At 36.9% G+C, this 60948-nt stretch overlaps 2 protein-coding genes and 1 pseudogene across 2 annotated transcripts; 1 reads left to right on the plus strand and 2 right to left on the minus strand.

The window, feature by feature from the left end:
* Positions 1-22279: 22279 nt before the first annotated feature.
* Positions 22280-43666, minus strand: LOC121423685 (annotated as a pseudogene).
* Positions 39691-40752, minus strand: LOC121423502. The gene has a single exon (XM_041618852.1). The coding sequence runs from the start codon at positions 40750-40752 to the stop codon at positions 39691-39693; it is 1062 nt and encodes a 353-aa protein (XP_041474786.1).
* A 4621-nt stretch (positions 43667-48287) lies between the features above and the next one.
* On the plus strand, positions 48288-59903 carry LOC121424309 (2-(3-amino-3-carboxypropyl)histidine synthase subunit 2-like). The gene is made up of 7 exons (XM_041619943.1): positions 48288-48430; positions 52753-52908; positions 54748-54860; positions 55986-56206; positions 56966-57805; positions 58694-58873; positions 59579-59903. The coding sequence occupies exons 2-7, from the start codon at positions 52759-52761 to the stop codon at positions 59698-59700; spliced, it is 1626 nt and encodes a 541-aa protein (XP_041475877.1). The 5' UTR covers positions 48288-48430; positions 52753-52758; the 3' UTR covers positions 59701-59903.
* Positions 59904-60948: the final 1045 nt, after the last annotated feature.

A 60948-nucleotide genomic window follows, 5' to 3' on the forward strand; every position in this document is an offset into this window, starting at 1 on the left:
ACTGGGCATAGCCGTTCACCTACAGTTTAAGGGTCAAAGCCCGGTAGGCACATAATTCACAGGCCACTATCTCCCAGCCAGAATTTTCTAAAACTATGTATACTACGAACTTAAAACAGAACATATAATCTGACTGGGCATAGCCGTTCACCTACAGTTTAAGGGTCAAAGCCCGGTAGGCACATAATTCACAGGCCACCATCTCCCAGCCAGAATCTACTACAACTATGTATACCACAAACTTAAAACAGAATATATAATCTGACTGGGCATAGCCGTTCACCTACAGTTTAAGGGTCAAATCCCGGTAGGCACATAATTCACAGGCCACCATCTCCCAGCCAGAATTTTCTAAAACTATGTATACTACAAACTTGAAACAGAACATATAATCTGACTGGGCATAGCCGTTCACCTACAGTTTAAGGGTCAAAGCCCGGTAGGCACATAATTCACAGGCCACCATCTCCCAGCCAGAATCTTCTAAAACTATGTATACTACAAACTTAAAACAGAGCATATAATCTGACTGGGCATAGCCGTTCACCTACAGTTGAAGGGGGAAAGCCCAGTAGGCACATATTTCACAGGCCACCATCTCCCAGCCAGAATCTTCTAAAACTATGTATACTACAAACTTGAAACAGAACATATAATCTGACTGGGCATAGCCGTTCACCTACAGTTTAAGGGTCAAAGCCCGGTAGGCACATAATTCACAGGCCACCATCTCCCAGCCAGAATTTTCTAAAACTATGTATACTACAAACTTAAAACAGAACATATAATCTGACTGGGCATAGCCGTTCACCTACAGTTTAAGGGTCAAAGCCCGGTAGGCACATAATTCACAGGCCACCATCTCCCAGCCAGAATCTTCTAAAACTATGTATACTACAAACTTAAAACAGAACATATAATTTGACTGGGCATAGCCGTTCACCTACAGTTTAAGGGGGAAAGCCCAGTAGGCACATATTTCACAGGCTACCATCTCCCAGCCAGAATCTTCTAAAACTATGTATACTGCAAACTTAAAACAGAGCATATAATCTGACTGGGCATAGCCGTTCACCTACAGTTTAAGGGGGAAAGCCTAGTAGGTAGAGAATTCACAGGCCACAATCTCCCAGCCAGAATCTACTTTAACTTTGTATTATGTCAACTGTTCAATCACAAACAAAATCTGACTGGGCCTAGCTGTTCACTTACAGTTTACGGGTCAAAGCCTGGTAGGCACATAATTCGAAGGCCACAATCAACCAGGCAAAATCTACTAAAACTATATAAAAATAGTTGACTGGGCCTGGCCGTTCACCTACAGTTTAAAGGGCAAAGCACAGTAGGTAAATAATTCACAGGCCACCATCTCAAAGCCAGAATCTACTTTAACTGTGTATTATGTCAACTGTGTAATTACAACAAAAATCTGACTGGGCCTGGCTGTTCACTTACAGTTTAAGGGTCAAAGCCTGGTAGGCACATAATTTGAAGGCCACAATCAACCAGGCAAAATCTACTAAAACTACATAAAAATAGTTGACTGGGCCTGGCTGTTCACCTACAGTTTAAAGGGCAAAGCACAGTAGGTACATAATTCACAGGCCACCATCTCAAAGCCAGAATCTACTTTGACTGTGTATTATGTCAACTGCTAAATTACAACAAAAATCTGACTGGGCCCGGCCGTTCACCTACAGTTTAAAGGGCAAGGCACAGTAGGTACATAATTCACAGGCCACCATCTCCCAGCCAGAATCTACTTGTAATGTAAACTAAATATATGAAAAGACTGGGCCAGGCTCTTTACCTGCAGTTGAGGGGGCAAAGCCTGGGAGGCTTATAATTCACAGGCCATTCACAGGCCACTATTTTCCAGCCAGAATCTACCAGGGGAATGCCTCTGGCAGTCTCGGTTCCATGACATTTGCTCCGGCGACAATTGCTCCAATGAAAAATCTGCATGTTAAAGTCTAAAATAAAACCTAACCTATGAAACTAAATAAACCCCAATCATTATTTTTAATCTTTACATATTCTGAAATTACAATCCTGACTATAGCCCTATGCCTTCTGAGATATCAAGGCCGGAACAAATGTCACAGGAGCATATGTTGTGTCACCAAAATCTCATCTGCATTTCATAATTCAATATTGCAGTAGTGCTGATTTTCAAATCAACAAAGATGAATAATATAATATAATATATACAAACTACTAGATTCATCGACCCTAAAGGACCTTTGACATCGACCATGTGACCTTAGACTCTATCAAGACAATTGGTGAAACTTGTTTAACCTTTAATCAGGTTTCATTAATTTAATCCATGAACTTTCAAAGTTATGATGGCATTCAAAAAAATAACCTAGGTTAGGATTTCAATGCTAATTTCCCTTACATGGTAAAAGGTCATTTATTACATTGACCCTAAATGACCTTTTACCTTGGTCTTGTGACCTGAAACTCTGGCAGGAATGTTATGTAATGCTTGATTACCCTTATGACCAAGTTTCAGGTCTATATACTTTCTTAGTAATGATGACATTTCAAAAACTTAGCCTTGGTTAAGATTTCAATGTTGATGATGCTGCCGTCATCGAAAAAGCAGCACCTGTACCAGGCAGCGATATCTAAAAAAAAAATACTGATTATTTTTTTTGTAGAGTCTCAGCGAGGGAGCGGAGCGACGTGATTTTTAATGGTCAATGCTGACGACGCTTCCGCTGCCGATACAAAAGCGGCACTTATAATCGCTCTCCTGTGAAGACTGGACAAAAATCAAATTTTGTTGTTTAAGGTTTTAAAAACACTTGCATTAACTGGTACTACAGCTGCCGCAAGGTTGATATAGTAAACAGCATTGGATGATTTCAAGTACGGTGTTGAAATCTGGTGTCGGCGTTGAGACAACACCAACACCAGCTACAACATCGTACTTGAAATCACGCTGGTTTTGGGATTGACCTCGGAAAATATGACGTATTTCCGGCAGTTTGTGTTGAGCTCTGGTGTTAAATGATGTTGACGATCTACGTGCAATTTCCCTATTCACCAACACCAACCCCCAGGGATTGGGAAAATTGTGATTTCAAGTTCAGTGTTGGTGTTGATGAACTGTAGTTCACGAACAGGAGGCAAACACGATGAAACACCCCCGTAAACTTATCTATTACAGTTAAGATGAGCGCAAATCATTAGTTTTACACATTTTAAATGAAAAATAATATTTATTGCAGTGATTTTAACCTGTGCATTCTGTACGATAAGATTTTACTGCATTTTCTTCCCGATTTCACTTTCGTCGTCGAAAATTTCTCGCGTAAAATTGAGATGATCGGCAGCGCAGAGGCTTGACATTCTTTTTTTAACCTGTGACGTCATAGGATATCGATAACGCAATCGGTATCACTCCTCTGAACTCAGCTTGGTGTTGGGGCTCGGTTCAGCAGCCTTTTCACGCTCTCAACACCAACACCCAACACCGTACTTGAAATCACCCATTGTATATTGTAAACAAAAAAATTAACAGTGGTTTTAATGTGTACAGCGGCAATAGTTGAGTTCAAAGAGATGTAAAAGAGACAGAAAATAAGGTGCTATACATATACCAGGGGGGAATGAAGAGAATTAAAGTAAGAAAGAGGGAAGGGGGGAAAGGGGAAAGGAAGAGAGAATTACAGGCAGAGCCTGGAAATGCAAATAGAGAGAAGATGAAAACAAATCTGAGGAAAGGAGCCAAGAGGGAGAAAGACAGGGGGTGCATCCCAAACAATTTTAGGGAAAGATCTTCACCCAAGGCTAAAATCATGACCAGCTTTACATACAAATGCCTTGGCTTAACATTCATGAATTCTATCACAATCAGAAGCATTGATTGCTGCCCTAAATCCAGTTCAATCTACTCTTTGTCATCAATAAATCAACCATTACACAATAAATTACTATTTTCAGTATGCTGAAAGTAAAATGTATCCAGCATTAATGACGATTCGCTTTAGTTACAAAAATTCAGCTCCATATACCACAAATATTATCATTATACTCTAACCTTTACAATGTCAAAATATTATGCCGTTAAGCACAGCACGGATTGGTATTATGAGGTCATGCTCTTAGGTGTTAAAACTACACAATGTAATTTAAACATGACACCAGATAGTGTTAAAATATCATGCCATTTTTACCTCTGCCATTATTACCTCTGCCATTTTTACCTCTGCCATTTTTACCTCTGCCATTTTTACCTTTGCCATTTTTACCTCTGCCATTTTTACCTCTGCCATTATTACCTCTGCAATTTTTACCTCTGCCATTTTTACCTCTGCCATTGTTACCTTTGCCATTTTACCTCTGCCATTTTTACCTGGCACCATAGCATTGATACCAATGGTTGTTGAACTAACACCAATTAGTGTTAGGATAACAAACAGGGTGTATTACACTAACACCAATGGTTGTTGAACTAACACCAATTAGTGTTAGGATAACAATCAGGGTGTATAACACTAAAACAATGGTTGTTTACAACCAAATAGTGTTAGGATAACAAACAGGTTGCATTACACTAACACCAATTAGTGTTAGGAAAACAAACCAGTTGTACTACACTAACACCAATGGGTGTTGAACTAACACCATGATATTAACAATGGTGTAAATTGATTGGTGCCGTGCTGTGTAAACACTCGTGGTGCAGTTCCAACATCATTTATTTTGAAGCATATAGTCACAGGTATGCAATATCTGGAAAATAATGCCGTTTGTTAAACCACTAACATCAATCAAATGATTTTGGAGTATTTTCACATCTAATCTAGATTAAGGAGACAAAGTTTGCATTCTGTTTTCCTCCCTTTCTTTCCCTCTCTCCCTATCCATCTTCCAATCCTCTCTCTTTCCCTTTCTCTCCTTCCCTATCCCTTTCGTTTTTTCTCCCTCTCTCACACACACTTCTCCCACCCCTCCCCTTGCTCTCCCTCGCTGTCTCTCACACACACACACATACACATACCCTCTCCCTCCCACTCCCTTTCCCTGTCTTCCTATCCATCTTCCTTTTTCTCTCTCCCCCTTTCTCTTGTTCCCTATCCCTTTCTTTTTTCTCCCTCTCTCACACACACTTTCTTGCACCCTCCCCTTACTCTCACAAACAAACACACACACTTTCTCCCTCTCTCTTACACAATTTCTCCCTCTCTCTTACACACTTTCTCCCCCTCTCTTACACACTTTCTCCCACCCTCCCCTCACTTTTTCTTCTTTCTTTCTCTATCTCACTCTACATCCCTCAGTTTTTATCACTGAAGGCTGCATGCCTATTACAGCCTTAATCTCGCCTTTTCACTTAACACTGCCCCATCCCCCATTCAAACACTTCTCCTCCGTTCAGTTCACCTAAACCCCGAAACATGACACGCCGGGTCAATAATTCACAAAATATTACATCTCTGGAGACTGTGGTCCCACATGTAGGATAAGAACGAGGGGTTGTGTTGTCGGGGCAGTGGTACATGAATGCACACACTATAGTATTACCCTGCGCTGAGTGATAATATTTGTCGCTTGATGCGCCGACTCTACCCCTGATCTGGTTAGAGTGCAAAGGGATTTCAGATTTCTCCATCATTTAATTGTCATGGTGTCACTGTGACTTGTGAGTCAGAAAGAAAAAAATAAAGCGGTGCTCACCTTCACATGAATGCTCAGCAAAACAACAATAATAATCCACTTTTATATAGCGCTTAATACATCGGAAGGACGTCTCTAAGCGCTTTACAGATAAATTATTACCCCAGTCATCGGATCCTGGCATACCCAGCATACAACGTATGCACATTCTCCACTTCCTAGGGAGCATTCTAACAAAAAAGAGTTCAAGACTCAATTGCCACATCCTACCAGGTACCCATACAACACCTGGGTGGAGAGTGGCAAAGTGTGGATTGACACCTTTCCCAAGGACACTAGGCCATGGTGGGATTCGAACACATGACCCTTCGAATACAAGGCAAGAGTCAGAACCACTACACCATAATGCTTCCACACTTCAATAATAGAAAGCTCTTCATAAAAGCATTAACCTACAATTCTGATAATTTCAAAAAGAATTCTGCAACAATTAGCAAATTCAAAATATGATTCATAATAGTATGTATGAGTGCATTTAGAATCTTTTGTGCCAACAATCAAGCCTCATTGTTTTTTTCACATAACATGCACCTTTTTTTCAATTGTTGTACGATTTCCTATCCTTATCTAAATAATGTCATGTTATGTATATTTTGACCTCATATTTGTATCATTTCAATCAACTTTGTATTTTCATTTTTCATCAGTACAATTTTATCTTTATAATGGAAATAAATAAATGAATGGGTTGAATGTAACTTTAGAGAGACGGTACACAAAGACAGTGCAGTGATAAAAAGCGATATTTTGACCATAATAATACAACCAAAGTCAAAGAGAATGATGAGTGCAGTATCCTTGATATCAAATTCATTTAGCACACTAATACAAGATGGATGTTCCATCACACATTTTAAATGGGATTCCGACGAAGCCAATATTTAAAATGTCATTTGCGCCAAATCATATTTCATTCATAAAATATTTCCCTTTCATTCTTTCTTTCTGTGTCTTGTCTCGAAGCAAAAACGTGATAAGCATGGAGCATTCATCACAGGCAACGAACGAAAAGGGCATGAAAGAAAAGAGGTCTTCAAACAGGAGGACGGAACGCATCCAACGTACTATACAAACAAGTCAGGGGAGGCTGGGAAAGATGCGTGCCAGTCCATTACCGACCAGATCTTGGGTCCACAGATTTGCTCCTCAGATTAAACCGACTAGGACATCCAGATCAATATTTACCAAGGCTAGCCAAAATGTATGTCTCTTATGTCCCACAGTGGGGTGTAGGTAGGTGTGTGTGTGGGTGGCTTAAAGGCATGAAGTTAAAGCTATGTAAGAAATAGATATACATGTATATTAAAATAAGATGAAGAAACCCACCAATCTTGAAAAATACAAGTGAAAATCATTTAGTGAGCAAATACAATTAGGAATATAAGTGCAAGGAGCATTGTAAGAAACAAATTGCAATCAATCAACTTTAAAATTTGTTACAGTTTAACAACTCATGATCAATTTATATCATAGCATATGAATTCATACCCCTTGTTGCAAAACACAGAGCAGCTGGAGATCGAGTGTGAATTTGCAATCGATTGTAAGATATATCAGTAGGTCCCGTCTTACAAAGAGTTACGGTAGATCCAATCAACCTCAAGTATATGGAAATCCATCCCTGACATAAATTTTTCTTTGGGCAAAATTTTGAAAACAAAAGAAGCTTACAGAATTGTCAAGAAAACAGAGAATGTATGAATATACATCATATCTAGAAAATATTTTGAACATGCTTTTTATATGTTGACTTTGCTGGCTTTCCATAGTTGCAATAGATTGGATCAATCGCAACTCTTTCAAAGATGGGGCCCTGGTATTGGAATCCAAAGCAAATAAACCAGAGGATGAAAGGCTTAAGGTCCTGTCCGAGGGACCTGCAAAATGCGGATAAATGCCTTATCAAAGGGCACATGAACACTAATAGTGCATTGCAAGAAACTTGCGATCAACTACAAGTCTACTCTCAGTCCCTAAATCGATCGTAAGTTTTGAAATTATAAACAAAAATGCAATTCGTAATGTGCTTCTTGAAACAAAAATTGCAATTGATTGCAAATATTTTCTTGCAACATCCCCTTATATGTGGAAATCAAACCTGGGTCTTTGGATTGTGAAACCACCACCCTACCAACCAAGCTACTCCGAATGCTCAGAAGATCTCTCACCCCCTTTAATCATCCCTTGAATTGGGTTTTTACTTCTGTGCCGTTCAAATTTATTTGTCTGATCTTATGTTTGTCCACAGGTGCCAGTGATAATGGTTGGTGCATGCTCTGTACACAGCAAGCTGATCTTCTTAGACTATCATTTACACAACATGTAATGGCAATTGTACCAATTCTTTCGGAGTAAATAATGTCTAAGTTATTTAAAGAGGGCGACAAGACGTTTCAAAGAGTTTGTAATTTTGACGAGACAGCACAGGAGAGCTGCCAATATGAGCGGTATTTATTCTTCTAGTATTGTTACATATTCAAAGATAAAAAGAATTGGTTTGTAAATTTTCTTTTTTAAGATGGCTGTAAAGTATTTTCAAGAGGGTGTTTTGGAGAGTGAAAGACTCTAATTTTATATTTTGTTATTCTCTCAGTCTGTGTCCTAAAATATTTGTAATAATGATGATAATAATAACAATAATAATAACCAATACTTTTCTATAGTAATATTGATTAGAATTGACCAGAATAGTGTATTAAGGTAATGAAGAATTTGTTTTACAGTACTGAAGTGTCAAAAAAGTCATGATACTTAGATAATGTATAAAAGTATATGGTAGCCTGGAAAAATCCAATAACGATACATAAAAAGAGGAGAGTGTGGAATGGTTTGGTGAAAGGGGTGAAAATTTTACTGGTACACAGAAACAACGCAAACAATATATGTGCAGCCACGCAATAACATTCACAATACATGCAAGGAATGAAGAAATTTACATGCAATTGCAAACAACAACATATAAAGAAGTATAGTCCAAAGTAACACATAAATACATGATAGAGAATGGTTCTAATGATGAGTTTTAAGACAATGTAATCTCTAAGTACTTTCAACCCTCATCCAAACTGAATCAATAATTTACCAACTATACATCAATTTACTCCAATCATCCCCTCCTCCTCCTCGTCTTTCATCCCTCCTCCTTTTTATCTTTCTCCCAGTGTATAAGAGGGAAGTGATGATCTATGATACATAACTTTGGAGGCAGAAGGGAGTTAAGTCATTATTCATGTACACATAATTAATGACCTTAGAGCTCTAAACATGTGATAGAGGCACCACCAGCCCATTTTACATTGTTCTTTTTCCTCATCCCATCAACGCCATCAGCTACCTCCATCCCCTTAACCCATCCATGCATTGGGTTAGAATCGGTTTGAGAGCACAAAGGGCATTAGCTTGGTATCACCATCCACGAGTTGACACCCTTCTGCTTCTCATCACGGAGAAGAGAAGAAGCTCTCTCCATCTTCTCCTCTCTATTGATTGTTCTATGGGAGGCCAGCCATGCATTAATACATAATTGAGTTTGCCCCCCTTGCATGCAAGCTAGAACTGATCTCCACCAAACAACCCGACCATCTAAGGCTGTTTTTCTTCCATTGTTTGATCTACGTGTCCGTAGAGATTTCACATGAAATTAGAAGTGCTCCATTTAGTTTTTATCAGTCTTCATCACCCCTAGTACATATCTTAATCTTCCAACATAATGGTCATACAACTGGCAAAGAGGTGTTTACAGCTTGTCCACAGTTGCAGTCCTATTGTAGTATATGCTCCTTTTGTCATATCATTTTTGTGTGCATAATTATCTGCCGACAGCCAAACTTAATAATTGATAATTGACATATCCATCAAATGCCCTTCAGGCTTGAAAATGATTCCAATTCAAAACAAAAAGAAAGTACATGAAAGAAATTCTTGTTGAGAGCTATATTTTGTAAGAAATTATGGATAGGGAAAAAGTAAGCACATACCTTTGCAGACACCAACAACGGCACATGAGTAGTATCATTACCGGCATTACAAGAAAAAATAGCATCAGTATTGTTATCAGCATCAGTATTGCTATCATCACCACCACCATCACATTCAACACTATCATCATCATCACATTCAACACTATCATCATTACCATCATTACTATTATCATCATAATAATAATCAGCATCATCACCATCATCAAATTGTTATCATCATCACCACTATCATCATCATCACCACCACCACCACCATCATCACTACCACCACCATTATCATCATTATCTTCATCATCATCACTATCATCATCATCATCATCTTCATCATCATCACCATCATCATCACCACCACCATCATCATTATCATCATCTTCATCATCATCACTATCATCATCATCACCACCACCACCACCATCATCATCACCACCACCATCATCATTATCATCATCTTCATCATCATCACTATCATCATCACCATGCACCATCACCATTAGCATTATAATCATCACCACCATCATTACCATTGTGACGATCATCCCTATCATTAAAATCATCATCATTGTCAACATCTTATCTATCATCATCATCACCATCATCATCATTACCACCACCATCATCATCATCATCACCACCATCATTATCATCATCATCATCACCACCACCATCTTCATCATCATCACTATCATCATCATCACCATGCATCATCACAACCACTATCATCACAATTAGCATTATTATCATCACCACCATCATTACCATTGTGACAATCATCCCTATAATCAAAATCATCATCATTGTCAACATCATATCATCATCATCATCACCATCATCATCACCGCCATCATCATGACCATTAATATTACCACCATCATCACAATGTTCATCATTATCACAATCATTACAGTCAACCATCATTATCTTGACCATTTTCAAATATCACTCAAAATAATATTAATATATTATTACAAAAAAACATTCATATTAAATTGTCTTCAAAATGAAAAATATAAATTCCAGAAGATGTGGGGAAATCATTCTTATTAAGAAATAAATCAAGAGAGCTGAGTCAGAGCACGAATACCAAGTGAAGACAATTACTTTTGTGCAGACTCAATAAACACAGTAATTAATTTGAATAAATCAATTTTCACTGAACTTTCATTTTGCATGCAGGGCAGGCTAAGCAATAAATTTCCACAACCTCAGTGCGAAAAAACAATCTCATCCTTTCACTCCATCTTGGTGAAGTGTTTTATGAAAATGAAATTTCTCTCTCTCTTCTCTTTTTTATTGTTGGATGAAAATCAATAATAGTCATCTTTATCACAAGCCAAGCCAATAGAGGGGCTACCTCAACACAGACAAAGGAGAGAGGGAGAGAGATGGAGCAGCCACGCTGGTCTCGGCCACTGCGTCCCTTGTTTTTGCTTGCAAGAATGTGTTTAAATTCGCCTCCAGCCCGAGCACTCATCCGCGAGCGAGGCAGGCCGGGGATACGCAAGCCGCGGCGGCTGATATTGATTTTGGGAGAGATGCGTATGGGAGCGGGTTAATTTCAAGCTTGGTAGATGGTGGAGAGAGGGAACGGACACAGAGCGGGCGGGTGAGCGGTAGAGAGGAGCGCTCAATCGTGGGGTTATGTTTGTTCTGTGTCTCGGCTCAACTCAATAACCTCACATTCCGTTGTAATTGTTTGTTAATTATTGATATAACTAATCAAATGCTGGCTTACTTAAAACATGGCAGGTAGTTTCTCTTCCTTCGCTAATCTGAGTAATCTCCTCATTAGGTCTTATAACATGGAATCAACTGTATTAAGAACATATGTTAATACTTATTAGATGTGGAAAGGTAGTATATTGTCACTCATGTATTGGTAAAAGCATACACCAATCATTTATACCAGTAAATTTCTTTGATCATTAAATATCTGAGTTCACTAGATCATGTTCTCATTAAAATCTAATATAGTAATAATTCAGAATCTAAGAATATTCTATTTCATTTTATTTTCTTTTATGAAAATAGTCATTCACTCATTTATAAAAAAAGTTATTCCAAATATTCTTCTTAAAATCCTCATACAGTGTTCGGTAAAGACCATATTTTGAGTGGAATGAGCTTAAAACAAATACAATATACACAATGATATCTACACTTGCAAAACTGGAAAGATATAACACCACTGAGTAAAAATTGAAAAAAAAATCACCAATACACAAACTGTGATAAAACAACAAAAGTTCACATTGATAATATGTAGAGTTAAAACAAACATAAAAATATGTTTAAGTGCAAGATATCAATTAAAAGGAAATACCAGAAAATATCCATTTTAATTTTTAAAGTTAAACTAGAAATTTTCACAGGTTTAATAAAATCAATTTGGAACAGAACTGGTAAAATGAAAACTGATCTAAATGTGACTGAAATATACGTGTGTGTGTTTTAATATCAGTGTGACAAAGTGTTAATTTGAAGGAAAAAAGAAATATATATGTGTTCCATGTAATGAAACATGCAAATAAAAAGAGAAACAATTAAATGCAAATGCTTATTGAAAAACACTTTAATAAAAAATTAATTCCACATGTATGTATGTGATAGATTATGTTGACATTGTATACACAAAAGCATTTACTAATTGTAAATCATATGTTATGTATTGTAATGAAAAAAACATAAAAATATGAGCTGCAAAATATGTTTAAGGTTGTTGTTGTTTATGTTTTTTCTTTATTCTTATTCAAATATGAAAGAAGAAAGGCAGAAGATTAAAATTCTAATACACTAATAATTATCATAATTTGTAACTGTTGCAACATGTGTAATGGACAATATATATTATGTAAATCCACATACAATATAAGCAGCATTTCACTAAAAGAGACAGAATAATCATGATAATATTTCAGTCCATTCATATACCTATTACTAGATTGCAAATACAGACCTTACCCCTAAATGCATTGCTAAAATGAAATATCTAAACGGAAAACACAGCATTTAAAAATAGGCTTCAGCAAAATAGCTCATAAGAGTGGTCTGATGATAAGAGAGAAAAAAGGGTCATGGAGAAAATGAAAAGTAGATAAAACACGAAGAAGGGGGAGAGAAGAGATAGGCCGGTTGGGTCGCCCGATGACGCAAAATGTCTTAAATCATTATTCTGGTCACATATTTAGTGGGGAGAAGTAGCATGAATTGTTGATGGGTTCCGTCCCTGACTGGCTGGCTGGCTAGCTGGTTGGTTGGCTGGCCGGCCGGGTGAAAGGATTCAGAGAGGAGGCGGAGAGTTGAAGAGATGGAGAAGATGATGCGATAATCAGCTGCATCTTGAAAGGAGTATGTGAGAAGAAAGATTTATGGCGTAAAACATGGGTACCGGTATAGAAAATGCATGTATAACAGACTTTGAACTAGGGAAATATGGATGGGCTGAAAAGGTTTGAAATTCATACTAATTTGATATGAAATATAATTTTTTTTAAGGAATAATCGCTTACAGACACATAGATGAAATTCTTTTCATTAACCGGTATTTCATTTTCATCATGAGCACCTTCATTCATTACACATGTTATTATCATCATCAATATTAGCATTATTGTCATTATTAACATTAATATCATTGTTATCTGTTTGAAGAAAGACAATACAACAAATTGATGCACAAAAGAATGTTTTCAAATTTACTGGACACAGAAACAGATTGGTGAGTGAGATTAAAGACGAGATGACAGAGTGTAAAATAAAATCACAAATAGAGAGATAAAGCAAATTAAGAAATAGAAGAGGAACATGCTTGCAATATTACTATGTTTAACAAATCTCCATGATCAAATTATTCAAAAACAAATGAATACAATGAGAAAGATGAGCAGGGATGCAGAGTGACAAAAAGAAAGATATGAAGGGAGAAAAGAAAGAGAAATTAAGAGAGAAAGAGAGAGAGAAAAGGGAGAGATGTCAATGTTAGCTTATGAGTCATTTTGATGATTGAGAATAAACCATTAGAATGAAACCAAGCATCAAATCATTAGTTTAGAACATTGAACACACATAGCTATGACTAGAAGTTACATCATCATGTCACAGGATATAACTCAATCTTATATCAATAGCCACCCCCCCCCCTCCCTCCCAAAAAAAGGGGGTTCCAAACTCTATTTAGTATCAACACCGAAGATTATACACATTTCTATGAACATGAATAAGATTTCAAGAATAGGATTTTGATGCATATCTTTTACATTTCTTCCATCATTTTGAATGACTCAATGTACTTTCTTGTTTACTCCTTAGAATTTCATTTTCATTGTTCATCAACAGTGCATCACGAAGGGGAATCCCTAAATTCGTACTCATTTCTAATAATTCAAATTGATATTTTGATTAAGATTTCATACCCTTCTCTACAGGCTTTGCACATATTAAGAAACTCGATACCTCACACATCTTTCGATATGAGCCTTTTCTATGGCATTATAATATGCTGAATAGAACTGCATTTTTTGTTACTTCTGAAACATTCTCACGGTGTAATTTAGCCCCAAATCAGAGAATTCCTGTCACTTTTTGATGCGATCTTCTTCAGTCCTGCATGAAGGGAAGAAACAGGCTCCCGTATCATGTCACTAATAACGTTTCCCCTTACGACTGATACAGTGGCATGGAGCGTATCGCTTACTTGTCGGTCGCCTCTCCTATGAAAATGTCCCTATTGATCGGCTACGGCCAGCGATTGATCATACTTTGATTTGGACGGCGTTCCGCGTTTGTCATTTTCTTGACATTTCCTCTGCTTGCATTGGGATTGCAGAGTGGGTGGACCTCTTTCTTTGGGAATTTCATTTTCTGATGATGATGATGGTGGTGGTGGTGGTGACGGGGGACAAGGATGATCATAGGGATGATAATGAGGAGGATGATAGTGATGATATTGATGGTGATGCTGATGATGTTTATGGTAGTGATGATGATGATTGTCATAGTGGTAATAATGATGATTGTCATGGCAACATAATTGTCATTTTCACAGATTGTCATGGCAACATAATTGTTATATTCACAGACTGAACTTGAAGTATTTCATATGGATTCAGCACTTCACAATTGTCTTAGTCCACGATGAATTCACCGAAATAGTATTACATACATAACACATTCACTCCTAATAACAATTGCTTTTACAATCCCACGAAATACACTGTGAAAAAAGGGCAAATTAGAACAGAATATTTGATTCTGATGCACGGGTAAAACAAACAGGAGTTTAAAGGTTAACTAGTGAATGGTTACATGTCCTATCCATCTCAACATCAAAGGGAATAAAAAGAATGAAATGCATGAAAAATATAAATCTAACAGAAACCAAGAAATACTTACTGAAGATGGAATAACCTAACTGTAGAATTCCCTTTTTGTTTTGGCAAATAATGAAACTGCCTAACTCTACTGCCTCAATGGTACTTGCCTAACCCTAGACATACCCAGCTTCTCCACGAACACATTCACACTACTTTATGTTCACTTTATGGAATTTAGGTTTAGTGGTCACTGAATATCCTTTTTCAACCATTGGAATTCAAATTTGGTGTTGTTTCAGCAGTTAGAATTTAAATTTGTCATCCTGCCTCCTCTCTCAGTATTTTTATTAAAAAAAGTAATCCTAAAATAGCCATTTGACCACTTACTTTACAAATTTAGTATTTGGATATCAGAGATATCGTATCCTGAAATATTAAGCCAATGCCATGCTTGGAGAGGGGTTTATATAAAGAAGCCAAAAATAGACGGATATTTTATTTTGATGGAATGTCTGTAAATTTATCAAGTAAAACACATGTCAGTAGTGTATCTTTCACATCATAAGTATTTTAGTACACACATATTCACATAATCTAATAATGAATGAATATTGAAATGCACTATTGGAAATTTGCCAAAAATAAAATAGGTTTAAGTCGTTGAGTTCATATATTTTTGTAAATTTGAAAATTATTCAGCTTTCCAGATGGAAAAAATCCTAAGTCCTTCACACCTGTCATAACAATGTAAACTTGAATTTTTCAAACTTGCCCTGGAATCTGCCAAAAATTTCACTTTAACTTTAGTTATTTACTATTTCTTTAGGACTGTTGATATTTGCTGAAGTGTTAATATTTGTTGTTTCTGTTTATGGTAACTCTCGTAGGAACTCGGCAGGACAGCATTTTGCTGGTAAATGCCAAGCTGGTATGTAACCAATTACCTAGGACACATCCTATCTCTAGGTTTAATCAGTCATAATGGCTGACCTTATAGACGACCGATATCACTCTCGGCCTTTTTATCAAAGAGAGCCAGAGTGGGTTTGAACTCACAACCTTGCGATTATGAGTCCAATGCTGTAACCACTGAACCACACGATCTATCCTCGGTAAAGACATATCCTTCTTCACTTTGACAAAAGGCTGAAGCTTACAGTGGACTATGCAGACACAATTATGTTTCTTCTTAATTACTGCAAAGAGGAGTTGCTAGATGGGGAATGAATAATTTAGGATTGTTCAGTCATGGGCAAGGGCACGCATGACCAATGCAGGAATTTGGTGGGCATTACGGGTAAATTAATCACATGATAAATGACTCTCCGGGGATCGTTTCAGAAACTGAATCCAAACATATCTGTAATGTTATATTCATGTTGATGCTCATACAGTCCCATCTCATCTGCATAACTGTCCCCTCTCCCTCTCTCTCTCCATCCCTCTCTCTTTTCATCTCTTCCTCTTTCTTTTCAGTAAATCTTTCTTCTGTCAATGATCGCCTTTCTCTATCTTCCCCCTTTATTCAATTGTTAAGATAATTTGAATGATAAGATTTGTGTTCAAGAAACTGAGTACAAAATATCTGTAATGTTATACTCATGTTGATGCTCATTAAGTCCCATCTAATCTGCATAACACAGTCCCTTCTCTCTCTCTCTTCATCTCTTTCTGTCCCTCTTTTTCTCTTTCTTTTCAACATATCATTCTTCTGTCAATGATCATCCTTCTCTATCTTTCCCCTTTATTCAATTGCTTAGATAATTTGAATATAAACATTTCAAGTATGTTTTGTTCCCTGCCCCCCTCCACCCATCTCTCCCCCTTTCTTTCTTAACCAGCATTATCCCTTCATTTGTGTTTCTATTTTGCACTGTGTCAACTCACCTCCAATCTGTATCTACATGTATATCACCCACCAATCTTTTTTTTTCACTTTTCAATAAATTTGACAACATTCCTTTTTAACTCTATTGTATTGTCTGTCAACTGATAACAATTGATAATGACAAAAATGATAATAATGTCTCTCCCTCTCTCTTTCCCCCTCTCTATCTCATTTCCTCAACATTCCTCTCTATCGTAATTCATAATGAATCCTTTCTGTTTATCATATTTCAATCTTCCAACAACAAAGGTAACACAGACAGCAATGTTCATTCTAAGAATATATACTTTACCCTTTCAGCAATATCTTCCTATTGACAGATATATATGTTTTTTTCTTTGCAAACTGCTCATTTTCAATCCAATTTCCCTTTAAACAAAATGTTACCCAATTACCTAAAATTTCCGGTGTTTGACTGCTTATCAGATAACCTACCTACTTCTCCTAATGAGGCTATTACTTTTATACTAGTTATGTTATTACCAGGGCCAGATCCAGGATTTTCTAAAGGGGGGGGGACATTTTCCCAATGAAAATCTGACAAGAAAAAAACAAAAATTAATAAATTTCTCACTTACAAAAGGGGGGGGGCACACTTGGGTAAAAAATGTATACCTACGTTACAAATTTTCATTATGTCTCTCAAGGGGGGGCATGGGCTGGCTGTGCCCCCCCCCCCTGGATCCGCCACTGACTATTATTTCTATTATAACATTTTGATATGAATGCTAATCAAATGACTTGCTCAAATCTACCATGCGATGTGAGTCACTCATTTTAGCTAACATGGAAATTGGCTAATGATTTCAACTAATTACTAGTTCCACTGACTGGTGAGGGGTTTGAGATGTGGATGGTTTATCAACAACAGCAAAAAAAAAATCCATATCACTAACTTATACAACAGTTATATGACATTTGCTCCAATCAATCTCTAAGGTATGGTAATCCATCCATACCATAATTATTCAAACAGGAAATTTGCACAATCTCCTTAATAAACAAAGAGAATCACACTGAATTTCCATGAGAATGATGAATGTATGAATATACATCATATCTAACAAATATTCTGAACAAATTTGCATGTTGGATGTTCACATTGCTGGCCATCCATAGCTGTGGCTGATTTTAAGACGGGGCCCTAATCTGCTTCCTGCAACAAATGAAAAACATTAAATGCTAGGCCAAAAATTGGTTAATTCCTAATTTGAAATTGATTGCAAATAGGCTTTTTCCAACACATTCTCATACAAAAGATATCATAGAAAGGAGAAGAGATAACAGGAGACAGCTATAAAACTGCAAAACTTCTAGTTCTAAAATAATTACCAACTCTGGGGGCCCCTTTTCATGTAACCATACCTAAATTCTGTTGAAACACAAAGGCCCATATTCTGAAGTCCGGTTTAACTTAAACTCAAGTTTAAAGTTGTGGTTTAAGTATAGGAGGCCAAAAGTATCAAAATTTTTATTAAGTTATATGTTTCTTATGTTTACTTTGCTCTTTCCTGACTCATCGATGGTGAAGACAATCATCTATTTATACTTCCTACACAATTATGAATGATTTGAGAGCCAATTGAGCTAAGGTATGATATTTCTACTGTTATAGTGATTATGTAACAATTGGCTGTCCATACTTAAACCACAACTTTAAACCTGAGTTTAAGTTAAACCCGACTCCCGAATATGGGCCAATGTGTATTAATGCAATAACACAAATTTCTATGGGGATGACCATGAACTGGTTTGTTGAAACAGACCCTGTGTATGCAGTGAATCCAACCCTCCTTTCTGCTCATCCTGTAAAAATATTGTCAGACAGGGAATAGATAGAGCTAGGCATTCACAAAGATTAATATATTCAGTTACTGCCAAAGCTGGCGCTATTCACATTCAAGTAACGGTAACATCATACAACGTTCTCCCAAACGATGCAACCTCTAGTCCCATTCCACTTCTCTGATAAAGTAATTTTTACGTTTTATTCATTTGCTGGTTTATTTCATTTCACTTTCTGATTTAACTAAAATGTACTAGAAGCTTGTCATTCATTTTCTTTCTTTTAACTAAGACTTTATGATTCTAGATTAGTATATAAAAAGAGTTTTTAAGAAAAAGGGAATTATAAGAAAACTGAAAATAGCAACATATATTCTTATTTGGATATGCATATATACATGTAGATGCACTTTGATATAGGATTTAATGGAAATTATCTCTCCATTAAAAAGAAGGAACTCTCACAAATTATTCATGATACAACAAGCACAAAGGATTCCAAAGCTGAAATATTAAATTAATTTTTTTTTTAAAGACTAGCCAAAATATGTGATGATGGTGATGAGGAGAGGGGAGATATGGAACACAAGAAGGAAAAGAAAGAGGACTGAAAGGAGAAGGCAAAATGGAAAAGAAGAAGAGGGGGAGGAGGAGAGATGATGAAGAGAAGGAAGAGTAGGAAAAAGAGGAAGAAAGGCAATAGAGAAGAAGATGAGAGGGAGAGAGGAGAGTGAAGAAGAGAACAAAGAGGAGAAATGAAGAAGAGAGTAAAGAGAGGAAAATAAGAGAGAGAGGAGGGAGGAAAAAGGGGGATGAGGGGGTGAAGAGAAGGAAGAGGGGTGGAGAGGTGACTGAATATGATATAGAAAGAGAGTAAAAAACATCTTTCAGGAGAGAAAAATGATACAATTTTAGATGGATTCTTGACTCCACACAGTCAAAATATATTGTTCTCAAATTGCTAGACCAAGAATAAACTACACACATACATGTAACTTCTAAAATGTTAACATGATTTATGTGACCTTCGAACCCCAAATAGACTAAAATTTTTGTCCATCCAATATGCAGAACTGAAAAAATATTGTAAAAAGATCCCTAAAATGGTTCTACATTTACCTTAAGAACAATCTATTTGGGTGAACATGACCTACGAGATCTTTGACCTTTGTCCTCATGACCCTCAAATCTGATCAGATAATTTTTCCCTCCATTATACATACATGATTCAAGTTTAAGTTTAAGTTGATACCTTAAAGAGTTCTTCAATATGTCCAATAACAAGATCTGATTTGGGAATGTAATGATCTCTGTGACCTTTGACCTTATGATCCCAAAAACTAATCAGGTAATTGTAACTCCTATATCACATACTTGGATCATGTTTGAAGTTTATCAGTCAAATGAATCTTTAGTTATCATGGGAATAAAAAAGGACAGACAGATGACCCAAACACATGACCATAGCAACCACCAAAGGTGGGCAGAGGCTTAAAAATAGAAGGAAAAAGAGGCATTAATTCAATTAACTTGGTACTTAACATATCAAAACCTACTGAAAATCTCTTGAAGGATAAAACCTCTCAATATGAAAATCTTGCCAAATTAAAAAGTAAATGGAAAATGGAAGTGATATTTTTATGTGATTGCTAAGGAAGCATGAATGTTTGTAAGCAAGCAACCAGAGGACCGACGGCTTAAGGTCCTCTCCGAGGGACCTGGTACTGAGGTTTAATGCCTTAACAAGGGGCACTAGTGCATCAAGTGGGAATCGAACTCAGGTCACCGGAATCCGAAGCTGACTGAGCTATCACGTACCGTAGTGCACTGTAGGTTTGCTAAAACCTCTTTTTGCATTTGAATTATATTCTTCTTTTGCATTACTTTTGTTTATTTGTCTTTTTTATCCTGTATGTTTTAAACTGATTTGTATTTATGTCACGGTGGTGCCCACCCATAAGTTTTTCTCAAACTTCCAGGGGCTCAAAATCACATGTTTTAATCTAAATTTGTATATCTATGACTTATTGATTGAAATAAATGTGAATTGATTGAAAAAGTAATCATCACTGACAAGTATCCTTTTTGAAAGAAAACACAATGAAACAAAGACTGGAGAATATTCAGGAAATCACTGTGACATCTGCAAAATATCTACTGATTGCAAATAAAACCTTGGTCACATTTGATCTACGGCGGCCGTACGTCGAGTCGATAACAGCCGTTTTATTAATTTCAATTCAAACCACCTTTATGTAGTTGGTACAAAAAATGTTGAAACGGCTGTTTTCGACTCGCCGTACGGCCGCGGTAGAGCAAATGTGACCATGGTATAAGGTGCTAACACTCTGCTACAACTATGCTGAAATGTAAGACCCTAGAAATGCCCTTTAGCCTTACATATCCATTTCATATGACATCCCCCCTTAGTGGTTTGTAGGGTGCCTGAAATGACTAATGAATTCTGAAAAGCGAGAAATAAATGTTTCTATATCCCCGCTTCATTGATTTCTTACTGCGAGCCATATCAGGGGGTGCTTCACGAAACATCTTTTCACTGATTTTCACTACTAAATTTGCTCTGAGCCAATCAGATGCGAGGATTTCAGTAGCTTATAACAAAAAGTCAGGGAAAATCACTGAGTATTTGTATCATGAAATGCACCCCTGATCAGGTTTGAATGGAATCACAATAACCAGAGGTTATGGAAATCGAGGAACTATTTCTCATTTACAGGATGAATGATTAATTGGGTGGGTTCTAATTACAATAGAATGTCAGAGTGCATGAAGCAGCTTCTGTCAATTCTCTTTCTCTACATGAACCTTCCTTGGTCTCTTTCTACCCCAGTTCTCCTTTCTTTCCTATTCAAAACTCATTACTAGTTTGGGCCAGTCTCACTTTTCTCATCATTCTCACTTTTCCAATCTCTCTTAAAATCAAGTATGTATGTCTCTGAAAATTCGGAGTATTCACTGAAAACATGCGAGCAAACTATCAAAGGGAGATGCCAGAGAAATGAGAAAAGATAAAGCATTTTTTTACTCCAGTCCTACACCCGTACCAAAAGAAGTCAGTCATCAAGGTATTTAAAAAGTAAACAATTTTTTGCATTATATACATATATCATAGTAAAAAAATAAAAAGAACATTATGAAAGTGAAAATAGTCCATGACTGGACGCCATTTAAAAACAAAGTCTCCCCCTGCTACATTCACTTTAACCTCTTTTTCATCTCCATTTTTCATCTATATATATTGCTCAATTCAACTATCTATCTCCTTTTTTTCCTTCTATCATTCATATTTAATAGTTGCTCTTAATATCTTATGCCCCTTCAACTGCACAACTTGAAAAGGAAATATTTCTAGTTTTCAGTTTCTTGTGAGTTCTTCTAAACTTATCTCTAATTATGAGTAACTTATGTGTTCTTCTAAGATAGCCCTTCAAGCATTTGCGTTACAGATTTAGTAATGGAGCTGATGAGGATTTTATCCTGAAATTTTTCGTCCATTTCATTGATTGACTGAAGAAGTAATTGATATATTTTTGTACCGATTTGTGGGTGTGACATGACATATTAATTTCTACAAATATAATTCACAAACTTCAAAAACACAAAGATAAGTTTGAACATGGTTGTTTTTATTAACAAAAATAATGAACATGATGATGGACAAATGTTTATGAAGACATGGAATGAAAACATTACAGCTGAACACATGTGATGATACAAATATAGACCTGTAACCTAAAGCTTAGCAATTGATTGTGAAGTGGATTTTTGCAATTGATCATACATAATAATCAATGTAATCAATCGCAGAAATCAGCCCTACGATCAATCGCTAAGCTTTGAGTAGCGGGGTCGGGAAGAAGTTCACAAAACAATGAGATAAATGAAGATGTACAATCAAATGAAAATGGTTTATCTAGCCCCCCCTTTCAAGGTCTTCAAAATAGTTGCAATCATCAGGAATTCATTTCCAGAAGTAGCTAATAATTTCTAGCTTCATCTTTGCCTTTTTAAGGGGATCAGAAAATTGAAGAGATGTATTTTCTGTATGAATAACTTTTTTAAACATGAATGACAGTTGTGGTAATGATCTAAAAATGAGTTGGAACAGAAACCAATAAAATGAACACCAAAATGGTCAAAATGAATTAAAATGAACATGGTTTAGAATCACTTCAGTGGTTGTCATGATGATGAAAATGGTAACTAAACTAGTTTGATTGTGTTTAAACTAGGGCTGAGTCTTTCTGGATTTTTTCTTTCTTACCAATTGGAATCTGGTATTAAGTTTGGTAAATTGAAGTCAATAATCGTCAGGTTTCAAACAACTACACATCTTTATAAAAATTTAAATCCTTCATCAACATTGAGTTCCAAATCTTAATCACTGAAATTTTAAATGGAAGGAGAATTAGCTTGTCATATTTATTCATTTCCTTGTCCAAAGTTGCTGGTATTTATGATCTCTTCCATAAAGGAGACTGCCACATCATGTACAATTGTTGCCATAGAGGGCACTTTGCAACCTAGAGTTTGAAAGTCACATCATGACCAACTACAAGAAGACAGCTCGTCCCTCTATGGCCATTAGAGACATATGGCATTGATGAATTTGGACAAGAAATCAAGGAAATACAATTAGCTTATCTCACCTCCATAGACTAGCTAATGTTATTGTTAAAAGATTGTAATTCCAATTTCTATATTGTGCTAAAGCTACAATAAAAACGAAACCGAATATATTACTCTTCGATAGAATTTCAACTGTGCTGCATTAATCTGCGTCATGGAATCAGCAAGTCTACTTGTTGTCCTGATTCCTGTATTTTTGAATGATGAGACTCAGGCCCAGTTTAAAGCACGTAAGGGCAAAGAAAATAATTCCAACACTTTAAAAAAGCAAACAGGTCTTGTTTCATACAATCTTCATCAATAAAGACAAATTTACAACCAACCTTTTTCTTAAAATTTCAATAGAATTGCATTATTTTTATTAATTTTTATGGCAGTCATTCAACCTTGCTACTGGTATTTGAAGCAGGACCTGTTCATTTCATCACAATTACATGAACAACACAAAAAGTTAAATTAGAAATGCTTAGCATGCAAAGAGTGTTTAAGTTATGAAAAAAAAAATGTTTTATGATCACTTATCCTTGAGATAAACTGATACTCTTTATTTTTATCAAAGACTAGCTTGAATAGAGCTAGAACCATATTTGTTACATGTGGAACAACCATACAGTATTTGTTATGTATGGAGCAATGGGAAAAAGATTGCTTTGTTTTCTGTAGTCACAGGACTATTGAGACAGGGGGAGCATTTCATGAAGAATTTAGTCAGTGACCTTCACCGACTAATTTGCTTTCAGCCAATCAGATGCAAGGATTTCAGTAGCTTTTAACATTTGTCAGTGAAAATCACAGCCAATTTGTTTTAAATGAAATGCCCCCCCCCCCTTGCTCCTCTCCAATTAATTTTGCTATAGCATGCATCCTCCATAGACCCAATCCCACTGAAATGCAGACTCAGCTTAAAATGGGTTAATATGCCATTACATATGAACAAATTGTCAATGTATATTAGTTTAAATGATACTTTATCACTTAAAAAACATTTCATTGTAAACAAGGCGTTGATTATTCTGACCTCATGTTTATTTAACACCCATGAAAATACATCAGCTTCAGCTTTTCTTGAGAAAACACCACAAAGTATGTGAATATTTATAGAGCAATTGCAAGAGAGCAGTTTGTGAGAAGAGAAAAAATAGTCTACTGTGAGTCACAATCATATCGGACAAAGAAATATATTTAATTGTTTGTCTAAAGCTGTTATTACTTAACATGTCTGTGACATTGCAGTTTATAGGGCTCATGGCTTGTTAAAAGTGAAATACATCCATTCAATCTGTTTTTTTACAAAATTCTCAATGTGAGAAAGTATTAGTTTGTGAATACATTTTTCACAGGTTTCAGCACAAAAGGCAAGGAAAATATGATTTCTTTTCAAAAGGAAACGATTGAGCAGAGAGGGATGGAACAAAAAGTTTGAATACACCACGGACTTGTGTTCTAATAAGATATAGAAAACCACAAATATAATCCTACATGGTAAATAAGAATGAAGAAAGTATGTACAGAAGGCACTCTAGATGAAAGTCTTGTCCTGAATCTGTAGATTTTTTCATTTATCTAACATTGAATCATTGAATAAACAATGGTTGATTTCAAGTCTGGTGTTGGTCCTGGGCTCCGTAACACAAAGAATAGCGATCAATCGCTAAATGAAATGACCAATCAATATCTATGATACATGCGCATTTGGTTCAAAATACTGACCAGGGACCAATCAGTGCGGTTCTTTCATATTTGCAATCCATCGCAAACTTTTGTGTTCCGGAGCCCTGGTGTTGGTGTTGAAATTTGGATTGCTTCCCCTAGCTCCAAAACTTATTCAAAGTTTGTAAAACTGATCCAGATCACATTATTGATATCTCAGCGAGTGAGTGACCTTTTGGGACCATCTTCATTTTATGTTTGATTTTATAATCGTGTAAAAATTGACCTAACACCAACACCAAAGGTCAACACTGAACTTGAAATCACCCAATGTTGTTTTATGATAAATGCCAATTTTTTGTGGAAACAATTTTAAAATAGGTTCATACAGAATCCAATAAAATGACCACCTAAATGTCTGTATGTATAAATAAACTATAAAATAGATGCCAAAGCATTATGGAAAAAATTGCATAATTGCTGAGAAATCAGCAAAATAAGTACAGCGTTCCAGCCAAATGTCAGGTCTCTCTCAAAGCAAGAATAATAAAACACTGTCCCAAATGTACTTATCTGTGTTGGTGATCATCAGTGATTGTTTTTCAGCTTTTATTTCAATTTATGTACATGTAATTGGACCAGATCCAGACCTACAATTCTATAGTGACAATTAACCTTGGTTTTACAGACTTTCTCATGAAAATCAGTGTTAACTGAAACAACTTTCGTTTAACATCTTTAACAATTATACCACTTTTTTCACAGCCACTTGTTTCTCCCTATACTTGTAAGAAATATTCAACAGGTCAAATAGAATTCTATTAGGAGAGGTTTAACATAGAAAGTGCAATTGAAAAAGAGTCTATATGCTTCAGAGTGCAGTAATATATCTGTTTGGTCATGAACAAGGAAAAGGAATTTTGCAGGGAAAAAAAACCTATTGGACTGCTGTTGTAGAGAACTGCTATATTTTCTTAAATCAAGATATATTCTGGATACTATTGATGTAAACTTTCTGTCAGCAAAATACATCAGTACACCTGGTGGGTGTTTCATAAAGCTGTTTGTTAAGTTGCACACAACTTTATGCATGGCTAGTAAGTCATTTCCATAGGAAAGGTAGGGATATCTCACGAAAGAGTCATCAATCGTGCGTAAAGTCATCCGTTAGATGCAAACAGCTTTATGAAATACCCACCTGGATGCATTGACTTTACTCATCAAAGTTGTGATGGATCTAAATTTAATCTCATGGTAAAATGGATTCAATTACTTGACCGTACAGTGTGCAATTAAGATCAAATCTCAATTGCAATTCATCATAGCTGGATATAGGCATTAACAACTAAAATAAAATAAATAAAACTATATTTGACTGGAACACTACGTTTTTTCATCTTCCGCAAGGCATTTATGCATGAGTGAACGGATAGCTCTAGCTCTTAGCTCAAGCTCCAACACTTCCAACTCTGAATCGCCGGATTCTTTCTTCTCCTCTGGCGCTGTCGAGGTCGAGGGTGATTTCATCGAGGCACGGGCGAGGGTTAGCTGAGAAGGCTGGCCAGCAGCCTTATCTACATCAACACCTAAATCTAGGGAATCTAAATTGATATCATCATCATCATCCTCATCGCTCTCATCGCTGTCATCATCATCCTCATCGCTATCATCGCTGTCATCATCACTTTCATCCTCACCATCATCACTGTCACCATCACCATCATCATCTTCTTCACAAATTATCTCTTTTGCATCATCGGTATCCATGGCAACTGCATTCCCTGCTGCTCCATCATCGCAGCTCTGAGAAACGGAAGCGTTGCTATCCGCAAGACCACTCTGATGTCGGACCACCGTCTCATCTTCATCCACACTGGGAACACCCGACACCTTTGAAACACCCAACACCTTAGGATCACCCAACACCTTACCTGACACTTTGCCTTCTAAACCCTTTCTACCACCTACTAATCCCTCTAATTTTCTCCTCATCTCTTCTTCCCTAAATCTCCTGTCCTCCTCGGTTTCTTCTTCTTCCTCTTCCTCTTCTTCACTCTCGAGCTCCAGGATCTCTCTAATCTCTCCGGATGACAAGCTCCCAGAGGGGGTGGGTGGGAGTGGGGTATCTCATTTGGATCGCATCTGTTGGTAAGAATGAAAAGGAAGATGAACATGCTATGAACTGTAGTGTAATAGGATTGAGCAACTTTCTGGAGGTTGGCAAACATCTGACCTGTGGGCCCTCCATGCCTTTGGTACATGAAATAATGTTTCAAGAGGAAAACCTGAAAATTTTGTTTCATAAGCATAATTACATCATTACATAAGAAAAAAGGTGATTATTTACCCTCCATAGCCTAGTGTTAACATAGGTTTTCCTATGGACTCTTATGTTGGGTGCGCAGAACTGCAATATTACCTCTGCCGATTTTGAATAAATTTTCAGCTAATATATTTCTTTTACTTTCTCTATTGATTCAAATGAACTTTTATTGATTGTAGTTATCATTATCACAGCAATTACGTGCAAATGACCAATCTGTTAAAAAAAATCTCAGTTTCAAACCATCATTTTTTCTGAATGATCCACTACTAGGCTTTGTTTTATGGGCCTTAGTTCTTCAATGTAATGAATCCCACTTACCAACATGAGGCGGAGGTGGAGGGGGAGATGGAGACTTTGGAAGATCCACAGGATCCTTCTTCCTCGGAGACCTGCTCCTTGACCTGGACCTGGATCTACTTCTGGACCAGCTACGAGACCAGCTCCGGCTCCACGATCGGCTCCATGATCTCCTCCTGGATCGGGAACGACTCCTCGAATAGCGCCCTCTAGATCGACTCCTCGAGCGACGATCTCTTGAGCGACTTCTTGAAGACCAACTACTACTATTCATAAGGGAAAACATGTTGATAGATATTATAATAAGCATTTCAAACATGACATGAATATTCTTTGGTTCCGCAATCATACCCTTCACAAGTCTGTTTATTCTTTCTTTAAAGGGGAAGTTCACCCTGACAAAAAGTTTATTGTAAAAATAGCAGAAAAAATAATCAAAAATATTGCCTAAGGTTTGAGAAAAATTCATCAAATAATTAAAAAGTTATTAGAATTTCTATTATTCGATTCGTGACGTCATATGCGAGCAGCATTCCTACATAGCGAATGGTAAAAAATCAATGAAATGTCATTTTCTCAGAAAATTGAAAATGGTTTTGACTGTAGCTTTTGTATATCAATAGACAAATCATTTCACACCCGATCATGAATAGAAAACAAAATTAAGTTATCAGGAACCATACAAAATTTGAAATTCATGCATTTTATATTACATAACACATGGGGCAGCTGCTCGTTTATGACGTCACAAATCCAAAACTTTGAACTCTAATAACTTTCTTACTCTTTAACGGATTTTCCTCAAACCTTCACCAATATTTTTTACTATTTTTTCTGCTATTTTTACAACAGAGTTTTCTTCAGGGTGAACTTCCCCTTTAATAAACTGAAATTAAATAGGGCATCAAAATAAAATTGCGATCGATTGCAGGTCAATAACAGGTCCCAAATATCAATCACAACTCTGACAATTGCACATTCATATTTCATTGCTGGTGTACTTCTTGCAAGAAGAAGCAAAAGTCAATTTTCTTTAGTTACAATTGATATATCAATTGCAAATCAGTAACAGAAACTTGCATATATTTCCTTGCAACATCCCATGAGACTACTTATCAGGGATTTTTTCACAAAAAGTAACCATACAGTTATAGGACAATTATTTTGAGAAGTTCTAACGAACTTTATGACATAACGGTAATGTGATATATAAGAACTGGGTTTTTGTTAATTATTATTATCAATGTAATGTGAGAGTGCAAGGTTGACTAAATGACAAGCATTCTTGAAGACCAGTTTAACTTAGACCAAGGTCTAACGCTGTGCTAAAATTATGGGAAGCCAAAAATGTCAAAGAGCATTTACAGTACATGTTTTTTTTTATCTTTCCTTGGCTCTTTCCTCATGTTTTATTGATGGAGGTAACTATTTCAGTAATTATTCCCAGCCAGGTGTGAATGATTTGAGTGTCAAATAAGCTCACAAAGTGGACTGGTATTGTTAGAGGCACCTGTCATAATTAATAATAATAATAATCCGCTTTTATATAGCGCTTAATCCATCGGAACGACGTGTCTAAGCGCTTTACAGATATATTATTACCCCGGTAATCGGATTCAATCAGTCATTCCCACACACAATGTGTGCACATCCTCCACTCCCTGGGGAGTATATATAATTGGCTTTCCATAGTTAAACCACAACTTTAGATCAGAGTTAAATTAAACCCGAGTTCAGATGGTCAAGAAAACTCAAGCTACTCAAGCTACCTTCTTCTCCTTCTCCTTGGTGATCTTGACCTTTGACGGCTTGATGATACTTCTGAATGCTTTTCTGTAGAATCTATGATAATACAAAGACATGTTTTTCAACAAGTGACTGTTACAGTTGCTTAAACCGACGTTTCTTCATGACACACCAAATCTATTGAAACTCACAGACACAAACATGCTTGGCAAACGCTGGCTAACATCTTTGCATTTGGGCTTGCGTTTAGCTGCATATTGCCTGAATGGAGAAAATCGCAGTCAAAGGCAACACAACGCAATAAAACAAGCTAATACGAGGTCAATACGCTGACTAACACAGAGGCCTTTCGTTCTAGCTATTAATGTAAAAAATTTTTCAAAAATTTGCAACTTTACCGCAACCAAAATACATTCGAGCAAAGACAAGGGGCAATGAGGATATGCGAGCAATGAGCAGAAACAATGAGCAAAGAGCAACATCTCGTTGAGTAGAGCATTCCTTTCACCTTATGTAGCTTCACACTCATGCCTATTCACTATTTTTGTCTATATAGCAATTTACATAGTGATTTCCTGCTTCAGAATCTAACCTCATTGTTTCATACCAAAGATATATACCTCAATTCCAGTGTAGAAAGTTCATATAATAAATTCATGAACAAAAATGATTTGTAGACTTTGCTCACCTTTATTCTTTGTTTTACTGGTATCAGCTGTAGACTTGGTTCCAGACTTTGATACACCACCTCCAGGGGCTGCGCTGGATCCTGGTTGAGTTCTTGGTTTACCAAAGGCTAGTTCCTCGATGTTTACATCAATCTCCACAGGAACGCCATCGATATCCTCTGCCTTGGTCTCCTCATCAGTTTTCTAGGATTAATATTTGATCAAATGGATGATGAGGTATGTCTATACTTCACCTATAGCTATGAATCTGTATGAGATTAGAACTTTTGTTCATGAGAGAAAAAATCTTAACAAAGTTCTGTAAAGTCCTATGTTAAAATCTGCTATGCAAAATAATTTTATGTACCAGTTACCCTAAAGAAAAGTTTGTTGTAAAAATAGCAGAAAAAATTAATAAAAAATATTGGTGAAAGTTTCAGGAAAATCTGTCAAAAATTAAGAAAGTTATTAGAACTTTGAATTTTGGATTTGTGATGTCATAAACGAGCAGCTGCCCCATATGCAATGAAAAATGCATGAATTTCATTTTTTAATGGTTCCTGACTTGTTTTTGTTTTCTTTTCATGATCGTGTGTGAATGATTTGTCTATTGATATACAAAAGGTACAGTAAAACCATTTTCTATTTGTCTGAGAAAATAATATTTCATTGATTTCTTTACCAATTTCTATGTAGGAATACTGCTCGCATATGACGTCACAAATCAAATAATTAAAATTCTAATAACTTTTTAATTCTTTGATGGATTTTCTCAAACCTTCGGCAAGATTTTTTCATTATTTTTCCTGCTATTTGTGCAATAAACCTTTTTTCAGGGTGAACATCCCCTTTAAAAAATGTTGAGCAAACTGTGAATATTCCTTGAAATGAATCAACTAAACCTTGGTTTAAACGTTCCTTATGTTTAATCACAGCTTGGGTTATTATATAAATTCCATAAATTTCTATTTTCAATGGAACATGATAAACACAGGTATTTTCCTAACAGCAGGTAATATGGAATGATGTATCTCATGATACATTCCCCGCCCGAACAAGTATTTATAGAATTACTTTTTATTTTTGGAGAAAATCTCATATTAGGGAACTTTTTTTGATCAAACAACATAAAGAGGAACTGTTCATCTGTGACGTCACAAATCACAACTGTAGAAATTCCTAAATCTTTTATCTTTTGACGGATTTCTTAAATTTTATCAATATTTGTTTTGTTTTTTTTTAACTTGTATGAAACCAATGATCGGAGTGAACTTTCCCCAAAACACTGAAGATTTTTAGGCCTGTATTCTGAACTCAGGTTCAACTCAGACCATGGTCTAACTCTGTGCTAAAATTATGGGAAGCCAAACATGTCAAAATTTGTTCACATGGTATGTTACCTATTCTTACTGTGCTCTTTCCTAATTCTTCAATGGTGAAGACAATTATCTTTTTCATCCTTCCCAGACAGTTAATGATTTGATGGTCAAATGAGCTTATAATATGAACCTCTACTGTTAGAGATTTATGTCACAATTGGCTGTCCATAGTTAAACCACAACTTTAGACCAGACTTTAAATTAAATCCGGCTTCAGAATAAGGGCATTTGACCTTAAATGGCAAATCATTGTTCCCTACCTGAGGCTCTGTGACAGGTTTGACGGTACTATCAATGGATGTCTCCATCTCGGCTCCTTCTTTCTTTTCCTCCTCAGCATTCATCTCGGCTTGAACTGATGATGTCGCCATGGTAACAGCTTCTTCTTTTTCCTCTTCTGGAGCCGATTCATCGGAATCTGACGATGATAGCATCTCTGTTCCTATAGGATGGGATCAAAGAGATAATTCACACAGATAGACTGAGGTAAACAGCTTTCAAATGTCAAGTTTAGTCTACTCTTGATCCTCAAATTTGATTATCATTATTTTTCTATTAATTTTCATACATGGGACAAAAATCTCTGGCTCATTGGCCCATATTCTGACGTCCAGTTTAAATTACACCATGGTCTAACTCTGTGTTAAAATTATACGAAGCTAAATTTGTCAAATCTTGTCAACGTTTTGTCCGTATTCAAGGGACTGAAATGGCTTCGAATATATTGGAGCAGTATTTTACAGGCTTACTATTGGGGTGTTGCAAGAATCTTGCGATCAATTGCAAGTCTATTTTCGTTCCCAAAATCAAGCATAAGCCGTGCAATTGATTGCTAATCTAGTGCATGAAACAAGGAGTGTAATCTGATTTGTTATCGGTAAAAGTGATAAATCAATTGTAAAACTGCAACAAAATATTTGTGATTTATTGCAATTTTCGTGCAACATCTCCTATGTGTAACGAGCAATAGATGCATTGACGTCTTCCTGTCGCCATGTTAAAGGCTGAAGCCATTGCCTTGCATGCATTGGTGATCGGCAGCTGGCCTATCTCTGACAACTCTGTTTACACATATTCCTATATCCTCTGAGGGAGGGTGCTATGAGATTATGATGTCATATGCATAAGGTCAATAAAGGAACCAAGTATCACACTCACCTTGGATGACATGCTTAATCCTCTTTCTTGACATTCCTTCTAATTGGTTCAGACATAGTTGCTTCAGCTCATCAAGTGGAACATACTGCAAAAACAAATAAAGATTTTAATGTAATTTATGCTCACTGCAATTCATTAAAATCAATGTGATTCATTCATATATATCGTACAATGGCCCTATGTACAATGTCCATTAAAGGGCCTAAATTTTTTTATGTTTGTATAACTTTGCGCTCAACAAATCGTAGACCCTTCCATGATTTAATCTGTAGAAAAATTGTATGATTGTGGTACCTCAAGCTAAGATTGTACAATTAGTAGGATACGGTCATCCCAAGGGTACCATACAATGATTGTATACTAAATGTAAATGGGGCATATAGGAGATTTGAGCGTATAGATACAGAGCGTTGTGGTCCAGAGGATTAGTCTGCAGACTTTGAAACAGATGGTAATGGATTCAAATCCCAGCCATGCTGTTATTTCCTTCGCAATTGTGCTGCTGCACTCAACTCAGGTGAGGTTAATGGGTACCTGGTGGGAATTTATTTATTCCTTGAAATGCTTCCACACTATAAAAGGCTGGGGGGCTAAAGCCAGTCCTCTGGAAACATTGGGAGGTTATATTTTAAAGGAGAAATTCACCCTGACAAAAAGTTTATTTGAAAATTAGCAGGAAAAATAATTTAAAATATTGCCAAAGGTTAGAGAAAAAATCCATCAAAGAATGTTTTTAGAATTTAGATTATTTGATTTATGATGTCATATGCGAGCAGCTTTCCTACATATCATATGGTAAAATAATCAATGGTCAAAAAATCAATGAAAAGTCATTTTCTCAAAAAAATGAAAATGGTTTTTACTGTACCTTCAGTATAACAATAGACAATCATTTCACACCCATTTCTAAAAGAAAACAAAAATAAGTCATCATGAACTATTAAAAAATCAAAATTTATGCATTTTATGTAAAATAACATATGGGGGCAGCTACTTGTTTATGACGTCAAAAATCTAAAACTTAAAATTCTAATAACTTTCTTCATCTATAATGAATTTTCCTCAAACCTTCATCAATATTTTTTATTATTTATTCTGCTACTTTTATGACAAACTTTTCATCAGGGTAAACTTCCCCCTTAATGTGAAATACGCTTTACAAGAACTGCATTACAAATTATTACCTTGAGTATATCAGGAACCATGCTCGTAAGTTGAAGACCTTTGACTGCTTTGAATGCTTCGTTGATCAACTGTTCTCTATCGTGAAGATAGAACTCAAGAGGTTGTTTCTCCTTGCTCAGATCCAGGTCGGAATCAGCATCACTTCCCTGGTTACTCTTTGCTTTGCTTTTACCTGTAGCCTTGGACTGGATGATTTAAAGTCAGACGCAAGAAAAATCAATCAATCGCAACTGTTTGTAAGACGGGGCCCAGACATGAATCAATAAGTTGGAATGGAATATCCAGCGTGTGACACTGGCACTGGTCCGATGGTCCCAGACCAGTAAAAATTGCTGTCGGGCCAGTAACTTTTCAGAAATGGCCAGATTTACTGGTCTGATATGACCAGTAAAAAATATATCTGATATTATTTTCTCCTATTTTGTAAATTATGAAAATGGCTCTTGCATCTTAAAAAATGGCTATCCAAAATTGAGAAATGGCTCTCATGAATTGTGTTGTGTGTACCGTTTTTTTTGGGGGGGGGTTTGGGGGGGGCAATATAAGCAATAAAAGACAGCAAAACAAACTCAAGACTTATTAATGTTTTTCTTTATTTTGGGGGGCCAGTAAATTTAAGGTTTAGACCAGTAAAAAATTGAAAACTGGTCCGACATAAACAGGTTGGACCAGTAGAAAAAACGGGTTAGTTTGGAGCCCTGGAATATCTATGTACACCTTTCACAAATCTATGTAGTGAAGAAGACCTACCTTTTTCTTGGCGACTTTCTTTCTCTTTTTTCCATCCTTGGTCCCTTTTCGTTTTGTTCCTTTCTTCTGCTCAGGGGTTTCCCCTTGTGTGGAGTCAGGTAACATATCTGGTAAAGATCAAATTTCAAGACTGAACTGACAATCATTTGGTCTACTAAATACTCCGTTCTGCTTCTCAATCTCTTCTTTCCTGATCTCATACTTCTTACAAACAATACGGTCGGCATTTTTCCTCTTATGCAGCTTCATTTCTTTGGAACAATCTCCCTCTACAAATTTGCAATGCTAACTGTGTTAATACATTTAAAGTTATGCTTAAAACTCATCTTTCTAAATCTTAAATTGATCATATAATATGATTATTGGCCCATTTGATGGTATTTCTTTATTCATGATCTGGTGAGAAAAAGTTGTAAATTGTATAATTAGTTTTGATACATTTTGTTGTGAAAAGTATTTCTATTTCATTTTACATACTTCACTTTTCTTTCTCTTAACCGCTCAGATGCAATTTGCGGATTTACAGTATATAAAATTGTTATTATCATTTATACTAAGAATGTATTTCAAAAGGAGTAGACAGATTCTACATAGGAGTATTCATATAAAACTTGCCATAATGATATAATACTTGCTTATATAGTAACACCTTAATATATTTAGCACCTGCTTACTTAACACATACTTGATTAAGTGTTAGGTGCTATATAGGCAAGTATATTATTCATCAGGAGTCTCTAAGCCCTACAATACAAACACCCAAGGTGTTTTGTGAAATACATGAATATATGCAATACACGAAGGTGAATCTATGACTTTATATGCTTTATATTAAGAAATGTCTATTTTGAATACACTAACAGTCCACATTATGTTGGGTGTCTGATTTTTAAGACTATTTTTGTCTTCTCTTGGCTCCCCCACAATAATGTACATTTCTTTATAAGTACGTTTGAATTCCTTAATTGGATCGTTTCCCTTTTCAATTGTGTGTGTTTCCTATCTTGTACCTATTTCTAATGTTGTTTTTATACCATTGTGGAAATAAATGATTTGATTTGACATTCTATGAATATTTCTTTTTGCATCTTCTATGACCAAATTCAGGGATGTACATGTATATTAGTATATGATTCTGAAATAACTTGCACTGTTTCGCATCAGAGCTATAAAACAATTGCAAAACATGTGAACTCCACTTTAATTTTAATACAAATTGCGCTCACGGCAAGTATTAACACAACAGTATATTTAGCACTGAATTCTAAACAAGAACCCATGCATTAGCACACATTTAAATTATCTGTAAATCCTTACACTCTTTTAAACTTTTTTAAATTCCTAACTGCATCTGTGTACAGTTTACTAGATAGATGGCACTTAATAAATGTTTATTATTATTAGTATTATTATTGTGGTTACAGTGCATTATCTTATCTAATGACCTAAATTGTACTGCGAAGAATTTGTTCCACTTTTTACATGTTTGATGTTCTTATATTTTGTCTTTCTCTTGTATAAAAGAGCTGGGCCCGTCTTACAAAGAGTTATAATTGATCCCATCAAGTTAACTCTTGAAAATCCATCAATGTCATAATTTTTTCTACAGAAAATTTGCACAAAGCCCTTTGTAAACAAAGAGAAGCACAGTGAATTTTCAAGAAAACAAAGAATGCATCAATACATCAAAGTTAGAAAATATTTTGAACAAACATGCATAATAGATATGGACGTTGCTGGCCGTCCATAGTTTTGATTGATCAGATCGCAACTCTTTGTAAGACAGGGTCCTGTTCAAATGTTGCCACTTGAGTCCAGTTTATTGGACAATCTCATAAATGCAGGATAAATTTTGAAAATATTTCAAGCATTTCACAGACCATGCTTTATGAGGGAAAGGAGACAGGCGTCAATAATAAGTTGTGAAGAAACTATCAAATATTCAATATTTACAAGAGGTCTAGTTGTCAATATGCCAGGTTTTGGACATAAACTGCTCATGAGCCATGTGATATTCACAGAAGTATCTAGGAAATGTACAAACCTTGTTTTACTTCAGCCATACTGCTACATATCTACAAGTAACACCTGTAAAATAAAGAAAGATAAAGAGAATTTCAAAATACAATTTATAGAGAGAGAATATCAAAATCATGAATATGAAATAACATGAAATTAAAAAATGAAATCACCCAGTCACACAATCTACATAAATTTCTACCCAACTGCCATAGATTCTATAATAAAGTAACGTATGTATAAATTCCAAGAATCATAAAAAAAAATCTATATTTTATTGATCGAAATGACATGAAATGAAATATACTCCAAGATTTTAAGGTATGATTCATGATATTTATTGGCCATATGACAACTGAAGATGGTCATCAAAAAGTAAAGTCTGATGAAAAAGAGAAAGATCCCATGGGGAGGCACTCGACCAAAAAAGTGGTAGGGGTGTGCCGCGGGCGAGACAAAAAACGGGGGCCTTGGAACGGGCTTATTGTAAAAAGGAGGGTCCTCGGAACGGGCTTCTGAACTACAATTTTGTGAAAACGGGGGTCCTTGGAACGGATCGCCAGCGTGTGAGTACGTGCGTATGCACCCCTATGGAACGGGCATGCGTGCATGATGCAGCTAGCGCGGCCTCCACCGGGTGCGCTCGTGCAGAGACGATGGTCGGACAGCGCTCGGCGGCCGCTTTTCACCAAAATTGCAGCAGATCAATGCGACCGGAACGGCGTAACGAAAAATATGCGAAGCTTTGGAGCGGATTTTTTTTCTTCTGTTTTCTCGATAAGAACAAAATGCTATGCCTTGGAGCGGTTTTGTTTTTTTTCTCAATAAGACAAGAATGCTCCTGATGCTATGCCTTGGAGCGGAAATTTGGGTGTAAAAATGGGGGTCCCCTCCGCGGCACATACCCACTATGCATTACATACTGAGTGTCCCCCCCCCCGGGAAAGATCGAGGAGTCCTTTTTGAGAAGTCTCCATCCTTTAGCACCCATGCTGCTGATGGTGCAAAAAGGGCTAATGCAAAACAATGACATCCCATCCTTGGATCCGTGGAGATTAAGGACATCAGTGATATAACAATGATTAATCTCCAGGAGCCTCATGGCTAAGGCTCTAGTATAAAAAGTAAAAAAGCCAGAAACACTGTGACTGTCTAAGTCTAACTTAGCCAGGAGGCTTCTAGAGAGTAAAAAACATTTACTAACGTAAGCTTACTCTCAACGAAGCCAGGTCTTCCTTTCTATTCACCTGCACAGAGGGCCCCAAAACCTGAAACTTTCACCCCCGAGATTTCTACTTTCCTTCTGAAAGATCTTGCCCTAAAACGCCCCGCAACACCTGCGTCTGTAACGTGGGGGAAGAACAATAGGAAAAAAGATGGCGGCGTAAACATCGGGCAAGTCTCTTCCATCTTTTCATAATAATTGTCTCATTTTTTGATAAATTCTTTTCTTAAAAATAAAATCGATAGTGTAAATATGTTGGAAATGAAGTTGTAATCCACCCATGGTTTCAAATCATCTCGTGTGTGAAGGATTCATATGCACCTGGTACACACAAATCTTTCACACCTTTTTAGCTCAAATAACTATGACTTTACATCATAGCTACGAATTCTAATTGTGCTATGACACTTACCAAACCATATGGATCGTTTGTTGACTTCTCTTTGCTGTCTTTTTAATAAAATAAAAGCATTTTTTCGTGATCTTCACGTAGATGCCTCTGGATCAGCGTGGATATCAATTTTTGCCTTAAGAGGGCCCGCGATACTATTCACAAGCCGGTTTGTTTACGGTTCTGCAGCTTGTATTGCTAGCTGCATTCTAGGCGATCAGCATTATTTTCTTGCTCGTTTAATCCACTTTCATCATCATCTTGTCAAAAGATGGCGTACTTTACCTATAAGTATATACATGAGATGCAACCTGTTGATTTTTGGTACAATTTCCTATTATGCGCCGACGACTTGAATCGAGAATGTTCGATAGGCAAAATTGAATTCCGATTGTTGTTTGCGTAATTTCCACCGCAGTATTAAGGATAACTAAGGACGGATTGAACGGTTGATATTTGGAGTTAAGCGATAAAAACAGTTTTATAAATAATTCCTTTTTAAAATGAAGTTAAAATACGAATGTACAATTGCAAGAGTCATAGTGGAGAAATATTGAAAGGTTTGGTGTGTTTTATTCCCTCACATTCGTGTGATGAATGAAAACGTCAAAGTCCACTATGAAATCACATGCGTTGTGCGAGGTTAGTATAATTACTAACCTCGCATGTTGTGTGAGTGGTTGTAATCCATGTACATGATTTAGGGTGAGATCTTTCAGAAGGAAAGTAGAAATCTCGGGGTGAAAGTTTCAGGTTTTGGGGCCCTCTATGTAGGTGAATAGAAAGGAAGACCTTTCTTCGTTGAGAGTAAGCTAAGCTTACGTTAGTAAATGATTTTTACTCTCTAGAAGCCTCCTGGCTAGTCTAACTCTAACTTCTAAATTACTAAGATACTTAAGTTCCTAACTAAGAACAAAAAAAATAGTCTTACTCTTAGAGAAACAGGAAGTGAATGAACCTGGCTTGAGTCTCTACAATCTTTTGTTATTTTAGGTGGCTGTCGCAAGAGGAACTCTTTGGATGACCCTCACATCAATTGAAAATGAGAAAGGGGAGACAGACTAGGCTATGCAATGCCGCTATAGTTTGAAGGTTTGCATGGTGGCATGTACAATTGCTGATGTGGTTTACGGTACACCATGTGGAGTGTTATAGAAGCAGTGGATAGAAGAAGAGAGGAAGTGGATAGGCGAGAAAGTGGAGATTTTGAGAATAGAGTATTCTTTCTTGAGAATAGTCCTGAAAAGGACTGTAAACCAGAAGGAATGTTGAGTGAGAACAGCTTGAGTAGTAGAGCTGATGAGGAGATGCTGGCTTGCGTCGGCGAGTAGAGATGATGAGTAGTAGAGAGACTCGACGTTTCGGACAGGTTGACTGTCCGTCTTCAGGAGTGAGTGTTCGCTCGGCGTGCGGCGGTACTTATGGCGTGCATGCGGACGTGGGGGAAAGCTCTAGGCCGGGTTGACGTCGTAGGTGGCGCTCTGTGTGTGGGTCGGCGGTTTGGCGGGAAACGAGTGGGCGTCGTATGCGGACGTGGTGAGTAGACGGCGGCGTGAGTTACGGCGGCGTGTGTGTGTGTCGGCGGTGTGTACATCAATGGTGGCGTTCTGTGCGTGTTGGTCGGCGGACTCGTCGGGTGAGCTTCGGCGGGAGTGAGTGGGTGGCCTGGTGTACGGATGAGGTGTTGGGTCGTCGGCGGAGGTTGTAGCGAGGTGTCGGTGGCGGTGGTGTGTGTGTCGGCGGAGTCCCTGGTTGAGTTGGTGATGCAATCAGACTGCTGTGTTGGGTAGGAGGGCTCGGTGGAGTGACGGTGGACGGCTGGTTGTTTGTGGATTGGTTAGAAGTTTGATGGTGACGTAGGATTGGGTGCCAGATGCTGTTGATGTGGAGGCCAGGGTCTTGAGGCACAGTGTTATGTTGATGTATCTCAATGGCTTCCCTGACCCTTCTGGTATTCCAGTGCCGGATGTTGGTGATTAGGTGGCTCCTTTCCCATTCTATGCGGTGATTCTCTTGTTGTGCGTGCTTGACGATGGCGGATCGGTCCCAGTCGCTGCGTCGGTGGTGGGTCTTGTGTTCCTTGAGTCTGGTGTCGAAGTCTCGGCCAGTTTCCCCAATGTAGACTTTACCGCAGTCGCAGGGGATCTTGTAGACGCCTGGTTGTTTGTTGGATGGGTGCTTGTCCTTATGAGAGTGAAGGATGGAGTGTAGTTTTCGAGAGGATTGGTGTCTGACGAGGATGTTGGCAGAGTGAAGGATGCGTTGTAGTCGGTGTGAAGTCTTGCCGATGTAGGGTAGTACTATGGTGGCGACGGGCTTGGTTTCGGATGGGTTTTCGGTGCTGTCGGTGCTGGGTTGATGGTTGGGTGGTTGAGTCTTGATCCTTCTTCTGGGGTAGTGGTTGATGGTGGTGAGTGCATTGGTCACGTGCTTGAGTTCTTGATGTAAGTGTGCCTTGTCGCTGAGTTGGTGGGCTCGTCTGATGAGTGTGTTGGCGACTGATTGGTGGATGGACGGGTGGTGGTGTGAGCGGAAGTTGAGGTAGCGGTCTGTGTGGGTAGGTTTCCGGTACACCTGGTGAGATGGGAATCCAGACGGTGTCTTAGTGATGAGAACGTCTAGAAATGGAATTGAGTTGTCGCGTTGGGTCTCCATGGTGAACTTGATGCTGGGGTGCTGGTTGTTGAGGTGGTTGAGAAACTGGTGAAGGTCGGGTGTGCTGTGCGGCCAGATGACAAAGGTGTCGTCGACGTAGCGGAGCCAGAGTGAAGGAGGTTTGTCCGCACGCCAAGACTTCGAACACTCACTCCTGAAGACGGACAGTCAACCTGTCCGAAACGTCGAGTCTCTCTACTACTCATCATCTCTACTCGCCGACGCAAGCCAGCATCTCCTCATCAGCTCTACTACTCAAGCTGTTCTCACTCAACATTCCTTCTGGTTTACAGTCCTTTTCAGGACTATTCTCAAGAAAGAATACTCTATTCTCAAATCTCCACTTTCTCGCCTATCCACTTCCTCTCTTCTTCTATCCACTGCTTCTATAACACTCCACATGGTGTACCGTAAACCACATCAGCAATTAGACTAGGCTATGTAGAGTTGTAAACCCCTCAAAAAAAGTTTTGCAACTCAGTTTTGGGGGATGATATCTTTTTGGTTAATGAAGTATAAAAGATGAAACTGGTATCATTGGAAAGCTGAATTATTCCTCTTTCCAATGACATGCCATTTGCTGTGATTATGTAATCATGGAATATGCAATCACCCTGAACATTGAGAAAAGTCAGAAGTGAAATGTTGCAAAATGCATTGATTTCTAACAAGAGTCTCCATTTCTATAGAATTTCCACCATGCGCGTGACAGTGAATGCATCACGGTCCATCCTCGAAACAACTGGAAACGACGCATTTTGCAACATTTCATTTCTAACATTGCTGCGTATTATCATGTGCATTACGAAAATGTCCCGTTTGATTCTCGACCTCACTTCGGACTGCAAACTGCGGTCGTATACCCCGTTTTGCGTTTGGGAAATCTCAAACAACTTTTCCAACCCCGATAAACCCATCTTGGCCAGGTAATCCCCTTGTCTCGATTTCACCACCACGGGCCAGCTAAACGAGCGTTGAGCCAAGGACGAAATGATAAACAACAGCTGTGCTATTACGTAAGACTTGTCTGCCTGTAGAAGGATCTTCGGAATGAAATTATTGTATTCGATATTAATCACGTTTTCAAAGGCATATTACATTCAGACATCCAATACTAGTCCATTTTCAATTTCGAACGAAGAAAATCGACCTCGAAATAAGGAAAGTATGCAGAATAAAAATTACGGTATGCTTAGCATGCAAGGACCGCGATGCATCCCATCTAGTTTCTGTCCGTACAGCAAGAAAATATGGGATGCATGCCGTTCACTCGCGCAACGATACAGTCTTAACGAAAGAAAGAAAGGAAGGAAGGAAGAGAGAGAGAGAGAAAGAAAGAAAGAAAGAAAGAAAAAGAAAGAAAGAAAGGAAGAAAAAAGTTTCTATCAACGCGTGTATACATGGAACTCCATGCACTCACCAGAACACACATTGCAATCCATCGTGTGTGGCCCCCTGCTGTGACCGTTGATGATGGGTGTATTATCTTCGGACCGAGGTCAAGAAACAGGTGTTTCTATACTTAAATTTCATGCTTGAGGGCAATAGGGTTTTGAGAAGAGATTTGATAAGGGAAACTTGGGGTATACTGCTCTTAAAAGCAAGATTTTCGTCATGTCTGTGTATTCCATGATAACGCTAGCATTACAAATGACACATGATTGTAAAGAATAATCATGCTTTCTAAAGATATCACTTTTACGCATGATGATGGCACATTAAGAAATTAATTAGCACTCAAACTTGCAGTTTGAGTTGTAGAACTCAAGCATGACATGGCAACGAATTTTGCAACATTTCATTTTTTTACATTGCTGCATATATTATAACCTCGTTCGTAGGATGAGTGGCTGCATATTTACCATGTCTGTGTATTTCATAACACTAGCATTACAAATGACACATGATCCCGGGGGGGGGGGGCCACTTCCATTCACGAGTGGATACCATGCGCAACCATGGGGTCTCGAAAAGCACCCTAAACACGTATTTTCCATATTCTGAAAATGCACCCCTTAACAAGTATTGGCGTGTGAAACACTACCCTTAACAAGTATTGGAAACAAAACGATACTCTTGGCAAATATTCCCTGAAATGAACCCCTTAACAAGTACAGGAATGTTTTATTGTTATGGGTCCTTCGGTCGTCGGCTTTACCTTATTTGGTTTAGTACGACCTCACCTTCTACACCTCGCGCAAATAGGACTCTAAACACGTAGTATTGGGGCAAAAGGACATCCTTTATAAAACATTTTAATTTTGTTTTATCATCCCCGCAAACACGTAATTTTCCTAGCGAAATAGATACCCTTTTTTCATTATTTCTGTGTTTTTGACACCCTTATCACGTTACGTACGTAACGTGCCCTATCGTGAAAAGGACATCCTTTTTACGTGTTTTTTTGGTCGCGCATGGTATCCACTCGTCAATGTAAGTGGCCCCCCCGGGACATGATCGTAAAGAAGAATAATCATACTTTCCAATGATACCACTTTTCCATATGATAATGGCACACTAAGAAATTTATTAGCACTCAAACTTGAGTTGCAGAACTTTTTTTGAGGGGTTTATTTATTTATATAGTCCCACATATGCCTTTTTGTGTGAGTTCACACTCTTTAAATTCTCTTTTTATAACTCTACCGTACCTTCTTCTAACAATATATAAAACGTGTCTACTGACATCTTCAACTCTCTCATTTGCATAGTATCACCATGTTGTGCATGTTTGTAAAATAATAAGCAAAAATCTCATAACTTACATAGGCTTTAAACACTGCAGAATACCACGCACATTTACTTTTTAGTCAACGACAACACTGAGACGAGACTGAGGCTAAGTCATGATCCTCCGAACATTAACAGCGCGTGCATATACCGGTATGCCGCGCCTGGCCGGCCTGCAGCGCAGCGAGCTACCTAACCTAGCTAGGCTAGCGAAAGGGCGGGGATCCAATGGGTCGCCAGTGGAGGGAGCTAGGGCCAGGGGAGGGTGTTTTGTTTTTTCTGTTTCGTTTAATTGATTTTGTTCCGTTTATTTTTTTTTTTGGGGGGGGGCATCACTGATGGGTGCCGTTCAGCAGATCATGCATATGAGCACTCATTCATTGAACAATGAGAGGAGAGGAAAAAGTTAAGAGAAAAAAGGGGAAAACAGAGAGATAAAGAAAAAGGAGAACCCCGGGAGCTCGGAGGAGAGCATGAGAAGAGGAAGAGGGGGAGAGAGTGAGAGAGAAAGGGAAAAAAGATAATAGCTCGAAGGAAAAGAAAAGAATAGAATGGGATATTCGTTTGATATTTTTTTTTCAAAATTCTAGCTTGTATATAGACTTGTCTTATGTGTATTGTACTTACCAAATCACTTAACTCGGTTTAGATAATTTAAATCATCACTTTGCCGCATCTCCCTTTAGTTTCATTGGGGGGCGGGCGGGCGGCGCGTTTCCGTTTTACACCCTGGCGAAGGCATTTTCCGGAAAAGTAGCCAAAAAGCGACTAGTGAAGAGTCTACGTCTACTTTTGTTTACATTATCAGCTGGGCGCGCGATCCAAAGTCCGCACCGAAGTTATCCGCAGAAAATACATACCGTACTTGAAAATGCAGCTGAGCTTATACTTTCCAGGTTCAATACGAAAGTTTGCCTTGATCATTTGCCTTTCCGATTCGCTGATGTCTGTCTTTCTCTCTATCTGTCTATATATCTATCTCTCAAACTCTATATCTATCTATCTATGTAACTGCAGTATCTATCTAATAATCTTCTCTGTCTCTCTCATTCTTTATCTAACATCTATCTCAAATTCTCTATCTCTATCTATCCATCCATCTGTCTGTCTTTCTCTATTTCTCTCTCTCTACCTACCTATGTAACTACAGTATCTATCTGTTAATTTGTCGCTCTTCTCTCTCATTCTCGATCTATCTGACATCTATCTATCTCTCAAATTCTCTATCTATCTCTCTATCCATCTATCTATCCATCTGTCTGTCTTTCTCTATTTCTCTCTATCTATTTATCTATTTTTGAACTAGAGTATCTATCTATCTGTTAATTTGTTGATAATCTTCTCTGTCTCTCTCATTCTTTAATTATCTATTTAATATCTCTCTCTCTCTATCTATCTATCTATCCATCTGTCTGTCTTTCTCTTATTCTCTCTATCTATTTATCTATCTATTTTTTAAACTTATCTATCTGTTAATTTGTTAATATTCTTTGTCTCTCTCCCTCTTTATCTATCTAACATCTATCTATCTCTCATCTATCTATCTCATCTATCTATCCTTCTCTCTCTTTCTCTCTCTCCCCTCTCCCTCTATATATCGACCTCTCTGTCTCTCCCCCTCTCTCTATTTATCTATCTATCCATCCATCTCTCCCTCTTTCTCTCTATTTCTATCTGTCTATCCACCTCTCTCTCTCTCTATTTCTATCTATCTATCTGTCTATCTTGTCTCTATCTATTCATCAGTCTTCTATATCTTTCTTTCGGCAGCTTCTAAGTGTATCAATCCATCAAACTTCAATTTGTCTTTCCTGTGTCGCACGCTGAATGCAACCAGCGACGTGTGTAGACTCTTCACTAGTCGCTTTTTGGCTACTTTTCCGGAAAATGCCTTCGCCAGGGTGTAAAACGGAAACGCGCGGGCGGGCGGGGGTTGGACCGATCAAGATCAATTGATTATTTTTTTTTTTGGTTCATGTAACCATTTTGTGTTTAGGTGATTTGTAATCACTTTATAATCATTTGTATATTTTCGTACTTGACTTTGATTTATATATGAAAATAAAATTGAAAAAAAAAATATAGAAATTAGGGAGAGGCGAAACTATATGAAGGAATAGAGAGGGGCGGGGAGGGGGGAGCACCGGAAGCCAATGGAGACTGAGGCGAAAAAACTGGGAGAAATTAAGAGAAGATTTGACTCCTTTGAGCATGGGTGTCGATCCCTGCAGGGGGGTTTTAGCCGGGGGTAACAATTTCAGTTTATCATTCCCCCCAAATATTTCGAGGGCTTGCAAAAAAAAGCAGGCATATCTCCAGAAAAAAATCAATAAATTTATTAAAATACATAAAATCAATATAAACTAACTAAACAAAAAAAAAACAAAAAAAGCAAAATTTGTTCCCCATATTTTTTTATTTATTTTTATTTCACAAGTCTGTTTTGAAAACAGTTAACGTACATCATCTGTGATAAGTGAACTTGCCGAGAGGGTAATTATCATGATCCATATAAATGCATATGTTTAAACCCTCTCTCATTTCGTCTTGCGCATGAAAGTAAAATTGTTTTAACAACAAATGCATTTTATATGTTCATATTAATTTAGCAGACTTTACACAAAGTTGATATAGCTTCATATTTTGAATAACATAATTTGTCCCTTTGCTCACTATCCTATACTATAGTGAGATCAAACGGTATTTCAGGGTTTGCGATGAAATGATTTATAATTGATTCTAAAGGTTAATTCCTAAACTATGTAATAAAAAAAATCTAAACATTGCAACCAAGTTAATTATACCGCCATTATCAAACGTGTTATTTCTTATTGTTATTTTTTCTATTGGTTCATCAGTTTCGAATGTGTCATAGGATCTGTGGATTGAATGATAAAGTTGATTTTGTTTTATTTTTATTTGCAATGGATTATTATTTGCCAGTATACATGAGGGTAATCAGAGTATTCAAACACACTTGTCTTGTAAAACGTTTGAATGAACGTGTGGATTGAAGTGTAGAAAATGGCTACGTCTGAAATGTAAGGCTGTGTACTACTTTGGATCTTTGCTTGAATCATCCAAAGTCGTAAATAACACAGCCCAAATTTCAGGCGTAGACAGTTCACATACTCATTTAAACACACTTGGTTTGTATGATGTTTGAAACTTTGAATTAACATACGGATGGAAGGGTAACCAAGCAATAATCCAAAGTGGTAAATTACACAGGCTCAAATTTCAGGCGATCCATTAAAATGTGAGTTTTTATACGCTACAACCCCGAGATGTAACCTCTTCCAACTTAAAAATTTCACAAAAAGATTTGACTTTTCTATATGTAAAGTATTTGAAAAGTTTAAACTTTGATGGTAATACTGTATTTTGTTGTTGCATGCCAAGTTAACAAATATTTCAGAATCTAAAACGACTCAAATATCATCTCATAACATACAAAGGTGTATTTTCATGTTACCTTATATGATCAATAAATCTGTTTTATTGGTTGCTTTAAACGTATATTTCGCATTCAAGTAGGCCTACTTTCATTGTCTTTTACTGTTTTGAGTTTTTCTTTTTCTTGAAATAAACTTGTTGTGTGTTACAATGCTTGGTAATTTAATAGTGAAAGTAGACTACAATATCATGGCCTAAAGTGACTGTCAATTTCATGAAAACAAAAGAAAAAAAAGGATCCCTACCGTGGGAGGGAGGGGGGACCCCCTCCCACAACCACGCCGGGAATTAGACACCTATCACCCCCCCCCCCCATCATCAAAAGAAATCGTAATCACCTATGCCCTTGAGCGTACATGGGTGTCTGTGTTTTTCCCAAAAACCAAAAATAAAAGGACTGAAACATGGAAGGGTTAAAAGAAGAAGAATTTAAAGGAATTAATTCCCTTAGCAAAAAGCCTGCAAAAAGTGAAGAAGTAGAAGTAAAACGGAAAAGAGAAAATAAGAAGGGAAGAAAAGGTGATTTTAGTATGCCTTAAAAAACTATTTTTGCATGTCAATTTCTTTAAAAAAGGGGGGGGACCTACCGTACCGGGACTTAGACAACAATCACCCCTCCATCATCAAAAGAAATCGTATAATCACCTGTGCCCTTGAGCGTATGGGTGTGCTTTTTTCCAAAACAAAAAAAATAAAAGGACTGACACATGGAAAGATTAAGAGAAGAAGACGAATTAAAAGGAACTTTTTAGCAAAAAGCCTGCAAAAAGTGAAGAAGTAGAAGTAAAACGGAAAAGAGAAAATGAGAAAATAAGAAGGGGATAAAAAAGTTGCCTATCGGGCCTTATTGATAAAGCCCATGTAAGTTGAAGTTTCAAGTAAATTTTTATGGGCGGATGTAAGTTCTTTTATATGTGTGGTCGATATCATATTCCATTAAAAAATGGGATTTCAAATCACAAGTAATTTATTTCATTTCATATGGGTAAGCTACTCTCATGATACGACGTCATGAATTTAAAAATGTAAAAACTTGATAGCTCCCTTATTTGACGATTTATTAGGATGTAACCAATATTTTCTCAAATTTTCTGTTTTGTTAATATCGTCAGGGCGATTACATTTTAATGCTTATAATGCTGATTGTATCATGAATATATGGTGACAAATGAAACTAAACAGTGTGAGAGAGCAGAAAGAGAGTGCAAAAGAAGGGGGAGGGTTACCAATAAAATGACCTTTTCGCTTCGCCCCTATTTTTATCTCTACGGTATGCCCCCGGTCCCCCCCCCCCCCCCCCCATGTTCGGCGCTAGACTAGCTAGAGGGCAGCAATCATATTCATTTCATGCATGCAGCAGAAAGGTAATCTACGCCACGCCCACGGCCAGCACTGCATTCGACAAACAAATTTTCGATTAAAATCTTTTTCGGAGATGTACTGTAGAGGATTTGTAATCAGAATTGCGGATTAAATAATACAGGACATTTTGGTAAGTAAAATTCACTTTGAAATGACATGTAGATCTAGATTCTATAGCTTTGTTTTTTCTTCAAATTTTAAATGGTAGTCCCACATGCGTATTTTTATGAAAGCTGTTTGACTGTCTTAAGTGTCGAGATGAGTGATTTGATTTTGATTTTTGAGATATTTGTCTCTGAGACTGAGTGTGACTGAGAATATGACTGGTGCCAAGCGAAAATTGATTTTCCTATTTTCGAAGGCTTCTTAATACCACCTTCATTTCATCCTAAATCTGCAGCGTTGGATTGCAGTGAATGTGGATTTTTCTGTGCCTGTGGTAAGAAAAAAAAAAGAAAAAGGAAAGTAAAATGTTCTTTGAAAGAAACAAAGAAATAAAATAAACAGGAAGAGACTAGAGAGGAAGAGAAAGAAAGAATAAGGGAAATAATTAGAAAGAAAAAAAAGAATGAAGAAAGGATGAAAGAGAGGGAGGAAAGAATGAAGGATAGAATGTAAAAAAAAAAAAGAAAGAAAAATAATGGAATAGCGACAAGAAAAAGGAGAGGAAGTGAGAAGGAAGCAAAGAAAAGTTTAAGGAAAGAAAGAATGAAAGAAATGAAAAATAATTAAAAAGGAGGAAAGTGAGAAAGAGAAATGAATAGAAAGGATCAGGAAAGAAAGCTAGGAAAGATTGAAATAAAGATTTTAGTAGATGGAACCAAAAAACAAGCAGGAAGGAAGAAGGATGAGGATAGAAAAGAAAGAAAGAGAAAAAAGTTCAAATTTCAAGCAAACCTAAAAATCCAATCATCTAACCACTTGTTCACTGCTACCATCTGGCCTGTGGAGAATCTACAGGTAGGACTATGGTATGCCAATGCTGTATAGAGCACACACTTTAAAAAATCATTAAAATATCACTTTTGTGACCAAAATTACTAATTTCCATATAGTTTTAATTTATTTATCATTAGTAATGTGGGAATAATTTTTGTATTCACCAGAGCGCTCAAAAACTTGAATTTTGGGCATATTTTTGTGTACGCCCTCTATTGGTGGAAAGTAATATGGCAAGAAAATTTTCTTTTTTTGATCTCTGTTTTTAATTAAGAAAAAAATGATTTAAAGAATCAAATTTAAATAAGAGTCAAGTTGTATCAATAATAAGTGTATTGGGAACTGTCAGTGTAAAGAAAATCAGGCATTTGCCCCAAAGAAAAAGAGAAAATAAGCCAAACATTGCCACCTTTATTTTGCCACACATGGAGATATAACTGAGAACAAGGTTATATTATAACCTTGTTCATTGAATGAGTGCATCTAACAAACATCTTAATATTTGGTGTGTTTTTTTCAATATATTTTAAAAACTTAGAAAACCAAATTATTTTAGTAATGAATAAAAATTCAAAGTGAAACATTGTCAAACTGAAAAATTAGATGAAACATCGCGGCATCACTCATCCCATTACAAGCTCGCAACGATCACAACAAGACTCAAAACGAAAGCTGAAACACCTAGATCTAGTTATGAAAACTCAATAATTTGCTCCTCCGATTGCATCACCAAATCAGTTATCTGAAAATCCATGATATAATTATAAAAATTTCCCACCGATTTTGTGATTATTTTGGTACAAAAACTGTTTATCATGTGAGATTCTTTGCACCATTGAAAATCTGTTCCGATCCTACATGCCTAGTATAGTAGCCTGTCACATTCAGGCAAGATGTCAGTGCAGGCCACGTGCATGCAGCAGCTACTGACTTTGCATGTGTGTCTTTGTGAGTAGATCGTAGAAAATGTAACTATTCGGTGGTAGGAAGAAAATCACCGGTACCACAGTAATCAATTTTATTGTTGTCTCTACTTAGTCATCTGTTGGTTATTTGATGAAAATTCTTCATATTTCTATGTATTTAATGATATTTTGTTCAATATTCTGAAATATGGTACAAATGGGCATCCCAGGAAGGGTTTGTCGGGATGCCTGGATGAAGGAGCAAAATACGGGACGATCTCAAGAAATACGGGATGTCTGGTCAACCTGTTTTCACCAGGGGCAGGGCTTTGACAATGTCATTGACAAAGACATGTTTGTTTGAATTTTGATTGAATTTGAGCATTTGTTTGAACTTTGAATTTTGATTTTGTTTTCAATTTTCGGGTGGGGGCAAAATGTCTCGATCGCTCGAGCCCCTGTGAGTTTTTTCCCTGCTTAATTTAACTATAGCTACAGCTACACTCGGCATAATCAGTAGAGGCACCGGTCTAAAAATTGGAATTGTCCCAAAAACAAGGATATCCTCAAAAAAACAAGGATATCCTCATAAACCAATACAAATCATGTCTTGATAGATTGAGATTGTCCTTGTTTATGGGGATAGTTTTTCTTCACTAACCCCTGCGGGACATAAACTGCAATTACAGGGACTGAGAGTGCTAAATATAGATTCAGTGACCTATTTATACCTTTGGCTTTCCTCTGGTCACTTGCTCACTGCAACCATCCTGCCTGTGGGGAATCTACAGGTAGGACTATGGTATGCCAATGTTGTACAGAGCACACACTTTTAAAAAATCATTAAAATATCACTTTTGTTTTTGGAACATAATTACTACCGGTAATTTCCATACAGTTGCAATTTATTTTTCATTAGTAACTTGGGAATAATTTTTGTATTCACTAGAGTGCTCAAAAACTTGAATTTTGGGCATATTTTATGTATGCCCTCTATTGGTGGAAAGTAATATGGCAAGAAAATTTTAATTTTTGATTCGCTATTTTTAATTAAGAAAAATGATTTAAAGAATCAATATTTAAGAGCCAAGTTAAATGATGAATAGCTGTAATGGAAACTGAGAGTGTAAAAAATCAAGCATTTGTCTTAAAGAAAAAGAGAAAATAATTCAAACATTGCCACCCTTATTTTGCCAAACATGGAGATGTAACAGAGAACAAGATTATATCATAACCTGAACAAGGTTATATCATAACCTTGTTCATTGAATGAGTGCCTCACCTCACATCAAAATTGTTGCTAAAGTAACATAACATTATTTAAATCATCTTACAGCTAACCAATGAAATTAAAAAAAAGAACCCAACTGAAATGTAGCAATCCAATTCATAATATCTATAAACCAATAAGGAATAAGGAGATGAAGATGATAAATATGTCTGTCTTGGTGATTATGTAATAATGGAAGTAGAAAATATTCAAACTAAGTAGTCAGGTGAGGGATGGAATGAGTGGAACACCTGAATAAAAAAGTAATGAAGATGGAAAAGAGAACTAGAGGAAAGTAATTCAGAGTGGAAAGAATGAATGGCAACTGAATATAATCGAACTTAATATACATGTAACCTATAACATATAAGTTCAGACTTAAAGGGCAGCAGACCTTCACGTTTATAATTTCGTGGAGCTCAATAAATCGCTCTCCTTATTTTTTTGAGGAGCTCAATTGAGCTCCTCAGAATCGCTCTCCATGAGGAGCTCAAATCAATTCATTACAATACATGTATGATAAATTGTAGATTTTTCTTAACATTGTATATGCAATAGCTGTGGAGCTATTAATTAATCTGTGGTGAAACTAGGCCTGGGTCACATCAATACGTTTACAAGATGTCGTACGCGCTCCTGCTAAAAAAAAAAAAAAAATTGCTAAAATTTCACATTTTACATCTTTAAATCCATGAATTGGCCTTCTTTTTTCCATAATTCCTTGAAATTACTTTGATTTAGTTGAAAACTATCAGAAAAATGAAGAATATTCACCTCTTTCCCGACTCTGATTTGAACTTACCTTGGTAAATATTGTAGTCCCACATGTAGACTTCCATGGTGTTGCCATGAAAATCTACATATGGGACTGCAATATTTACCGAGTTTGAATTAAAATCAGAGTCGGGAAAGAGATGAATATTCTTCATTTTTCTGATAGTTTTCAACTAAATCAAAGTAATTTCAAGGAATTATGAAATAAAAGGCCATTTCATGGATTTAAAGATGTGAAATGTGAAATTTTAGCTTTTCTTTTTCATTTTTTTTTTTTTTTAAGGAGCGCGATTTTTTGCTCTCCCGATTTTTTTAGGAGCGCTGGCGCGATCTCGCTCCTCAAAAATGAAGGTCTGGGGCAGTACAGAAAAGAAATGCAAATGAACTCGAGTCTAGATGGAACAGAAATTTAAAACAGCTGGCAAAGAAAACATAATAGAAGAAATGAATAAGAAAATGCCAAAATAAGACTGCATTTTTTTGTAAAAAATATAGATTTACTAGAATATCAAACTTTTATCTTGAAATCAGAAATGAATTCTTTCTCATCTTATTTAATTACAGCCCATCATGTCAACGAGTGCCTTTTTCACCGATGCCTTGGCGGTTATACAACGTACCGTTGATGTGAACATAAATGCTGTAGAATCACAAGACATTGAGGAGCAGTACCAAGTGGACCGCTGTGTTCAGTTTATCAACAACAAGAACTATAAAAAGGTAAGTAAAACAGAAGACCTATTTTCAAGTTGTATTTAGATGTCTGCATTATCATGCTATGTACTTTAATCTGAAAGTTAACCTGTTTCACTTTGTGACATGGGTCCACTATCGCCTAATTTGTACTTCTTGGTTATTCCACATTGTGTATAAAAAACCTGAACCCTTTTGAAATGGCTTTAAAGTATGGAGGAGGCTTATATGGAAAGCTGATAAACTCAACTTTCAAATGACGCCAAAAATTTGAAAAATCATTCATGCTTGAGTGAGTGCTGGCTACTTAGGTATTAAAATTAGGCTGGGCAGGAATTAGCCTTCCATGTTTTTTTTAGTTTTTGACAGATAAATCCTTTTGAACTCACAGGTGTTATTGTGATATTATGATAAATGAATTTTGGTTTCTTTAGCAAATATTGTGAGTTACTAAATTGAAATTCAATTTATGAGTGAACACGGGTAGATCGAAGACAATAACTTTGGCCTAGGTTGGTTAAATTTTAGGCCTACAAAATAACTGAAGGTCTACCACGTAAGAATCATCCCCCATGTACATGTATAGTCAGCAAAAACAGCTCTGGTGGGTGTTTCATAAAGCTGTTTGTAAGATACGATTTACTTTGTGATTGAGTTATGGCCAACATGTAAGAACATGTTTGAGTCGTGTGTAAAGTCGTTCTTAACTTTACAAACAGCTTTATGGAACACACACCAGTGCTCCGTAACACAAAGGTTAGCGATTAATCGCTAAATGAACTAACCTATCAAGACCTTCGTTTTTCCCAGAATAATGACTAGGAACCAATCAGAACAGTTCTTTCAAATTAGCGATTAATCGCAAATCTTTGTGTTACGGAGCCCTGGTGGGCGTTTCATAAAGCTGTTCGTAAGATACAAATGACTTTTTGCACGACTGGTGATCCTTTCTTGTGCTATGTGATATCCCTATATAATTGATTTATGACCTAAGAACATGTTCCAGTCATGCGTAAAGTTGTGCGTAACTTTACGAACAGCTTTATGAAACACCCACCAGGTTGGTGTTTCATAAAGCTATTCGTACTTTAAGAACGACTGGAGATCCTTTCTTGTGGTAAATACTATATTGAATTGGCGATGGTTTAGCGCATAAAAATGGTTCACAAGTCTTCTTGAAGTCGCTCTTAATTTACGAACAGCTTTATGAAACGGCTCCCAATTAGCTTATCTCACCTCTGGTAACTGGCTGGGGAGAAGATATCAACCTCATGGAATGGTTCTCCTTTCTAAAGTGACCATCGTTTGTACTAAAAAAAATCACCATTTTGAATGCTTTGGGGTGACCATCTTTTCTGAAGTTTCCCGAACATCAACCAGCCAAAAAACAATATTCAAGAACATTTAGATAATGAATATACTATTTATATGGCAGAATAATGATATTTTCTTTTACAAAATAATTATTCAGCAAAAAAAAGGTAGCCCTATGAAAGAAAAAGCCCCCAAAGTTCAGCAATTGCCCCAATGTGGACAAAACTAGTCTCACCCCCCCAAAAAAAATAGAAAATTATTTTCTACCCTGATCTACTTGTATGTATGTATCTACCACAGGTTGGTTTACAGTTTCCTGATGAGCTCTTGCATCTATCTTCGAGATTGGCTGGTATTCTGCAGTTAAAGATATCAGCTATGGTCTTCAACCTTTTTGCTCAAAATAATTATTGAGCAAAAAAGGTAGCCCTTTGAAAGAAAAAACTCCCAAAATTCAGCAATTGCCCCAGTGTCGACAAAACTAGTCTCCCCCCAAAAATAGAAAATTATTTTCTTCCTTGATTTATTTTTTTATGTATGTATCCATCACAGGTTGGTTTACAGTTCCCTGATGATCTATTGCATCTGTCTTCTAGATTGGCTGGTATTCTGCAGTCAAAGACATCAGCTATAGTCTTCATCCTAGGTGATACCTCCTATGGCAGGTAAGCTGACACTGCTCAATGACCCTTATTGCAAAAGCCAACGCTCAACATTATCAGCTATCGATATCAACATCTGCCAGCATTCAGTGCAGCAGCTGATCCAGGCCACCATTTGCATTTAGTGAGCTCAGCTGAATGTGAAAGTACACTTATTGCAACAGCCAACGCTCAACATTATCAGCTATCGATATCAACATATGCCAGCATTCAGTGCAGCACCTGATCCAGGCCACCATTTGCATTTAGTGAGCTCAGCTGAATGTGAAAGTGCAAATTTCATCTTTACCATAATAGCAATTCTAAAGCATGTATTCATTCCAAATACCTTTATTATGGATAAGTTCAAGCAATACAAAATTTAAGAATCATTTATTTATTTATTTCATTTCCAGGCAAGAAAACATGACATCAATAGAAACATTACAAAAGAAATGTAAAACTGAGCACTAGCCAATGCCTAGGGATCACCTAAAAGAATTGAAAATTCTGTCGAGAGGTTCTCCACATTGGCTGGTGTCTACATAGAATAACACAAAATAGCAATACATTCAAACATGTAGTTACAATACTTCTATATAAATTTATTGGTAGCTCAAGAACAGTTAACAATTAATTGGTAGCCCAAGAACAGTGTATCCTACTTGGTATTGATTTTAGCCTTTAGTGAATCCCCCTTCCCCAATGTAGCAATGGTCAAAAAAGTAGCAGCCATAGTATAGTGACAGGTAGCAGTGATATTTACGTAATAATGATAGTTACATTTAAATAATTCTTTACTCTTTGTAATCACTTTACATGTAATTATTATTATCCTGGTCATTGGTTCCTAGCATGCCTGCACACAATTTATGCACTTTCTTCACTCCCTGGGGAGCATTCCAACAAGAGTTCCAAGACTTAATTTTTAGGCATACTACATAAGCTTTCACATCCTAATGGGTACCCATTTTATTTTATTTATAACCTGGGCGGAGAGTGGCAAAATGTAGATTGAAGCCCTGCCAAAGGACACTTTGCCGGCTGGGATTCAAACACACGACCCTCTGATTAATAGTTGAGATTCAGAATAATTACAATTGCGACGTTCCACTAACATTCATTCAACCAATTTTATCTTGATTTCAGTTGTTGTGTGGACGAGGTAGCGGCCCAACATGCTGGAGCAGATGCTATCATTCACTATGGTCCAGCATGCCTTAGTCCGACCAAAAGATTCCCTGTTCTCTACGTCTTTGGCCAGGGAAAGATTGACGTTGGTAAATGCAGTGAGAGATTCCGATCATTGATAACAGACAGGAACAAGCATGTTCTTATTCTCTCAGATGTCATATATTCCCATGCCATAGGTAAGTTCATATCAGGCTTTGATATGTGTGACAAGCCACTTAAAACCAACAATAAGTCACCACTGAACGTTCTCTGTAAATAACAAGAATGATAATCTGGTCTTGAAAAATTAAATATTAAAAAATAACTTTTTTTGATTGATTGATAAATGGTCTATTAATAAAAATCAGACATCATCGCGGCTAAGGCCAAATTGCGATGTACAATGTATTCACAAGGTAATAAAGACACAAAAAATATTCAAACAATAACACAGATAATTACAAACTAAATATTACGGATTATGTGAAACAAAAATCATACTGTCTTTATTTTTAGTCATGTTAAATAGAAAGGTTTCTTTTGCATCCTCTTTCCTGGGCTGCTTGAAAGTGTCACTGAGATTACACAGTGTGTAAATCTCATGCTCGAGTGAACCCCAAATTCAAACCTTGTTTTTCCTTCTTTTTTTTAAGCTCTTGCTTAGTGTCTTCTGCATTCAATCAAGATCATGTGAGAGTTATTGTTGATCAATTTTGACAAGTGATATTTCATTGTGAAACTTATGATAAGTGTTTTTAAGCTCAAAAAATTCTCACAATTTATTTTGCTCTGCATGCAGTGATTATGCTACTTATATATTGCAGAAAAAGGATATTTTCTTTTACAAAAATAAGTTGCAAAAAAGGAATCCCTTTTTAAGAAAAAGCCCCCAATATTCAGCAATAAGCTGGTTAGTGTTCATATACATAAATGTTGTCCATCTAATTCATATCCAGATGAGCTCCAAGCAAGGCTTGAAGAAGATTACCCAAGTGCTGTTTTTGCTAGGATTGACTCAACAGAAACTATTCCATCATCCCAAGATGAGAGCCAAATGGAGTTAAGCAAGTCAGGTCTAAACTGCGAGTGTTCTTCAGGTACATGCTGCAGTAAAGGTCAAGGAAACACTCAACCAAAGGTACCAACCTCACCGGTCAAGAGCAGAGAGGGTACAGAGGAAGGCCAAAGCAATGAACATAGTCAAGAACAAGATTCTACAAACAGAGAAAGTGTGTCAAAGGAACCGTCTCAGACTCGATTCTTTGGGAGGACATTCGATTTAAAAGGCAGCACTCGTCTTGAGGACTTTGTAGTCTTCTATGTCGGTGCGGAGGGAAGGACGTTGACGAACTTCATGATGGTTCTTAACAAGTGCACCTTCTTTACGTTTGACCCGGCGACCTGTCGCGGGAGACAGGAAACGCTCAACGTCAGTCGGACTCTCATGCGACGATACCATCTGATAGAGAAGGCAAAGGACGCCAATGTGGTCGGCATATTAGCTGGCACATTGGGTGTTGCAAGCTACCTTGATATCATCACTCACCTGAAAAAACTACTAAAAAATGCAGGGAAAAAGAGCTATGTGTTTGCTGTTGGCAAGCTGAATGTTCCTAAGCTTGCCAATTTCATGGAAGTTGATGTGTATGTGTTGGTCGCCTGCCCAGAGAATAGTCTTATGGACTCTAAGGAATTCTATCGTCCTGTGGTGACACCATTTGAGATGGAGATTGCGTGCAATGAGGCCAGGGAATGGACCGGTGAATACATAACGGACTTCCAAACACTAGTCCCAGGTAAAATAATTATTTTCTTTGAGTTTAGAATTATTAAATTATTATTATTGAGAAGGTCTTGCTTTTGGATTTATTTCCCTATTACACTACTATTATGTAATATTTAAGGACAGTTAAACCCTTGAATTCATATACATTTAAAAAAGAAAAACCAAAGAAACAGTTCAATTAAAGTAACAGAAACAGATCAATGAATGTTTGAGGAAGATTGAACGAATAATAAGAAACTCATGAGCATTTTAATATCAAGATCACCAATGCAATGTAGATTCTTCAATTGGAAACAAAGAAACAGATCAATGAAAGTTTGAGGAAGATTAAACAAATTATAAGAATGTTATGAACATATGAATATTGAGATCACTTTTGTCATGTAGATTTTCTCATTGGCGATGCGGCCAAGATCTGTGATGTCTAACATGTTCAAAGTCCCCATTAATTTAGAAGAACGTATTTAACCCTATCCCTACCTAGTCTATCGTGAATCCTTTGTTCTCTTTTACCATAGGAAATAGAGGTTTCACAAAATTGTTTGAGAATGATTTTGAAGAGGGTCCTCTGAAATGCTTCTTCCAATCAAGTCTCTCACAGATCATGCTATTATTATGTAGAGGTGTTGTGGCTCAGTGGATAAGTCTCCTGAGTTCGATCCCCCAGGTCCGGGGTTCAAATCCCACCACAGCACTCACATCCTTTGGCAAGGCGTTGATCTACATTGCCACTCTCCATCCACTCTCCTGGTAGGGAGGAATTCATTGAATGCTTGATGCCCCCGATCAGGGTAGCCGTGCTAAAGCCAGGGTAAAATAGTATGCAGCACTATGAAACATTGTAGTTAGCGCTATATAAATGTTACATGTATTTATATTATTATTATTTACCCTCAAGGTTCAAGCAAACATGTGGAGATATCAACCTCTTCTGTTACTACTGATAGGACAGATGTGTCTTTGATAACAGGCAAGCTACGATCACTAGGTAACAGAGATGATAGTATGTTGACGAAGGATACCAGGACACTTGTGAGCAAGGAGACACTAACAATCTCAAATGTACATAAGAATGCAAGTAAGTTCCTACAATTTTTCAAGGATTGACAATACCATTTTCTTTGCTATCATACATAATTTCTTTTCTCTATCTGATTGTTTCTCTCTTGTTATATATAAAAAAATAATTGTCCTCTTTGTTCATGTGTCTCAAATGATATTTCCAGGCACTTCCCTCCCACCCAACTTCCTATATATTCTTGTGTATTTAATGATGATGTGTAGCATTGACGCTATACTCATATATATATATATATACTTAATAAATAACTTTCAGTTTGAATTTACGTAAGGGCAATTTCCATAAAATATGTACATCCAACCCCCTATATGTGGGACCTTCATGTCTCTGATTTCTTGTGTTTTTGATAGTCTGTAATCTTGGAGGACCATGACTTGGTCAGTTTATGAAGTGTATAGTAAAACTCGAGAAATATGGGGGTCAGACATACAAAAAAGTTGATTATTTTATGGAATTGCCCTTATTATAATACCCAAGATCTTGATATTTTGAATTGACAATTGAAATGTATATTTCTTGAAGTCAGATTTAAGTGATACATTTGTATGTGCCATGTAAATGTTACTTTCATTTATTTATATATTATATATTTATTTGTCTCACTTTCTATTTATGTCCTCTTCTCTCCTGTTCTATCTTCTTTCCCTCTTAGTCATTTTTTTCTTGTTAATCCATCTTTAATGTCATATTTCTCTCCCAAAGGTGAATTTCTTATTGGTCGGTCATGGCAGGGATTGGAACAGAAGCTTGGTGAGACTCCAGTTACCATGGCAACTGAAGGCAGGAAAGGAATTGCTGCTGGATACACACATGAAGACACGTGACAACAGCACGATTGACGCTCAGATTCCCCGGGGCAGTGTTACAACACCATACCTTTGTATATGATAAGTTGACTGCCATTGAATTTGAGTGATATAACAAAATGATGTCTTCATTGGCCTTTAGATTATAAGTCCAGGGGGCCGTTTCATAAAGCTGTTTGTAAGTTAAGAGCAACTTTAAGAATGACTGGTGATCCTTTCTTTTGGTAAGGGACATTTACCATTAAATGTTCATTGGTGATTATTTAGCATGTAAGAATAGATCACCAGTCGCTCTTAACTTATGAACGAATAATGAAACACCCACCAAATTCTGAACTCTGGTTTCATCTAAACTCTGGTCTAAATGGGTGGTTTAACTATGGATTGCCAGATTTTACACAAATCTCTAACATTAGAGAGTCAGTTCATCAGTACATTTGGTACCCAATTCATTCCTACTTTTCCTGGAATATTAAATGATTTTTTTTCCTTCTCCCTTCAAACATAAGGAAAGTATACAGTAAGAGTAAGAAATATACAATGTAAACAATTTTTTTTTTCAATTTTCGGCTTCCCATAATTTCAGAACAGAGCTACACCATGACCTCGTATAAACTGGACTTCAGAATATGGGCCTGTGTGTCTGTATTTCTGGGGCCTGTTTCATAAAGAGTTTCAACTGTTTTAACTTTGCCATTATGGCAATTACCATATGGTAACAGGGCTCAGCGGCCAATCAGAATCAAGTTAACCATCACCTATTACCATGGTAGTTGCCATAATGGCAAGATTACAACAGTTGCAACTCTTCATGAAACAGGCCCCTGGTAACAGGACAGTTGCTTCTTCAACATTTGCTCCGGTCTTAATATCTCAGAGGACTTAGGGTTAGAGTTGGGATTGTAATAGATTTTTGGGTTCAGAATTATGTTAGCAAGGGTTTATTCAGTTTTGGAAGTAAGATTTTATGTATGGCTTAATGTGCCGATTTTCCATTGGAGCAATTGTCGCCAGATCAAATTTCATTGAACCATATTTCTATGCCATCACCCACTTCATTGTGTTTTGGAGTGATCCGTCTGTCTATCCCGTTTTTGTTTGGGGATAACTAAAGAACAGTTTGATGGATCAACTTCAGACTTGGTTAAGTATAGGATTGACAGTCATATGATAGTTAGGGGGTATCAAGGTCAAAGGCTCAGAGATTATTATATTTTTTGAAATGGATTGCTGAAGACCTGTTTTAGGGATTAATAGTAATAATAA

The sequence above is a fragment of the Lytechinus variegatus genome, chromosome 11, assembly GCF_018143015.1.
Source record: "Lytechinus variegatus isolate NC3 chromosome 11, Lvar_3.0, whole genome shotgun sequence".
NCBI classification, from domain to species: domain Eukaryota; kingdom Metazoa; phylum Echinodermata; class Echinoidea; order Temnopleuroida; family Toxopneustidae; genus Lytechinus; species Lytechinus variegatus.

Coding starts and splice junctions, on each gene's coding strand:
- LOC121424309 (XM_041619943.1), top strand. CDS start 52,759: ATGTCAACGAGTGCCTTTTTCACCGATGCCTTGGCGGTTATACAACGT. Junction 52,909..54,747: donor ACAACAAGAACTATAAAAAG/GTAAGTAAAACA, acceptor TATCCATCACAG/GTTGGTTTACAGTTCCCTGA. Junction 58,874..59,578: donor AAATGTACATAAGAATGCAA/GTAAGTTCCTAC, acceptor TCTCTCCCAAAG/GTGAATTTCTTATTGGTCGG.
- LOC121423502 (XM_041618852.1), bottom strand. CDS start 40,752: ATGGAGACCCAACGCGACAACTCAATTCCATTTCTAGACGTTCTCATC.